The 50,527-nt window shown below is 37.2% G+C and overlaps 2 protein-coding genes and 1 long non-coding RNA gene across 4 annotated transcripts; 2 read left to right on the top strand and 1 right to left on the bottom strand.

Moving 5' to 3' along the window:
* Nucleotides 1–29,072: 29,072 nt before the first annotated feature.
* On the top strand, nt 29,073–32,225 carry LOC148960468 (uncharacterized). The gene has a single exon (XM_089115945.1). It carries the CDS (start codon nt 29,073–29,075, stop codon nt 32,223–32,225), a length of 3,153 nt encoding a protein of 1,050 aa, XP_088972071.1.
* Nucleotides 32,226–32,231: 6 nt separating this feature from the next.
* On the top strand, nt 32,232–34,358 carry LOC135690986 (uncharacterized). The gene is made up of 2 exons (XM_089115944.1): nt 32,232–32,600; nt 32,739–34,358. Exons 1-2 carry the CDS (start codon nt 32,232–32,234, stop codon nt 34,356–34,358), a joined length of 1,989 nt encoding a protein of 662 aa, XP_088972070.1.
* A 1,538-nt stretch (nt 34,359–35,896) lies between these two features.
* On the bottom strand, nt 35,897–38,236 carry LOC148960467 (uncharacterized). 2 transcript variants are annotated; one of them, XR_016145145.1, is made up of 3 exons: nt 37,434–38,179; nt 36,768–36,859; nt 35,897–36,000 (listed from the first exon to the last, which is right to left on the bottom strand). It is a non-coding gene; the product is annotated as an uncharacterized LOC148960467 (long non-coding RNA). The 2 variants fall into 2 exon arrangements; XR_016145147.1 differs by lacking the exon at nt 36,768–36,859 and having other exon boundaries at nt 37,434–38,236.
* Between the last annotated feature and the right edge of the window lie 12,291 nt (nt 38,237–50,527).

The following is a 50,527-nucleotide window of genomic DNA, read 5'->3' as shown; positions in this document are numbered from 1 at the left end:
TATTGAAACTGGTTTCTAAAAAGCACAATTCTGGTTACATGTGTCTGGTTACATCAAATAAACAGGTTACAAGTCAACTGGTTTCATCATGCAACTACATAGAAATGGTCTTGTTGCAACGATCTGGTTTCGATTGCAAGTATTGAGACTCGTTTCTTAGAAGCACAATTATAGTTACATAAATCTGGTTACATCAAGAGTACAGGATGGAAGACAACTGGTTTCATGGTACAGATAGATATAAATGATCTGGTTTATGTGCGAGCTATTCGTCTTGAGGCTCGTTTCTCTAAAGCGCAATTGTGGCTTCATGCATATGGTTACATCAAAAAACATGCTGGAAGACAACTAGTTACATGACGAAACCAGATAGAAATGATCTTGTTTCATCGATCTGGTTTCGATTGCAAGTATTGAGACTCGTTTCTTAGAAGCAAAATTATAGTTACATGAATCTGGTTACATCAAGAATACAGGATGGAAGACAGCTGGTTTCATGGTACAGATAGATATAAATGATCTCGTTTATGTGGGAGCTAGTCTTATTGCGACTCGTTTCTCTAAAGCACAATTCTGGTTGTATGCATATGGTTACATCAAAAACATTCTGGAAGACAACTAGTTACATGACGAAACTAGACAGAAATGATCCTGTTTCAAGGATCTGGTTTTAACGGCAACTAACCTTATTAAAACTTGTTTCTTAAAAGCAAAATTCTCGTTGCAAGCATCTGGTTACAACAAGAGAACAGGCTAGAAGAGAATTGGTAGGTTGATGCAACTAGATAGAAATGAATCCGGTTACATCAAAAGAAAGGGCTGGACGACAACTGGTTTCGTGATGAAATTGGATAGAAATGATCTGGTTTCAACAATTTGGTTTCAACTGAAGTTAGCCTTATTGAAAAATGTTTCTTAAATGCGCAGTTCTGGTTGAATGCATCTGGTTACATCAAGAGAACAGGCTTGAAGTCAACTGGTTACACGACACAAATAGTAAAAAGTACTTTGGTTTCGACGATGAGGTTTCAACAGAAACTAGCCATATTGAAACTGGTTTCTGAAAAGCACAATTCTGGTTAAATGCATCTGGTTACATGAAGAAAACAGGCCTGAAGCCAACTAGTTACATGGGGCAATTAATGGAAAATATTTTTGTTTCAACGATCTGGTGTCAACGGAAACTAGCCATATTGAAACTGGTTTCTTAAAAGCAGAATTCTGGTTACGTGCGTCTGGTTACATCAAAAAAACAGGTTAGAAGTCAACTGGTTACATCATGCAACTACATAGAAATGGTCTTGTTTCAACGATTTGGTTTCGATTGAAAGTATTCAGACTCGTTTCTTAGAAGCACAATTATAGTTACATCAATCTGGTTACATCAAGAGTACAAGATGGAAGACAGCTGGTTTCATGATACAAATAGATATAAATGATCTGGTTTATATGGGAACTAGTCTTATTGAAACTCATTTATCTAAAGCGCTATTCTGGTTTCATGTAAATGGCTACATCAAAAAAACATGCTGGAAGACAACTAGTTACATGACGAAACTAGATAGAAATGATCTTCTTTCAACGATCTGGTTTTAATGGCAACTAGCCTTATCAAAACTCGTTTCTCAAAAGCAAAGTTCTCGTTGCAAGCATCTGGTTACATCAAGAGAACAGGCTAGAAGAGAATTGGTAGGTTGATGCAACTAGATAGAAATGAATCTGGTTACATCAAAAGAAAGGGCTTGAAGCTAACTGGTTACATGACGCAAATAGTAAAAAATACTTTGGTTTCAACGATCTGGTTTCAACGGAAACTAGCCATATTGAAACTGGTTTCTAAAAAGCACAATTCTGGTTACATGTGTCTGGTTACATCAAATAAACAGGTTACAAGTCAACTGGTTTCATCATGCAACTACATAGAAATGGTCTTGTTGCAACGATCTGGTTTCGATTGCAAGTATTGAGAGAAGATCATTTCTATCACAATTATAGTTACATAAATCTGGTTACATCAAGAGTACAGGATGGAAGACAACTGGTTTCATGGTACAGATAGATATAAATGATCTGGTTTATGTGCGAGCTATTCGTCTTGAGGCTCGTTTCTCTAAAGCGCAATTGTGGCTTCATGCATATGGTTACATCAAAAAACATGCTGGAAGACAACTAGTTACATGACGAAACCAGATAGAAATGATCTTGTTTCATCGATCTGGTTTCGATTGCAAGTATTGAGACTCGTTTCTTAGAAGCAAAATTATAGTTACATGAATCTGGTTACATCAAGAATACAGGATGGAAGACAGCTGGTTTCATGGTACAGATAGATATAAATGATCTGGTTTATGTGGGAGCTAGTCTTATTGCGACTCGTTTCTCTAAAGCACAATTCTGGTTGTATGCATATGGTTACATCAAAAACATTCTGGAAGACAACTAGTTACATGACGAAACTAGACAGAAATGATCCTGTTTCAAGGATCTGGTTTTAACGGCAACTAACCTTATTAAAACTTGTTTCTTAAAAGCAAAATTCTCGTTGCAAGCATCTGGTTACAACAAGAGAACAGGCTAGAAGAGAATTGGTAGGTTGATGCAACTAGATAGAAATGAATCCGGTTACATCAAAAGAAAGGGCTGGACGACAACTGGTTTCGTGATGAAATTGGATAGAAATGATCTGGTTTCAACAATTTGGTTTCAACTGAAGTTAGCCTTATTGAAACATGTTTCTTAAATGCGCAGTTCTGGTTGAATGCATCTGGTTACATCAAGAGAACAGGCTTGAAGTCAACTGGTTACACGACACAAATAGTAAAAAGTACTTTGGTTTCGACGATGAGGTTTCAACAGAAACTAGCCATATTGAAACTGGTTTCTGAAAAGCACAATTCTGGTTAAATGCATCTGGTTACATGAAGAAAACAGGCCTGAAGCCAACTAGTTACATGGGGCAATTAATGGAAAATATTTTTGTTTCAACGATCTGGTGTCAACGGAAACTAGCCATATTGAAACTGGTTTCTTAAAAGCAGAATTCTGGTTACGTGCGTCTGGTTACATCAAAAAAACAGGTTAGAAGTCAACTGGTTACATCATGCAACTACATAGAAATGGTCTTGTTTCAACGATTTGGTTTCGATTGAAAGTATTCAGACTCGTTTCTTAGAAGCACAATTATAGTTACATCAATCTGGTTACATCAAGAGTACAAGATGGAAGACAGCTGGTTTCATGATACAAATAGATATAAATGATCTGGTTTATATGGGAACTAGTCTTATTGAAACTCATTTATCTAAAGCGCTATTCTGGTTTCATGTAAATGGCTACATCAAAAAAACATGCTGGAAGACAACTAGTTACATGACGAAACTAGATAGAAATGATCTTCTTTCAACGATCTGGTTTTAATGGCAACTAGCCTTATCAAAACTCGTTTCTCAAAAGCAAAGTTCTCGTTGCAAGCATCTGGTTACATCAAGAGAACAGGCTAGAAGAGAATTGGTAGGTTGATGCAACTAGATAGAAATGAATCTGGTTACATCAAAAGAAAGGGCTTGAAGCTAACTGGTTACATGACGCAAATAGTAAAAAATACTTTGGTTTCAACGATCTGGTTTCAACGGAAACTAGCCATATTGAAACTGGTTTCTAAAAAGCACAATTCTGGTTACATGTGTCTGGTTACATCAAATAAACTGGTTACAAGTCAACTGGTTTCATCATGCAACTACATAGAAATGGTCTTGTTGCAACGATCTGGTTTCGATTGCAAGTATTGAGAGAAGATCATTTCTATCACAATTATAGTTACATAAATCTGGTTACATCAAGAGTACAGGATGGAAGACAACTGGTTTCATGGTACAGATAGATATAAATGATCTGGTTTATGTGCGAGCTATTCGTCTTGAGGCTCGTTTCTCTAAAGCGCAATTGTGGCTTCATGCATATGGTTACATCAAAAAACATGCTGGAAGACAACTAGTTACATGACGAAACCAGATAGAAATGATCTTGTTTCATCGATCTGGTTTCGATTGCAAGTATTGAGACTCGTTTCTTAGAAGCAAAATTATAGTTACATGAATCTGGTTACATCAAGAATACAGGATGGAAGACAGCTGGTTTCATGGTACAGATAGATATAAATGATCTGGTTTATGTGGGAGCTAGTCTTATTGCGACTCGTTTCTCTAAAGCACAATTCTGGTTGTATGCATATGGTTACATCAAAAACATTCTGGAAGACAACTAGTTACATGACGAAACTAGACAGAAATGATCCTGTTTCAAGGATCTGGTTTTAACAGCAACTAACCTTATTAAAACTTGTTTCTTAAAAGCAAAATTCTCGTTGCAAGCATCTGGTTACAACAAGAGAACAGGCTAGAAGAGAATTGGTAGGTTGATGCAACTAGATAGAAATGAATCCGGTTACATCAAAAGAAAGGGCTGGACGACAACTGGTTTCGTGATGAAATTGGATAGAAATGATCTGGTTTCAACAATTTGGTTTCAACTGAAGTTAGCCTTATTGAAATATGTTTCTTAAATGCGCAGTTTTGGTTGAATGCATCTGGTTACATCAAGAGAACAGGCTTGAAGTCAACTGGTTACATGACGCAAATAGTAAAAAATACTTTGGTTTCAACGATCTGGTTTCAACGGAAACTAGCCATATTGAAACTGGTTTCTAAAAAGCACAATTCTGGTTACATGTGTCTGGTTACATCAAATAAACAGGTTACAAGTCAACTGGTTTCATCATGCAACTACATAGAAATGGTCTTGTTGCAACGATCTGGTTTCGATTGCAAGTATTGAGAGAAGATCATTTCTATCACAATTATAGTTACATAAATCTGGTTACATCAAGAGTACAGGATGGAAGACAACTGGTTTCATGGTACAGATAGATATAAATGATCTGGTTTATGTGCGAGCTATTCGTCTTGAGGCTCGTTTCTCTAAAGCGCAATTGTGGCTTCATGCATATGGTTACATCAAAAAACATGCTGGAAGACAACTAGTTACATGACGAAACCAGATAGAAATGATCTTGTTTCATCGATCTGGTTTCGATTGCAAGTATTGAGACTCGTTTCTTAGAAGCAAAATTATAGTTACATGAATCTGGTTACATCAAGAATACAGGATGGAAGACAGCTGGTTTCATGGTACAGATAGATATAAATGATCTGGTTTATGTGGGAGCTAGTCTTATTGCGACTCGTTTCTCTAAAGCACAATTCTGGTTGTATGCATATGGTTACATCAAAAACATTCTGGAAGACAACTAGTTACATGACGAAACTAGACAGAAATGATCCTGTTTCAAGGATCTGGTTTTAACGGCAACTAACCTTATTAAAACTTGTTTCTTAAAAGCAAAATTCTCGTTGCAAGCATCTGGTTACAACAAGAGAACAGGCTAGAAGAGAATTGGTAGGTTGATGCAACTAGATAGAAATGAATCCGGTTACATCAAAAGAAAGGGCTGGACGACAACTGGTTTCGTGATGAAATTGGATAGAAATGATCTGGTTTCAACAATTTGGTTTCAACTGAAGTTAGCCTTATTGAAATATGTTTCTTAAATGCGCAGTTTTGGTTGAATGCATCTGGTTACATCAAGAGAACAGGCTTGAAGTCAACTGGTTACACGACACAAATAGTAAAAAGTACTTTGGTTTCGACGATGAGGTTTCAACAGAAACTAGCCATATTGAAACTGGTTTCTGAAAAGCACAATTCTGGTTAAATGCATCTGGTTACATGAAGAAAACAGGCCTGAAGCCAACTAGTTACATGGGGCAATTAATGGAAAATATTTTTGTTTCAACGATCTGGTGTCAACGGAAACTAGCCATATTGAAACTGGTTTCTTAAAAGCAGAATTCTGGTTACGTGCGTCTGGTTACATCAAAAAAACAGGTTAGAAGTCAACTGGTTACATCATGCAACTACATAGAAATGGTCTTGTTTCAACGATTTGGTTTCGATTGAAAGTATTGAGACTCGTTTCTTAGAAGCACAATTATAGTTACATCAATCTGGTTACATCAAGAGTACAAGATGGAAGACAGCTGGTTTCATGATACAAATAGATATAAATGATCTGGTTTATATGGGAACTAGTCTTATTGAAACTCATTTATCTAAAGCGCTATTCTGGTTTCATGTAAATGGCTACATCAAAAAAACATGCTGGAAGACAACTAGTTACATGACGAAACTAGATAGAAATGATCTTCTTTCAACGATCTGGTTTTAATGGCAACTAGCCTTATCAAAACTCGTTTCTCAAAAGCAAAGTTCTCGTTGCAAGCATCTGGTTACATCAAGAGAACAGGCTAGAAGAGAATTGGTAGGTTGATGCAACTAGATAGAAATGAATCTGGTTACATCAAAAGAAAGGGCTTGAAGCTAACTGGTTACATGACGCAAATAGTAAAAAATACTTTGGTTTCAACGATCTGGTTTCAACGGAAACTAGCCATATTGAAACTGGTTTCCTAAAATCACAAATTTGGTTCATGCGCCTGGTGATATCAAAAAAACAGGTTAGAAGTCAACTGGTTACATCATGCAACTACATAGAAATGGTCTTGTTTCAACGATCTGGTTTCGATTGCAAGTATTGAGACTCGTTTCCTAGAAGCAAAATTATAGTTACATGAATCTGGTTACATCAAGAATACAGGATGGAAGACAGCTGGTTTCATGGTACAGATAGATATAAATGATCTGGTTTATGTGGGAGCTAGTCTTATTGCGACTCAATTCTCTAAAGCACAATTCTGGTTGTATGCATATGGTTACATCAAAAACATTCTGGAAGACAACTAGTTACATGACGAAACTAGACAGAAATGATCCTGTTTCAAGGATCTGGTTTTAACGGCAACTAACCTTATTAAAACTCGTTTCTTAAAAGAAAAATTCTCGTTGCAAGCATCTGGTTACATCAAGAGAACAGGCTAGAAGAGAATTGGTAGGTTGATGCAACTAGATAGAAATGAATCCGGTTACATCAAAAGAAAGGGCTGGACGACAACTGGTTTCATGATGAAATTGGATAGAAATGATCTGGTTTCAACGATTTGGTTTCAACTGAAGTTAGCCTTATTGAAACATGTTTCTTAAATGCGCAGTTCTGGTTGAATGCATCTGGTTACATCAAGAGAACAGGCTTGAAGTCAACTGGTTACACGACACAAATAGTAAAAAGTACTTTGGTTTCGACGATGAGGTTTCAACAGAAACTAGCCATATTGAAACTGGTTTCTGAAAAGCACAATTCTGGTTAAATGCATCTGGTTACATGAAGAAAACAGGCCTGAAGCCAACTAGTTACATGGGGCAATTAATGGAAAATATTTTTGTTTCAACGATCTGGTGTCAACGGAAACTAGCCATATTGAAACTGGTTTCTTAAAAGCAGAATTCTGGTTACGTGCGTCTGGTTACATCAAAAAAACAGGTTAGAAGTCAACTGGTTACATCATGCAACTACATAGAAATGGTCTTGTTTCAACGATTTGGTTTCGATTGAAAGTATTGAGACTCGTTTCTTAGAAGCACAATTATAGTTACATCAATCTGGTTACATCAAGAGTACAAGATGGAAGACAGCTGGTTTCATGATACAAATAGATATAAATGATCTGGTCTATATGGGAACTAGTCTTATTGAAACTCATTTATCTAAAGCGCTATTCTGGTTTCATGTAAATGGCTACATCAAAAAAACATGCTGGAAGACAACTAGTTACATGACGAAACTAGATAGAAATGATCTTCTTTCAACGATCTGGTTTTAATGGCAACTAGCCTTATCAAAACTCGTTTCTCAAAAGCAAAGTTCTCGTTGCAAGCATCTGGTTACATCAAGAGAACAGGCTAGAAGAGAATTGGTAGGTTGATGCAACTAGATAGAAATGAATCTGGTTACATCAAAAGAAAGGGCTTGAAGCTAACTGGTTACATGACGAAAATAGTAAAAAATACTTTGGTTTCAACGATCTGGTTTCAACGGAAACTAGCCATATTGAAACTGGTTTCCTAAAATCACAAATTTGGTTCATGCGCCTGGTGATATCAAAAAAACAGGTTAGAAGTCAACTGGTTACATCATGCAACTACATAGAAATGGTCTTGTTTCAACGATCTGGTTTCGATTGCAAGTATTGAGACTCGTTTCCTAGAAGCAAAATTATAGTTACATGAATCTGGTTACATCAAGAATACAGGATGGAAGACAGCTGGTTTCATGGTACAGATAGATATAAATGATATGGTTTATGTGGGAGCTAGTCTTATTGCGACTCGTTTCTCTAAAGCACAATTCTGGTTGTATGCATATGGTTACATCAAAAACATTCTGGAAGACAACTAGTTACATGACGAAACTAGACAGAAATGATCCTGTTTCAAGGATCTGGTTTTAACGGCAACTAACCTTATTAAAACTCGTTTCTTAAAAGCAAAATTCTCGTTGCAAGCATCTGGTTACATCAAGAGAACAGGCTAGAAGAGAATTGGTAGGTTGATGCAACTAGATAGAAATGAATCCGGTTACATCAAAAGAAAGGGCTGGACGACAACTGGTTTCATGATGAAATTGGATAGAAATGATCTGGTTTCAACGATTTGGTTTCAACTGAAGTTAGCCTTATTGAAACATGTTTCTTAAATGCGCAGTTCTGGTTGAATGCATCTGGTTACATCAAGAGAACAGGCTTGAAGTCAACTGGTTACACGACACAAATAGTAAAAAGTACTTTGGTTTCGACGATGAGGTTTCAACAGAAACTAGCCATATTGAAACTGGTTTCTGAAAAGCACAATTCTGGTTAAATGCATCTGGTTACATGAAGAAAACAGGCCTGAAGCCAACTAGTTACATGGGGCAATTAATGGAAAATATTTTTGTTTCAACGATCTGGTGTCAACGGAAACTAGCCATATTGAAACTGGTTTCTTAAAAGCAGAATTCTGGTTACGTGCGTCTGGTTACATCAAAAAAACAGGTTAGAAGTCAACTGGTTACATCATGCAACTACATAGAAATGGTCTTGTTTCAACGATTTGGTTTCGATTGAAAGTATTGAGACTCGTTTCTTAGAAGCACAATTATAGTTACATCAATCTGGTTACATCAAGAGTACAAGATGGAAGACAGCTGGTTTCATGATACAAATAGATATAAATGATCTGGTCTATATGGGAACTAGTCTTATTGAAACTCATTTATCTAAAGCGCTATTCTGGTTTCATGTAAATGGCTACATCAAAAAAACATGCTGGAAGACAACTAGTTACATGACGAAACTAGATAGAAATGATCTTCTTTCAACGATCTGGTTTTAATGGCAACTAGCCTTATCAAAACTCGTTTCTCAAAAGCAAAGTTCTCGTTGCAAGCATCTGGTTACATCAAGAGAACAGGCTAGAAGAGAATTGGTAGGTTGATGCAACTAGATAGAAATGAATCTGGTTACATCAAAAGAAAGGGCTTGAAGCTAACTGGTTACATGACGCAAATAGTAAAAAATACTTTGGTTTCAACGATCTGGTTTCAACGGAAACTAGCCATATTGAAACTGGTTTCCTAAAATCACAAATTTGGTTCATGCGCCTGGTGATATCAAAAAAACAGGTTAGAAGTCAACTGGTTACATCATGCAACTACATAGAAATGGTCTTGTTTCAACGATTTGGTTTCGATTGCAAGTATTGAGACTCGTTTCTTAGAAGCAAAATTATAGTTACATGAATCTGGTTACATCAAGAATACAGGATGGAAGACAGCTGGTTTCATGGTACAGATAGATATAAATGATCTGGTTTATGTGGGAGCTAGTCTTATTGCGACTCGTTTCTCTAAAGCACAATTCTGGTTGTATGCATATGGTTACATAAAAAACATTCTGGAAGACAACTAGTTACATGACGAAACTAGATAGAAATGATCCTGTTTCAAGGATCTGGTTTTAACGGCAACTAACCTTATTAAAACTCGTTTCTTAAAAGCAAAGTTCTCGTTGCAAGCATCTGGTTACATCAAGAGAACAGGCTAGAAGAGAATTGGTAGGTTGATGCAACTAGATAGAAATGAATCCGGTTACATCAAAAGAAAGGGCTGGACGACAACTGGTTTCTTGATGAAATTGGATAGAAATGATCTGGTTTCAACGATTTGGTTTCAACTGAAGTTAGCCTTATTGAAACATGTTTCTTAAATGCGCAGTTCTGGTTAAATGCATCTGGTTACATCAAGAGAACAGGCTTGAAGTCAACTGGTTACACGACACAAATAGTAAAAAGTACTTTGGTTTCGACGATGAGGTTTCAACAGAAACTAGCCATATTGAAACTGGTTTCTGAAAAGCACAATTCTGGTTAAATGCATCTGGTTACATGAAGAAAACAGGCCTGAAGCCAACTAGTTACATGGGGCAATTAATGGAAAATATTTTTGTTTCAACGATCTGGTGTCAACGGAAACTAGCCATATTGAAACTGGTTTCTTAAAAGCAGAATTCTGGTTACGTGCGTCTGGTTACATCAAAAAAACAGGTTAGAAGTCAACTGGTTACATCATGCAACTACATAGAAATGGTCTTGTTTCAACGATTTGGTTTCGATTGCAAGTATTGAGACTCGTTTCTTAGAAGCACAATTATAGTTACATCAATCTGGTTACATCAAGAGTACAAGATGGAAGACAGCTGGTTTCATGATACAAATAGATATAAATGATCTGGTCTATATGGGAACTAGTCTTATTGAAACTCATTTATCTAAAGTGCTATTCTGGTTTCATGTAAATGGCTACATCAAAAAAACATGCTGGAAGACAACTAGTTACATGACGAAACTAGATAGAAATGATCTTCTTTCAACGATCTGGTTTTAATGGCAACTAGCCTTATTAAAACTCGTTTCTCAAAAGCAAAGTTCTCGTTGCAAGCATCTGGTTACATCAAGAGAACAGGCTAGAAGAGAATTGGTAGGTTGATGCAACTAGATAGAAATGAATCTGGTTACATCAAAAGAAAGGGCTTGAAGCTAACTGGTTACATGACGCAAATAGTAAAAAATACTTTGGTTTCAACGATCTGGTTTCAACGGAAACTAGCCATATTGAAACTGGTTTCCTAAAATCACAAATTTGGTTCATGCGCCTGGTTATATCAAAAAAACAGGTTAGAAGTCAACTGGTTATATCATGCAACTACATAGAAATGGTCTTGTTTCAATGATCTGGTTTCGATTGCAAGTATTGAGACTCGTTTCTTAGAAGCACCATTATAGTTACATTAATCTGGTTACATCAAGAGTACAGGAGGGAAGACAACTGGTTTCATGGTACAGATAGATAGAAATGATCTGGTTTATGTGCGAGCTATTCTTCTTGAGGCTCGTTTCTCTAAAGCGCAATTCTGGCTTCATGCATATGGTTACATCGAAAAACATGCTGGAAGACAACTAGTTACATGAAGAAACCAGATAGAAATGATCTTGTTTCAACGATCTGGTTTCGATTGCAAGTATTGAGACTCGTTTCTTAGAAGCAAAATTATAGTTACATGAATCTGGTTACATCAAAAGAAAGGGATGGAAGACAACTGGTTACATGATGAAATTAGATAGAAATGATCCGGTTTCAACGATTTGGTTTCAACTGAAGTTAGCCTTATTGAAACATGTTTCTTAAATGCGCAGTTCTGGTTAAATGCATCTGGTTACATCAAGAGAACAGGCTTGAAGTCAACTGGTTACACGACACAAATAGTAAAAAGTACTTTGGTTTCGACGATGAGGTTTCAACAGAAACTAGCCATATTGAAACTGGTTTCTGAAAAGCACAATTCTGGTTAAATGCATCTGGTTACATCAAGAGAACAGGCTAGAAGAGAATTGGTAGGTTGATGCAACTAGATAGAAATGAATCCGGTTACATCAAAAGAAAGGGCTGGACGACAACTGGTTTCTTGATGAAATTGGATAGAAATGATCTGGTTTCAACGATTTGGTTTCAACTGAAGTTAGCCTTATTGAAACATGTTTCTTAAATGCGCAGTTCTGGTTAAATGCATCTGGTTACATCAAGAGAACAGGCTTGAAGTCAACTGGTTACACGACACAAATAGTAAAAAGTACTTTGGTTTCGACGATGAGGTTTCAACAGAAACTAGCCATATTGAAACTGGTTTCTGAAAAGCACAATTCTGGTTAAATGCATCTGGTTACATGAAGAAAACAGGCCTGAAGCCAACTAGTTACATGGGGCAATTTATGGAAAATACTTTTGTTTCAAGGATCTGGTGTCAACGGAAACTAGCCATATTGAAACTGGTTTCTTAAAAGCAGAATTCTGGTTACGTGCGTCTGGTTACATCAAAAAAACAGGTTAGAAGTCAACTGGTTACATCATGCAACTACATAGAAATGGTCTTGTTTCAACGATTTGGTTTCGATTGCAAGTATTGAGACTCGTTTCTTAGAAGCAAAATTATAGTTACATGAATCTGGTTACATCAAGAATACAGGATGGAAGACAGCTGGTTTCATGGTACAGATAGATATAAATGATCTGGTTTATGTGGGAGCTAGTCTTATTGCGACTCGTTTCTCTAAAGCACAATTCTGGTTGTATGCATATGGTTACATAAAAAACATTCTGGAAGACAACTAGTTACATGACGAAACTAGATAGAAATGATCCTGTTTCAAGGATCTGGTTTTAACGGCAACTAACCTTATTAAAACTCGTTTCTTAAAAGCAAAGTTCTCGTTGCAAGCATCTGGTTACATCAAGAGAACAGGCTAGAAGAGAATTGGTAGGTTGATGCAACTAGATAGAAATGAATCCGGTTACATCAAAAGAAAGGGCTGGACGACAACTGGTTTCTTGATGAAATTGGATAGAAATGATCTGGTTTCAACGATTTGGTTTCAACTGAAGTTAGCCTTATTGAAACATGTTTCTTAAATGCGCAGTTCTGGTTAAATGCATCTGGTTACATCAAGAGAACAGGCTTGAAGTCAACTGGTTACACGACACAAATAGTAAAAAGTACTTTGGTTTCGACGATGAGGTTTCAACAGAAACTAGCCATATTGAAACTGGTTTCTGAAAAGCACAATTCTGGTTAAATGCATCTGGTTACATGAAGAAAACAGGCCTGAAGCCAACTAGTTACATGGGGCAATTAATGGAAAATATTTTTGTTTCAACGATCTGGTGTCAACGGAAACTAGCCATATTGAAACTGGTTTCTTAAAAGCAGAATTCTGGTTACGTGCGTCTGGTTACATCAAAAAAACAGGTTAGAAGTCAACTGGTTACATCATGCAACTACATAGAAATGGTCTTGTTTCAACGATTTGGTTTCGATTGCAAGTATTGAGACTCGTTTCTTAGAAGCACAATTATAGTTACATCAATCTGGTTACATCAAGAGTACAAGATGGAAGACAGCTGGTTTCATGATACAAATAGATATAAATGATCTGGTCTATATGGGAACTAGTCTTATTGAAACTCATTTATCTAAAGCGCTATTCTGGTTTCATGTAAATGGCTACATCAAAAAAACATGCTGGAAGACAACTAGTTACATGACGAAACTAGATAGAAATGATCTTCTTTCAACGATCTGGTTTTAATGGCAACTAGCCTTATTAAAACTCGTTTCTCAAAAGCAAAGTTCTCGTTGCAAGCATCTGGTTACATCAAGAGAACAGGCTAGAAGAGAATTGGTAGGTTGATGCAACTAGATAGAAATGAATCTGGTTACATCAAAAGAAAGGGCTTGAAGCTAACTGGTTACATGACGCAAATAGTAAAAAATACTTTGGTTTCAACGATCTGGTTTCAACGGAAACTAGCCATATTGAAACTGGTTTCCTAAAATCACAAATTTGGTTCATGCGCCTGGTTATATCAAAAAAACAGGTTAGAAGTCAACTGGTTATATCATGCAACTACATAGAAATGGTCTTGTTTCAATGATCTGGTTTCGATTGCAAGTATTGAGACTCGTTTCTTAGAAGCACCATTATAGTTACATTAATCTGGTTACATCAAGAGTACAGGAGGGAAGACAACTGGTTTCATGGTACAGATAGATAGAAATGATCTGGTTTATGTGCGAGCTATTCTTCTTGAGGCTCGTTTCTCTAAAGCGCAATTCTGGCTTCATGCATATGGTTACATCAAAAAACATGCTGGAAGACAACTAGTTACATGAAGAAACCAGATAGAAATGATCTTGTTTCAACGATCTGGTTTTAATGGCAACTAGCCTTATTAAAACTCGTTTCTCAAAAGCAAAGTTCTCGTTGCAAGCATCTGGTTACATCAAGAGAACAGGCTAGAAGAGAATTGGTAGGTTGATGCAACTAGATAGAAATGAATTTGTTTACATCAAAAGAAAGGGATGGAAGACAACTGGTTTCATGATGAAATTGGATAGAAATGATCTGGTTTCAACGATTTGGTTTCAACTGAAAGTAGCCTTATTGAAACATGTTTCTTAAACGCCCATTTCTGCTTAAATGTTTCTGGTTACATGAAGAAAACAGGCTTGAAGACAACTGGTTACATGACACAAATAGTAAAAAATAATTTGGTTTCAACGATCTGGTTTCAACAGAAACTAGCCATATTGAAACTGGTTTCTAAAAAGCACAATTCTGGTTACATACGTCTGGTTACATCAAAAAAACAGGTTACAAGTCAACTGGTTTCATCATGCAACTACATAGAAATGGTCTTGTTTCAACGATCTGGTTTCGATTGCAAGTATTGAGACTCGTTTCTTAGAAGCACAATTATAGTTACATTAATCTGGTTACATCAAGAGTACAGGATGGAAGACAACTGGTTTCATGGTACAGATAGATATAAATGATCTGGTTTATGTGCGAGCTATTCGTCTTGAGGCTCGTTTCTCTAAAGCGCAATTGTGGCTTCATGCATATGGTTACATCAAAAAACATGCTGGAAGACAACTAGTTACATGACGAAACCAGATAGAAATGATCTTGTTTCAACGATCTGGTTTCGATTGCAAGTATTGAGACTCGTTTCTTAGAAGCAAAATTATAGTTACATGAATCTGGTTACATCAAAAGAAAGGGATGGAAGACAACTGGTTACATGATGAAATTAGATAGAAATGATCCGGTTTCAACGATTTGGTTTCAACTGAAGTTAGCCTTATTGAAACATGTTTCTTAAATGCGCAGTTCTGGTTAAATGCATCTGGTTACATCAAGAGAACAGGCTTGAAGTCAACTGGTTACACGACACAAATAGTAAAAAGTACTTTGGTTTCGACGATGAGGTTTCAACAGAAACTAGCCATATTGAAACTGGTTTCTGAAAAGCACAATTCTGGTTAAATGCATCTGGTTACATGAAGAAAACAGGCCTGAAGCCAACTAGTTACATGGGGCAATTTATGGAAAATACTTTTGTTTCAAGGATCTGGTGTCAACGGAAACTAGCCATATTGAAACTGGTTTCTTAAAAGCAGAATTCTGGTTACGTGCGTCTGGTTACATCAAAAAAACAGGTTAGAAGTCAACTGGTTACATCAGGCAACTACATAGAAATGGTCTTGTTTCAACGATTTGGTTTCGATTGCAAGTATTGAGACTCGTTTCTTAGAAGCACAATTATAGTTACATGAATCTGGTTACATCAAGAGAACAAGATGGAAGACAGCTGGTTTCATGATACAAATAGATATAAATGATCTGGTCTATATGGGAACTAGTCTTATTGAAACTCATTTATCTAAAGCGCTATTCTGGTTACATGCAAATGGCTACATCAAAAAAACATGCTGGAAGACAACTAGTTACATGACGAAACTAGATAGAAATGATCTTGTTTCAACGATCTGGTTTTAAAGGCAACTAGCCTTATTAAAGCTCGTTTCTTAAAAGCAAAGTTCTTGTTGCAAGCATCTGGTTACATCAAGAGAAAAGGCTAGAAGAGAATTGGTAGGTTGATGCAACTAGATAGAAATGAATCTGGTTACATCAAAAGAAAGGGCTTGAAGCCAACTGGTTACATGACGCAAATAGTAAAAAATACTTTGGTTTCAACGATCTGGTTTCAACGGAAACTAGCCATATTGAAACTGGTTTCTAAAAAGCACAATTCTGGTTACATGTGTCTGGTTACATCAAAAAAACAGGTTACAAGTCAACGGGTTTCATCATGCAACTACATAGAAATGGTCTTGTTGCAACGATCTGGTTTCGATTGCAAGTATTGAGACTCGTTTCTTAGAAGCACAATTATACTTACATTAATCTGGTTACATCAAGAGTACAGGATGGAAGACAACTGGTTTCATGGTACAGATAGATATAAATGATCTGGTTTATGTGCGAGCTATTCGTCTTGAGGCTCGTTTCTCTAAAGCGCAATTGTGGCTTCATGCATATGGTAACATCAAAAAACATGCTGGAAGACAACTAGTTACATGACGAAACCAGATAGAAATGATCTTGTTTCAACGATCTGGTTTCGATTGCAAGTATTGAGACTCGTTTCTTAGAAGCAAAATTATAGTTACATGAATCTGGTTACATCAAAAGAAAGGGATGGAAGACAACTGGTTACATGATGAAATTAGATAGAAATGATCCGGTTTCAACGATTTGGTTTCAACTGAAGTTAGCCTTATTGAAACATGTTTCTTAAATGCGCAGTTCTGGTTAAATGCATCTGGTTACATCAAGAGAACAGGCTTGAAGTCAACTGGTTACACGACACAAATAGTAAAAAGTACTTTGGTTTCGACGATGAGGTTTCAACAGAAACTAGCCATATTGAAACTGGTTTCTGAAAAGCACAATTCTGGTTAAATGCATCTGGTTACATCAAGAGAACAGGCTAGAAGAGAATTGGTAGGTTGATGCAACTAGATAGAAATGAATCCGGTTACATCAAAAGAAAGGGCTGGACGACAACTGGTTTCTTGATGAAATTGGATAGAAATGATCTGGTTTCAACGATTTGGTTTCAACTGAAGTTAGCCTTATTGAAACATGTTTCTTAAATGCGCAGTTCTGGTTAAATGCATCTGGTTACATCAAGAGAACAGGCTTGAAGTCAACTGGTTACACGACACAAATAGTAAAAAGTACTTTGGTTTCGACGATGAGGTTTCAACAGAAACTAGCCATATTGAAACTGGTTTCTGAAAAGCACAATTCTGGTTAAATGCATCTGGTTACATGAAGAAAACAGGCCTGAAGCCAACTAGTTACATGGGGCAATTTATGGAAAATACTTTTGTTTCAAGGATCTGGTGTCAACGGAAACTAGCCATATTGAAACTGGTTTCTTAAAAGCAGAATTCTGGTTACGTGCGTCTGGTTACATCAAAAAAACAGGTTAGAAGTCAACTGGTTACATCAGGCAACTACATAGAAATGGTCTTGTTTCAACGATTTGGTTTCGATTGCAAGTATTGAGACTCGTTTCTTAGAAGCACAATTATAGTTACATGAATCTGGTTACATCAAGAGAACAAGATGGAAGACAGCTGGTTTCATGATACAAATAGATATAAATGATCTGGTCTATATGGGAACTAGTCTTATTGAAACTCATTTATCTAAAGCGCTATTCTGGTTACATGCAAATGGCTACATCAAAAAAACATGCTGGAAGACAACTAGTTACATGACGAAACTAGATAGAAATGATCTTGTTTCAACGATCTGGTTTTAAAGGCAACTAGCCTTATTAAAGCTCGTTTCTTAAAAGCAAAGTTCTTGTTGCAAGCATCTGGTTACATCAAGAGAAAAGGCTAGAAGAGAATTGGTAGGTTGATGCAACTAGATAGAAATGAATCTGGTTACATCAAAAGAAAGGGCTTGAAGCCAACTGGTTACATGACGCAAATAGTAAAAAATACTTTGGTTTCAACGATCTGGTTTCAACGGAAACTAGCCATATTGAAACTGGTTTCTAAAAAGCACAATTCTGGTTACATGTGTCTGGTTACATCAAAAAAACAGGTTACAAGTCAACGGGTTTCATCATGCAACTACATAGAAATGGTCTTGTTGCAACGATCTGGTTTCGATTGCAAGTATTGAGACTCGTTTCTTAGAAGCACAATTATACTTACATTAATCTGGTTACATCAAGAGTACAGGATGGAAGACAACTGGTTTCATGGTACAGATAGATATAAATGATCTGGTTTATGTGCGAGCTATTCGTCTTGAGGCTCGTTTCTCTAAAGCGCAATTGTGGCTTCATGCATATGGTAACATCAAAAAACATGCTGGAAGACAACTAGTTACATGACGAAACCAGATAGAAATGATCTTGTTTCAACGATCTGGTTTCGATTGCAAGTATTGAGACTCGTTTCTTAGAAGCAAAATTATAGTTACATGAATCTGGTTACATCAAAAGAAAGGGATGGAAGACAACTGGTTACATGATGAAATTAGATAGAAATGATCCGGTTTCAACGATTTGGTTTCAACTGAAGTTAGCCTTATTGAAACATGTTTCTTAAATGCGCAGTTCTGGTTAAATGCATCTGGTTACATCAAGAGAACAGGCTTGAAGTCAACTGGTTACACGACACAAATAGTAAAAAGTACTTTGGTTTCGACGATGAGGTTTCAACAGAAACTAGCCATATTGAAACTGGTTTCTGAAAAGCACAATTCTGGTTAAATGCATCTGGTTACATCAAGAGAACAGGCTAGAAGAGAATTGGTAGGTTGATGCAACTAGATAGAAATGAATCCGGTTACATCAAAAGAAAGGGCTGGACGACAACTGGTTTCTTGATGAAATTGGATAGAAATGATCTGGTTTCAACGATTTGGTTTCAACTGAAGTTAGCCTTATTGAAACATGTTTCTTAAATGCGCAGTTCTGGTTAAATGCATCTGGTTACATCAAGAGAACAGGCTTGAAGTCAACTGGTTACACGACACAAATAGTAAAAAGTACTTTGGTTTCGACGATGAGGTTTCAACAGAAACTAGCCATATTGAAACTGGTTTCTGAAAAGCACAATTCTGGTTAAATGCATCTGGTTACATGAAGAAAACAGGCCTGAAGCCAACTAGTTACATGGGGCAATTTATGGAAAATACTTTTGTTTCAAGGATCTGGTGTCAACGGAAACTAGCCATATTGAAACTGGTTTCTTAAAAGCAGAATTCTGGTTACGTGCGTCTGGTTACATCAAAAAAACAGGTTAGAAGTCAACTGGTTACATCATGCAACTACATAGAAATGGTCTTGTTTCAACGATTTGGTTTCGATTGCAAGTATTGAGACTCGTTTCTTAGAAGCACAATTATAGTTACATGAATCTGGTTACATCAAGAGTACAGAATGGAAGACAACTGGTTTCATGGTACAGATAGATATAAATGATCTGGTTTATGTGCGAGCTATTCGTCTTGAGGCTCGTTTCTCTAAAGCGCAATTGTGGCTTCATGCATATGGTAACATCAAAAAACATGCTGGAAGACAACTAGTTACATGACGAAACCAGATAGAAATGATCTTGTTTCAACGATCTGGTTTCGATTGCAAGTATTGAGACTCGTTTCTTAGAAGCAAAATTATAGTTACATGAATCTGGTTACATCAAAAGAAAGGGATGGAAGACAACTGGTTACATGATGAAATTAGATAGAAATGATCCGGTTTCAACGATTTGGTTTCAACTGAAGTTAGCCTTATTGAAACATGTTTCTTAAATGCGCAGTTCTGGTTAAATGCATCTGGTTACATCAAGAGAACAGGCTTGAAGTCAACTGGTTACACGACACAAATAGTAAAAAGTACTTTGGTTTCGACGATGAGGTTTCAACAGAAACTAGCCATATTGAAACTGGTTTCTGAAAAGCACAATTCTGGTTAAATGCATCTGGTTACATCAAGAGAACAGGCTAGAAGAGAATTGGTAGGTTGATGCAACTAGATAGAAATGAATCCGGTTACATCAAAAGAAAGGGCTGGACGACAACTGGTTTCTTGATGAAATTGGATAGAAATGATCTGGTTTCAACGATTTGGTTTCAACTGAAGTTAGCCTTATTGAAACATGTTTCTTAAATGCGCAGTTCTGGTTAAATGCATCTGGTTACATCAAGAGAACAGGCTTGAAGTCAACTGGTTACACGACACAAATAGTAAAAAGTACTTTGGTTTCGACGATGAGGTTTCAACAGAAACTAGCCATATTGAAACTGGTTTCTGAAAAGCACAATTCTGGTTAAATGCATCTGGTTACATGAAGAAAACAGGCCTGAAGCCAACTAGTTACATGGGGCAATTTATGGAAAATACTTTTGTTTCAAGGATCTGGTGTCAACGGAAACTAGCCATATTGAAACTGGTTTCTTAAAAGCAGAATTCTGGTTACGTGCGTCTGGTTACATCAAAAAAACAGGTTAGAAGTCAACTGGTTATATCATGCAACTACATAGAAATGGTCTTGTTTCAATGATCTGGTTTCGATTGCAAGTATTGAGACTCGTTTCTTAGAAGCACCATTATAGTTACATTAATCTGGTTACATCAAGAGTACAGGAGGGAAGACAACTGGTTTCATGGTACAGATAGATAGAAATGATCTGGTTTATGTGCGAGCTATTCTTCTTGAGGCTCGTTTCTCTAAAGCGCAATTCTGGCTTCATGCATATGGTTACATCGAAAAACATGCTGGAAGACAACTAGTTACATGAAGAAACCAGATAGAAATGATCTTGTTTCAACGATCTGGTTTCGATTGCAAGTATTGAGACTCGTTTCTTAGAAGCAAAATTATAGTTACATGAATCTGGTTACATCAAAAGAAAGGGATGGAAGACAACTGGTTACATGATGAAATTAGATAGAAATGATCCGGTTTCAACGATTTGGTTTCAACTGAAGTTAGCCTTATTGAAACATGTTTCTTAAATGCGCAGTTCTGGTTAAATGCATCTGGTTACATCAAGAGAACAGGCTTGAAGTCAACTGGTTACACGACACAAATAGTAAAAAGTACTTTGGTTTCGACGATGAGGTTTCAACAGAAACTAGCCATATTGAAACTGGTTTCTGAAAAGCACAATTCTGGTTAAATGCATCTGGTTACATCAAGAGAACAGGCTAGAAGAGAATTGGTAGGTTGATGCAACTAGATAGAAATGAATCCGGTTACATCAAAAGAAAGGGCTGGACGACAACTGGTTTCTTGATGAAATTGGATAGAAATGATCTGGTTTCAACGATTTGGTTTCAACTGAAGTTAGCCTTATTGAAACATGTTTCTTAAATGCGCAGTTCTGGTTAAATGCATCTGGTTACATCAAGAGAACAGGCTTGAAGTCAACTGGTTACACGACACAAATAGTAAAAAGTACTTTGGTTTCGACGATGAGGTTTCAACAGAAACTAGCCATATTGAAACTGGTTTCTGAAAAGCACAATTCTGGTTAAATGCATCTGGTTACATGAAGAAAACAGGCCTGAAGCCAACTAGTTACATGGGGCAATTTATGGAAAATACTTTTGTTTCAAGGATCTGGTGTCAACGGAAACTAGCCATATTGAAACTGGTTTCTTAAAAGCAGAATTCTGGTTACGTGCGTCTGGTTACATCAAAAAAACAGGTTAGAAGTCAACTGGTTACATCATGCAACTACATAGAAATGGTCTTGTTTCAACGATTTGGTTTCGATTGCAAGTATTGAGACTCGTTTCTTAGAAGCACAATTATAGTTACATGAATCTGGTTACATCAAGAGTACAGAATGGAAGACAACTGGTTTCATGGTACAGATAGATATAAATGATCTGGTTTATGTGCGAGCTATTCGTCTTGAGGCTCGTTTCTCTAAAGCGCAATTGTGGCTTCATGCATATGGTAACATCAAAAAACATGCTGGAAGACAACTAGTTACATGACGAAACCAGATAGAAATGATCTTGTTTCAACGATCTGGTTTCGATTGCAAGTATTGAGACTCGTTTCTTAGAAGCAAAATTATAGTTACATGAATCTGGTTACATCAAAAGAAAGGGATGGAAGACAACTGGTTACATGATGAAATTAGATAGAAATGATCCGGTTTCAACGATTTGGTTTCAACTGAAGTTAGCCTTATTGAAACATGTTTCTTAAATGCGCAGTTCTGGTTAAATGCATCTGGTTACATCAAGAGAACAGGCTTGAAGTCAACTGGTTACACGACACAAATAGTAAAAAGTACTTTGGTTTCGACGATGAGGTTTCAACAGAAACTAGCCATATTGAAACTGGTTTCTGAAAAGCACAATTCTGGTTAAATGCATCTGGTTACATCAAGAGAACAGGCTAGAAGAGAATTGGTAGGTTGATGCAACTAGATAGAAATGAATCCGGTTACATCAAAAGAAAGGGCTGGACGACAACTGGTTTCTTGATGAAATTGGATAGAAATGATCTGGTTTCAACGATTTGGTTTCAACTGAAGTTAGCCTTATTGAAACATGTTTCTTAAATGCGCAGTTCTGGTTAAATGCATCTGGTTACATCAAGAGAACAGGCTTGAAGTCAACTGGTTACACGACACAAATAGTAAAAAGTACTTTGGTTTCGACGATGAGGTTTCAACAGAAACTAGCCATATTGAAACTGGTTTCTGAAAAGCACAATTCTGGTTAAATGCATCTGGTTACATGAAGAAAACAGGCCTGAAGCCAACTAGTTACATGGGGCAATTTATGGAAAATACTTTTGTTTCAAGGATCTGGTGTCAACGGAAACTAGCCATATTGAAACTGGTTTCTTAAAAGCAGAATTCTGGTTACGTGCGTCTGGTTACATCAAAAAAACAGGTTAGAAGTCAACTGGTTACATCATGCAACTACATAGAAATGGTCTTGTTTCAACGATTTGGTTTCGATTGCAAGTATTGAGACTCGTTTCTTAGAAGCACAATTATAGTTACATGAATCTGGTTACATCAAGAGTACAGAATGGAAGACAACTGGTTTCATGGTACAGATAGATATAAATGATCTGGTTTATGTGCGAGCTATTCGTCTTGAGGCTCGTTTCTCTAAAGCGCAATTCTGGCTTTATGCAAATGGTTACATCAAAAAACATGCTGGAAGACAACTAGTTACATGACGAATCCAGATAGAAATGATCTTGTTTCAACGATCTGGTTTTAAAGGCAACTAGCCTTATTAAAGCTCGTTTCTTAAAAGCAAAGTTCTTGTTGCAAGCATCTGGTTACATCAAGAGAAAAGGCTAGAAGAGAATTGGTAGGTTGATGCAACTAGATAGAAATGAATCTGGTTACATCAAAAGAAAGGGCTTGAAGCCAACTGGTTACATGACGCAAATAGTAAAAAATACTTTGGTTTCAACGATCTGGTTTCAACGGAAACTAGCCATATTGAAACTGGTTTCTAAAAAGCACAATTCTGGTTACATGTGTCTGGTTACATCAAAAAAACAGGTTACAAGTCAACGGGTTTCATCATGCAACTACATAGAAATGGTCTTGTTGCAACGATCTGGTTTCGATTGCAAGTATTGAGACTCGTTTCTTAGAAGCACAATTATACTTACATTAATCTGGTTACATCAAGAGTACAGGATGGAAGACAACTGGTTTCATGGTACAGATAGATATAAATGATCTGGTTTATGTGCGAGCTATTCGTCTTGAGGCTCGTTTCTCTAAAGCGCAATTGTGGCTTCATGCATATGGTAACATCAAAAAACATGCTGGAAGACAACTAGTTACATGACGAAACCAGATAGAAATGATCTTGTTTCAACGATCTGGTTTCGATTGCAAGTATTGAGACTCGTTTCTTAGAAGCAAAATTATAGTTACATGAATCTGGTTACATCAAAAGAAAGGGATGGAAGACAACTGGTTACATGATGAAATTAGATAGAAATGATCCGGTTTCATCGATCTGCTTTCAACGGAAACTAGCCTTATTGAAACATGTTTCTTAAATGCGCAGTTCTGGTTAAATGCATCTGGTTACATCAAGAGAACAGGCTTGAAGTCAACTGGTTACACGACACAAATAGTAAAAAGTACTTTGGTTTCGACGATGAGGTTTCAACAGAAACTAGCCATATTGAAACTGGTTTCTGAAAAGCACAATTCTGGTTAAATGCATCTGGTTACATCAAGAGAACAGGCTAGAAGAGAATTGGTAGGTTGATGCAACTAGATAGAAATGAATCCGGTTACATCAAAAGAAAGGGCTGGACGACAACTGGTTTCTTGATGAAATTGGATAGAAATGATCTGGTTTCAACGATTTGGTTTCAACTGAAGTTAGCCTTATTGAAACATGTTTCTTAAATGCGCAGTTCTGGTTAAATGCATCTGGTTACATCAAAAGAAAGGGCTTGAAGCCAACTGGTTACATGACGCAAATAGTAAAAAATACTTTGGTTTCAACGATCTGGTTTCAACGGAAACTAACCATATTGAAACTGGTTTCTTAAAAGCAGAATTCTGGTTACGTGCGTCTGGTTACATCAAAAAAACAGGTTAGAAGTCAACTGGTTACATCATGCAACTACATAGAAATGGTCTTGTTTCAACGATTTGGTTTCGATTGCAAGTATTGAGACTCGTTTCTTAGAAGCACAATTATAGTTACATGAATCTGGTTACATCAAGAGTACAGAATGGAAGACAACTGGTTTCATGGTACAGATAGATATAAATGATCTGGTTTATGTGCGAGCTATTCGTCTTGAGGCTCGTTTCTCTAAAGCGCAATTCTGGCTTTATGCATATGGTTACATCGAAAAACATCCTGGAAGACAACTAGTTACATGACGAAACCAGATAGAAATGATCTTGTTTCAACGATCTGGTTTTAAAGGCAACTAGCCTTATTAAAACTCGTTCCTTAAAAGCAAAGTTCTCGTTGCAAGCATCTGGTTACATCAAGAGAACAGGCTAGAAGAGAATTGGTAGGTTGATGCAACTAGATAGAAATGAATCTGGTTACATCAAAAATAAGGGCTTGAAGCCAACTGGTTACATGACGCAAATAGTAAAAAATACTTTGGTTTCAACGATCTGGTTTCAACAGAAACTAGCCATATTGAAACTGGTTTCTTAAAAGCACAATTCTGGTTACATGCGTCTGGTTACATCAAAAAATCAGATTTGAATTCAACTGGCTACATAATGCAACTTCATAGAAATGATCTTGTTTCAACGATCTGGTTACAACTGCAAATAGCCATATTGGAACTTGTTCCTTGAAAGCACAATTCTGGTTACATTAATCTGGTTACATCAAGAGTACAAGATGGAAGACAGCTGGTTTCATGATGCAAATAGATATAAATGACCTGGTCTATATGGGAACTAGTCTTATTGAAACTCGTTTCTCTAAAGCGCTATTCTGGTTACATGCAAATGGCTACATCAAAAAAACATGCTGGAAGACAACTAGTTACATCACGAAACTAGATAGAAATGATCTTGTTTCAACGATCTGGCTTTAACGGCAACCAGCCTTATTGAAACTCGTTTCTTAAAAGCAAAGTTCCCGTTGCAAGCATCTGGTTACATCAAGAGAACAGGCTAGAAGAGAATTGGTAGGTTGATGCAACTAGATAGAAATGAATCTGGCTACATGAAAAGAAAGGACTTGAAGCTAACTGGTTACATGACGCAAATAGTATAAAATACTTTGGTTTCATCGATCTGCTTTCAACGGAAACTAGCCATATTGAAACTGGTTTCTTAAAAGCACAAATCTGGTTACATGCGTATGGTTATATCAAAAAACCAGGATACGAGTAATACGAGCATACGAGTTAAGAGATAAGCAAGCACCTCTAAAGAAAAAATATCTTAGGGCTAACAATTGACCCTTTATGACCAAAGAACTTAGAAAGGCAAATATGAAGCGCACACGGCTAAAAAACAGTTTTAATAAAACACGAAGAAATGAAAATTGGGCTGTTTATAAAAGGCAAAGAAACCTGTGTGTGAAAATCCTACGTCAAAATAAGAGGTCTTACTATGCTCAACTTGACCCAAAACTTGTCAGTGACAACAAGAGGTTCTGGATAACTGTAAAACCTTTGTTTTCAAATAAGATTCAAAGTAGCTCTTGTATCACCCTTTTAGAAAGTGGCGTCGTTGAATCAGAAGAAGGCAAAGTTGCTGAAATTCTAAATAATTATTCTGTAAATATAACGGGAACTTTGGGTATTGCCGATGAACACGAACAAGAGCCTTTGAATAATCACGAGGACGATCCCTGCTTAACAATTGTAAAACGTTTTCAGTCACACCTCAGTGTCCTCAAGATAAAGTCGTCCGTCTAAAGCACTATAAACTTCTCCTTCAGGAAGATCACAGTCGAAGATTTATAAATGACCTATTCTGGTTTGCAAATCGCACAAAGATCTGTAACTATGCTGATGATACCACAATCTTTGCATGCCATCCGGATCTTGATACTATTACCAAACAATTAGAAGAAGACAGCTCTGTGATAGTAAAATGGTTTTCTGACAACTTTTTAAAACTAAATGATGACAAATGCCACCTAATGATATTTGGAGAAAAAAGTACTGAAGCAACAGTCACAATTGGAAATTCAAAAACTAATGAAAGTGATTACGAAAAACTATTAGGTGTGACTTTTGATAAGAAATTAAGTTTCAAAAAACATGTTGAAGATTTGTATAAAACGGCTTCGAGCGCTTCCTTTCTTGTTTAATTACATTGATCCTGTCAAATCAGAAATCTTAATGAATTCTTTTATCAGGTCGCAATTTAATTATTGTCCACTTTTATGGATGTTTCATGATAGAGCAACTAATGCAAAGTGAAATCGCATTAACGAAAGAGCACTGCGATTGGTGTGCAAAGATAGTGAATCAGAGCTAGCCGAGTTGAAGAAAAAATATGGAACTATTCATCAGCACAATTATTCAACTGCTAATGATTGAATGTTTTAAAGAAAAAACAATATGAATCTAACATTTATGAAAAACATTTTTACTGAGAGAGGTATTCAATACAATCTGAGAAGTGAAAATCATTTGCAGCTGCTAAAAGTGAAGACAACATCATACGGGATAGAGAATATTCAGTACAGAGGTCACCATTTGTGGTCCTCATTACAAAGGGAAATTAAAGGTTCCAACATACTAGTCGAGTTCAAACGAAAAAAAAATTATGGCATGGAAATACTTGCATCTCAAGATGATTTGGTCTAAACTCGACTCGGAATTTGAAAAACTAACTAAGATTTTCTGGAGAACGGCTATTCAGAAGATGTAACTTCAGACTACACTGGATCGGTAACAGCTTCCTACGTTTTGAAAGCCAAATAAAACAGGCCATAACAAATTGTTTCTTTGCAGTCAACCCACGTGTTGTTTATAGTACGAAAAAAGCCCTTCCGTCCATTCAAAAGGACTGCGTTCCTGCCACAAAAAAAGTCCTGTTGTATATGAATTTACGTGCCAGTGTGATTCTGGCTACGTAGGACGCACCACCCAAAGATTGGAGGATAGGATAAAACAACATGTTCCATCTAATAGTCGAAACAAAACCCATCCCCAAAGAGAACAGCCACCTCGGTCTTGCAAATCTAAAATTACAACTAAAACCTGTGATTCTGCTATCGGGCAGCATTTGCTAGAAAACCCAGATTGCGCAAAAAACTATAATGGCGACATGTTTTGGATTATTGGTAAAGCCCGATCGTTGTTCCACCTAGCAGTTTTAGAATCTATCTACATAAGCACAAAAAAACCGCTACTGTGTAGACAAAAGGAGTTCGTTTTCACCTTAGGACTCCACTGGTAACATTCTAATAGGAAAGCGGCACTGATTGGTCAACCTTTACAGTCATGTGCTCGTGTTTCTGATTGGCCTATTTCGATCCACAACTGGGTATACTGTAGAGTTTTCGATCTATGTTCTGACGTTTTAAACTCTGAAGAGTGTCAGACGAAAAGCTTTAGTTTACTAAATGTTTGCTTTTTTCAAAGCAATTTACAAGTTTTGTACCACCAAAAGATTGTTTGCATCTCCAGATTGTGCAAAATTTTTAATAAAGATATAGGGTTTTTGTAGGTTTCGTATGGACATTGTAAAGTAGGTTTTAAATTATTTTGTTGGCATTAATTAGCTTATTAGCTATATGTATTTGTTTGTTCTTTCTTGCCAACGTTAAAGAAATTGTTAATAAATAATAATAATAATCTTTCTGAAACTCGTTTCTTAAAAGCACAATTCTGGTTACATGAATCTGGTTAAATAAAGTGAACAGGCTGGAAGACACTTGGTTACAAGATGCAAATAGATAGAAATGAAAACGAAAACTAGCCTTATTGAAACTCGTTTCGTAAAAGTGCTATTCTTGTTACATACATCTCGTTACATCAAGAGTACCGGCTGGAAGACAACTGGCTGCATGATACAACTAGATAGAAATGATCTGCTTTCAACGAATTGGTTTCAACAGGAACTAGCCTTATTGAAACTTCTTAACAGCACAATTCTGGTTACATGCATCTGGTTACATCAGGAAAACAGGCTTGACAGCATTCATCCCAGGATGCACATTTTACATAATATGGGTCTAAAAACTGTTTTTAGATGTGTCAAAATGACAATTTGTGGCAATGTATGGTTTTATGTCCATTTTCACTCAATAAATTTCACTTTCCTTTCATTTTGTTTATAATATTGTTAGTTGACCCCCAAAGGAGTATCAAACGACCACTGCGATATTTGAGTTGATTGTACTGAATTATAGCTTAGACCCCCTGACTCCATTTTGTTATAGAATCGTTTTGATTAGAGACCACGTTTTTTGTAAGAGTTGATAGTTTTGTTGATCGATATAGCTTGCACTCGCACAAATGTTTTTCTCTATCGTAAAGATATTCTCCGAATGTGTTGATTAGGATATTTTACGACACAGTGGCACCTCCGACGGGACATTGGATGTCCGTGTTATGATTTTGAGAAGTGGAGTGCTAAAAGCAATGGGATCAACCGGCGATAAAGACGAAGAAACTGGCGCTGGTGTAGGAGGCGATGAATCGTCACAAGAAATGGATAGTTATGGTATTGATAGACCAGAAGATAGTTTAAAGAATCAGTTAGAAGTTCTTATTGGAGATCTGGAACTGATAATGGTGGCATTGAAAGATTTTATTATGGAGTTAAAGGATATCTCGGAAATTGATGGTGGTATTGATGAACAAATCGAGTCAAGAATAATGGAGTTAAAGCTGATTGTAGTGCCAATGTTGATGGATATAAAATCAGTGTCGAAGGATATTCAAGAGATAATGAAGAAATTGAATTTTAAGTCAGAATTGGTAAGAGAGTACACAACAAGTCGTTCATATGATGCAAAAATAGGTATGTTACTTAACAAATGTTCAAAGAAGAAACAGAATGATTCTTCTCGACAAGCAGCTGGTAAGCCTACTACTACTAATTCATTTTTCTCAATGAACTCACCCCATGAAGGAAGATTTGGAAATGAACAAGGACACAGCCAGTATCCTGTTGGGGGGTTTGAAAGACAATATTCTATGTACCAACCTTTAGGGCAACCTTTTAACCCCTATATGCAAAATTATTTCCCACAACCTCCCTGGCAACCTCAGTATTCACCAAGTATGGGAAGAAGAAATACTGGGGAGAATTTGAGCAGTAAATTAAGGTTGCCAAAACTTGAATTGAAGTCATTTGATGGGAATATGATGAATTGGGTGGAATTTTGGGACTCTTTTGAAAGGAATATTCATTTGAATTCTTCATTGTGTGATGTTGACAAGATGTCTTACCTAAAGGCTTCTCTTAAGGGTACTGCTTGTCATGCGATTGCAGATTTGCGAACTACTGGGGACAATTATGCACCTGCAGTTGACATTTTAAAAGAGAAATATGGTAAAGCTAATGTATTGAAGGGATCTCACATGTCTGCATTAAAGGCTGTTGTTGCTGTAACTTATTCTAAATATTTAAATGGGTTAAAAAAGTTGTATGAACTTGTTGATATGCATGTAAAAGCATTATCTGTATTAGGTACCTCTGAAGAACAGTATTCTTTAGTTATTGTACCAGATTTAATGAAGAAGATACCAAGAGATGTTGAACTTTCCATCAGAAGAACAATGTCTGTAGACCATGAGTTGACCATGAGTGAATTTTTGAACAAGCTCAGAGAGGAACTTCTGTTCAGGGGTATGGATGAAGCAACACCAAGAGTGCAGAATTCAAGAGAAGAGAGGAATCCTAACAAAGGGAAAGCATTTGCTATTTCACCAAATGCAACCTGTGCTTTTTGTCTTGGAGAGCACAGTAGTGCTGACTGTTCTGTTGTCACTGAAGTGAAGAAGAGGAAGTCAATATTGATGAGGTATAAGAGATGTTTTTGCTGCTTGAAGAAAGGTCACCGTGTCAAAGATTGCTACAACAAGAAGCCTTGCAGCAAGTGCAATGAAGGGGAGCATCACCCTGTGATATGTGAAAAAGAAGAGAGTGTTCCAAATATGCATGTTGTCACACCTGGTGGAATAGCATATCAAACTGTGTTAGCCAAAGTGAATGTCAAGGGAAAGCCAAGTATTATTTGCAGATGTCTGTTGGATACAGGGTGTGATAAGACATACATGTTGCAGAAAACTGCTAATTTGCTGAAATCCAAGCCATTAAGACAGGAAAGAAAAGTTCTGGACACTGTGCATGGAGAAAGGCAACATATCTGCTCAGTGTACAAGATAGAAGTAAAAGACATGACAGAAAAGCTGAAATTTGAAACTGAGGTGTCCACACTCAGCAAGCTGACATCTGTCAAGAATGTGAAGCCCCAGATTTTAAAGAAAAAATTCAACCATTTGAAGAACCTGGAATTTTCAGATATTTCAAGTGAAAGAGAACTTGAAATTGATGTCATCATTGGATTGGAAGACCTTTGCAAGCTGAAAATAGGAAACATGAAATGGGGAAATGCTGGTGATCCTGTTGCAGAAGAAACAACACTGGGTTGGACTCTAATGGGACCAACAAACTCAGCAGAGGATCGAAGTTGTTCAAGTTCACTGCTGTTGACAACTGATAAGGAAAATCTGAGCAATCAGATAGCCAAACTGTGGGATTTGGAGACAGTAGGGATCAGGGAAGAAAACTCAGTGGAAGAGAAATTTGAAGATACAGTAACTTTCAATGGAGAGAGATACAGTGTGCAGTTGCCATGGAAATCAGATAGAGTCAATTTGCAAACAAACAGAAATTTTTGTGAAAGGCGGCTAAATGCGCAACTCAGAAGATTAAAGAAGGAACCGGAAATATTAAAGAAATATGATGATGTCATTAAAGATCAGATAGAACAGGGTATAATTGAGGAAGTACCAGATCATCCTACAGGAGAAAGAATCCATTTCCTACCACACCATCCAGTAATACGTGAGAATGCGGAGAGCACAAAAGTCCGAGTTGTGTACGACGGGTCAGCAAAAGAAAGAAAAGGAGACAAGAGTTTGAATGAGTGTTTATACACAGGACCATCATTGCTACCTATGCTACATGATGTGCTGTTGAGGTTCCGGATGTTTCCAGTGGCGCTTGTTGGTGACATCCATGCATGTTTCCAAAATGTCTTACCAAACATGTATTGTGATGACCTTGTGAGTGGAGCTGCTGACAGTACGCAAGCCATAGAGTTGAAAGACAAAATTACAGAGATTATGAGAAAAGGAGGTTTTCAACTCCATAAGTGGAAGACCAACCATGTGGAGGTCAGAAAGCACATAGAGGAGAAAAGTGATCAAAAAGATTCAACTACAGTGACGTATGCAAAGGAAAGCCTAGGTACCAAAGATTCACAAAGTAAAATTTTAGGATTAAAATGGAATCCAGAAGAGGACACACTAGGAATTAGTATGGAAGCAGTGCTAGATGTGAAGAATGGTAAAGTGACGAAGAGAGAAGTCCTAAGCAGACTGTCAAAGGTATATGACCCACTGGGTGTTGTGGGCCCAGTTGCAGTGACTGCAAAGCTGATATTCCAAGATATCTGCAAGGAAAACAAGGATTGGGATGAGCCAGTAAGCCCAGAGATTGAAATGAGATGGAAGAAATGGATGCAAGCTGTTTCAAGGTTGACTGAACTCAAGATTCCCTGATGCATTATGCCAGCAATCGGTGGACCAAGGAAGATTTCAATTCATGTTTTCGGTGATGCAAGCAAGGCTGCATATTGCACTGCTGTATACCTTGTATGGCACAATGAAAACCAGTCAGGTGCACACCTTGTTACTGCAAAGATAAGGTTACCTCCAAAAAGGAAAGAGATGACAATACCCAGGTTGGAACTAACAGCAGCAAGGATCGCAGCACGTTTGTTGAAAACAGTCAGAGAAACTCTAAAGAACTGGGAGCTAGAAGAGTTGGTTCTGTGGTCTGACAGCAGCACACTGCTACATTGGCTAGAGAATCGAGGTCAATACAGACAGTTTGTCCAGCGAAGAATAGATGAGATACAAGCATTGACAACGGATGTAAATTTGAAATATGTGCCACCAGCCGAGAATCCTGCAGATTTGGGCACAAGAGGATTGTCTCCCCAGCAATTAGAGCAAAGCAAGCTTTTGTAGAATGGACCAGAGTTCATAGTGGATTGAAATTATCCCCACCAGCCTCACCTGATCGAAACAGTTGAAAGCAAGGCTGAAGAAAGACAGTATACACTTCCAATTGCTGAAGAAGAACCAAGTCTGTCAATCAACAATTTAGTGCCTGCGGAAAACTATGTCTCATATGGCAAACTGCTGAGAGTTACAGCTCTTGTGCTTAGGTTTATAAGTTGCCTCAAGGAGAAGAAAAGGCCAGATACTCAAATTTTGCGTGTAGAAGAGATCCAGGAGGCAGAAGAATGGTGGATAAAAGATACACAAGTGATGGTGAAAGGAAGAAATAGTTACTCACAAATAAAGACACAGCTTGCAGTGATAGAAATCAATGGAATCTTACACTGCCAAGGACGTCTTCAAAACACAACACTACCAGTTGAAAGCAAGTTTCCAACACTGTTACCCCAGGATAGCAGATATACAAGTTTGTTAATTTCAGAGTGTCACGAGCGTACACGACACGGGGGAGTAAATACAACATTAGCGGAAGTCAGAAGCAAGTTTTGGGTCTTAAAGGGACGCCAGGCTGTAAAGCAACAATTACGTCAATGTATGGTTTGCAATAAGCGAAATGCAAAGCCATGTGCACCACCTCAATCTGGACAGCTACCAGCAGAGAGGGTGGTTCGAGGCAACCCGTTTAGTACAACCGTAGTTGACTTTGCAGGACCTATATATTTGAAGAATGAAGAGAAGGCATATGTCGCACTATTCACATGCGGCATAACCCGTGCAGTACACTTAGAGCTCACAGAAGATATGACAGCCAATGAATTTAGAGGAATGTTTCGAAGATTCATCAGCAGACGTGAAGCACCTGCTACAGTAATAATTGACAATGCAAAAACATTCCTTGCCACTGCAAAGCACTTGAAGAAGATATGTGTAGAGCGAGAACTGCAGGATGTTTTGTTGGCCAACCGCATTGATTGGCATTTCAATGTAGCCAAGGCACCGTGGCAAGGCGGCTTCTTTGAAAGATTACTTGGAATAACCAAGTCAGCATTATTCAAGACCATGAGAAAGGCAAAACTAACCTTTAGAGAGCTGGAAAACATGTTGATAGAAGTTGAAGGAATGATAAATAATCGACCACTTACCTATCAAACATCAGATTTAGAGGAAGAGCCCTTCACTCCAAATCATATGATTCATGGTCATCGACTAGCAATGATAGGAAATGTCAAGCATGACAATGATGCAGATTTTGATGACAAGAACGTGAACAAGAGAATGAAGTTCTTGAGAGCTAAGCTAGAGCATGTATGGTATAGATGGTTAAAGGAGTATCTTTTAGGTCTTCGCGAATATCATCGCACGACTAAAGGAGGAGAAGAATTACCAGAGCTTGGAACTTTGGTATTGATCATAGATACTACCATTGAACGACGTTTCTGGAAGTTAGCCAAAATCTCCAGTTACATAAAAGGAAGAGATGATGTAGTTCGAGCAGTAAGATTAGATGCGGTATCTCAAGGGCGGAAGATTGTAATGGAAAGACCACTTCAAGTAATGTGCCCCTTAGAAATAAAAGTTCAGGCAAAAAAAGTCAAGCCAAGAAGAGTAGCAGCTTTTGCAGCTGACGAATTATTGAAAGTACATGCACAGTCATTAAATCAAGAGTAAAGACACTTGATTTGGGGGAGTGTACTGAATTATAGCTTAGACCCCCTGACTCCATTTTGTTATAGCCTCGTTTTGATTAGAGACCACATTTTTTGTGATAGTTGATAGTTTTTTGTTGATCAATATAGCTTGCACTCGCACAAATGTTTTTCTCTATCGTAAAGATATTCTCCGAATGTGTTGATAAGGATATTTTACGACATGATTATCAACTATTGATATAACATCAAGAATAGCGCCATCTATATGTTCTAGGTTTCTCACTCCTTTTCAATGAATTTTTAAACATATGATATTTTTATGTGTATAAGTCGACCCAGAGTTTATGGTGGCCCAGAATAGAATAATATTGACTTTTGATTGACAAAAATCAATGACATTTGCAAGAGAAAGAACTTTAATTATTTTAAAACTTCAGTCTATACTCTTCTATCAAAATTTGTTCACACGAAAGTCTTTTTGTTCAAAAGGAAATCGTTTTTCTGTATAAATTTCTTGTAAACCACACTTATAATCATGAATACAAAGCAAGTTTTCTAAAAAGCTAGGGCTGAAATACTGTAAAATGTAACTTTGAACAATTTTGCATCTAGAAAATAGAGTGTTTGCCGTCTAAGAGTTTATCAGTGAATTTTAAACCTTGTCAGGAAATGAAAGATGTCTTCTAACTTACTCTATTGACAAACAAGGCCTGTAAACCTCCCTAGAGCACAATAGCTATCAATTACACTACCAATTGAAGAGATAAAGAATAATCCATCCTCTGTTTTTCAAAATAACTAAGAACAGGCATGCCAGCTTGAACTTCAATTCACTGCTTCTTATAAAAAATATTTTACCTTAATAAAAAGAGTTACATTTGCCACCCCTTACAGTCACTCTGCTTATGTCACACTTTTGGTTACAGTCACATAAAAATTTTAGTCCCAAACCTGCAAAACTTTTAATTTAAGGTCTGTTTACAGTCACACTCTGCTAAATATCACAACTTTTCAAGCAACATTTGGTGTGACTATAAAGTGAATTAGGTAATAAGATTATTTTTCATCTGAATACAAACAAGAATAATCAGAATATTCTTTCATGTAACCCGGTCTTAATAAGAAATGTGTCTGTTTGCACTACTCAACTGGAGAATATATTAGTGCTGATGGAATGAAATTTATAATAGCAAGATCTTGATATTAGGGGATTGCCAATTGTTTTGCTTCCTATTCTGTACACTGCTATAAAGAAATGTAGTACAGTTTGAAAATTATGATTAGGGGGGGGGCTCCAACCCCCTGTTTCTGATGGCCCTGTAATTGATAACAATCTCTGATGCTCAAACAATAGGGAGCAACTTTGGTATATTTCTTTTATGTAGTGTAAAAAGGCCCTTGCTCACTATTATAATTAAGGAATTCCTACCAGAATCAGAATAATTTCCATCCATGGTTGTAGCTTGCCCTCTTCTTTTATAAGGCACATGTTTTGAGGAATGCACATATCTTGACCCTGTCTTTGCATCTGTGGAGCCGACCCGAAAAAATTCTGTTCATATTTTTTCGTTTTTTTAACACCATTTTATTTGTGAGTGCATCTGTATCAGAAAGAAGGGATGCAACAGATTCTTCTTTCTTTTTGTGTGCATCAGGAGTTTCTAAAAAATTGAATCCCAGGTGTTATAGAAGAAGTATTTAAATACAGAGAGGAATATACATTTTACAATTGTTTAGGCTTTAATTAATTGAAGGTGTAACTATTGGTGAAAGCAGAGGCATCAGAACAGGATTTGTGCAAGAAAGTCCTCGATATTGTAGTATCACCAATTAAATGATTACCAGCAAGAATTTTTTTAAGATAAATTTAGAGCTGTAAATTATTCTGGGTAGTACTTTGTTGAAGAAATAAATATTGGCTCTTACACAAAAATAAACATATTGCACTTGATGGGCAAGTACCTGTAGACACAGGTCTGGTCATAAGACTTTAAGCAGGGGAGCAGTAAACAGCTCTCCTAGTAATCTATATGTGAGCTATATCTAGATACATAAAAATATAGACAAAGCAAAAGTTGATTTCAAGGAGAGCAATTTGTTTTTTAGAGCAATTTAGGAAAGCAATCTCTAGCTCCCCTCCAGCATTTGAGGAGAGCCTGGAGGGGAGCAAGAGCTATGGCTTGCTTCAAATGGCCAGGCCTGTAGACACTGAAATTATGCATATTTTTGTTTCCATGCCTTTGGGTAAGGAATATACATATAACACTCCATAGGAAAAATCTTTTCTAACGGATTTTCAATGTAATATCAATCAATTTGCAGTAAAAAAGCAGATTCTACAGGATTCTAACTCACATTAAAAGCAAAATCATTAAGTATATTATAATAATACATTGAGAGTGTCTAGTATAAAATTCGCATGTCAAACCTCAAAAAAACACAATTTTCCAATGTAATTAAGGCTTAGCAATCCGGTCCTGCTGTCTGGCTCGTCTTTTGTTCTTTTATGATCATTTTTCTCTTAAACAAACAATAAACTACTAACCACAAGTACTATGTAATACCAATTATGGGGCCTGTACTATAAACTTAGATTAGGTTAGCATATAAAACATAATTATTGAGCAGAAAAGATGCAAATGTTAAAATTTGCCAGCCAATTTAGTTGTCTGTCGGTGTCGTTTATCTATGACATGATTTATTTCGATTCAGATTTTTCAATGTTCTTTGATTTAAGAGTTTCTGCGTTGAGGCTTTCAATTTCGTGCTTCATGTGTTGTGACTTGAAAACGAAGGACTTCGTACAGTGATGTTTCGAAATAATAAACATAATGTCTTTATCTTTCTCTACCTATAATTTTTTCCAAAGATGTTTGCTTAATTTGATCGCCATACTTGATTACTTTAGTAAAGGGTAAGGGAATGAATTGAATTCCAAACAAATAGGAACCAAAACATTTGGCAAAAAATGCCGCCAAAACAATACTCAAGCCTAGCCCTACCTAGACTTGGGCCTACGGCTTGCTAAGCAACAACAATTCTCAAAAATAGCAATGATACGGTCAGAGTCACTACTAAAAAGAAGACAACGCACCTGTTTTTTTCGTCGCCGCAGTTAACTTTCCTTTTGCGGGAACCTTGCTATTCGATTTCTCCATCTTGCACCATCGGCCTTCAACAGCGACGTCGTTATTGGAGCCGACGTTGCTAAAACGAGAAACAAGCGGAACAACCCAGTGACAACCCAGGAACAAGCAGAACAACCCAGTAACAAGCGGAAATGTGAATTAATTGTTTAGTAAATAACACATGGGGGCGTTTATAATCCAACTCTCTGAAGTTTGTGTGGGCTAGAACTATCAAGAGGCCGTCAATCATGTCTTCGTCTGTTTCGGAGGCTTTGTGATTTTGCCAACGGACAGAGAGAATCTGTGGACCCCGGATCGGGATGAAAAATAAATAGTAAAGCATGCCTAAAGGGGTATGGGGAATGCTCCCTCAAGAATTTTTGAAAATGATGGCTGCTCTGGTGGCTATTTTGGTTGCTAAAATAGCTATGCTGGGTAAACTGCTCTGGCGGCAGTGGCTAAGACAGAGGAATCAGTGGGGGCAACAAACCCCTGTAGAGCTAGACCGAGGGGCAATTCACTCTTGAAAATAGCGTACAAGATTTTACCAAAACAAAAATATTTCTAGGGATTTTCAGATAAAGCAATAGGATTTTCATAAAAGGTGTACGAGATTTTCTTGGAGTGATTTGCCCCTCGAGCTAGACTCCTATTTTGTCCGAAAACCTCTGGTCTTGTCGGAAATTTTCTATGTCTATCTAATTGCTATGTTTTATAGGAAAGAATTTAAAGCTAAATAAAAATAAGAATATCTGGATATGTCAAAATATTTATTCATTTCAGTTCTGAAGTCGTTATATTTTGTGTACTTAGATATGATTGTATTTAGAGTGTATTATGGCTCTTCAACTAAGTGTATTTAGATAAATTAATTTTTTTATGATGATGATGGAAACGCCAAACATTGCTTGCGTGTTTGTCACCTTGCTATCAAAATTCTGTCTATCACACCTAAAGCTGAGGTGGTCCCCATTCTGCTGGTAACATGCTGTATTGCAGTAAAGTGAGGCATATAGTGGACGCATTTTCTAGGGAGGGCTTATCACCGAAAAATAACAGGGGACAGAATCGGTCCAGTCCGGTCCCAACCAGCGCAGCTGCGATTTAATCAAGACCTCATGGTTTACGTGTGAGATTTGATGATATTACCACCATTGCAAAAACATGGCAACACCTGTGTGGGCTACTCTCATTTTTTTTATAAGAAACAAAGGTCGATGTTGAGAACTCCAGTTTCTGGAAATTTCAATACTCATTGATTCTCAAGAATTTCTTAATTATGATGCCATGAATACTGTTATGAAATGTTCATGACCTTTTTTATCCCGTTAAGAGATTCGCTACCGTTCTGATGCTGTATTTAGATGTGGGAAGGATATTTTTATCATTTGTGTCTGAAGTTCTAGGTTAAGTCATGTTCTTGGATTTTACAAAAATGTCGTTTATTTTCAATAGTTTCTTAACGTTTTAATAGTTTCTTAATTTTTTCTGCTTCGAGTACTGAAGTTTCCTAATTTTTTCTGACTGTCCAGTACTCGTTTCTTATAGCCAGTTTATTATGAAAAAATGAGTGTACTTAATGCATCCGGAAATCAGAAGAATTTCGACAGTGAATAAAAGACCTTGTGAGCAAAACTTTCCACGGCATTTTTCAACATGCCGAATACATGCCGCATAACGTGCCTTTTCTATCTTGGAGCTTTACCTATATTTACAACTAAATCTACACTTTCACCGATAAGAAGCTAAGGTTTTGTAAGCTATTACTTGAAGAAAATCTGTTCTTAATGGCCAGATGCCAAACTTGTACTCACTATATGAATATTGAGTTATGCTTTTGGGACATGATAAACTCTGTATGAGCAACCTTACATGCCTTCAGAACGAATTTGCTGGGTTTTTGGATGGACGACGTCCCTAATGCTTTTGTTAGGATGCAACTTGCTGTCAGTTATAGTTATGTTTATTCTCGTCTTCTGAGATATTTTTGCCGCTTTGGAAAAGAAACTCTAGCTGCCACCGACAACGATAACTTTTTCGCCATATGTACATGCTTTATCTTGTTTCCGTGCTATGCGCGGCGTTGGATGCGCAAATTTCAAAGGGGAATGCGAGAGCAACAGTCACATTCCCTCAATAGTATCTCAATTGGAAATTTCAGGTAAAATCCGATCGGTGGAAGAAACGCTTTGGGTATTTCAGAGACTTTCCTGTCATAAAATCAATAAAGGATCAAGCGAAGGTAGTTGCTCCGTAAACTTGTAGTCCACCCTGCCTCGCGACGGCCTTGGAGAGCGGCCCCGACAATATTTATATCGCAAAAATTGGTCTGTCGTGGCGAAAACACGGTCCCTTCAAAGAACAGCCCCCCCCCCCCTAAAAAATTTGCATTTGCGCCCCTTATTATATTAAACAGCAAACAGAAATTATATTCACAAGAGAGGTGAGAAACTTTCCGCCAAAAATCTAACAAGCATTTATATTTTTTCATAAATTGTAACAGAATATAACGACATCAGAACTGAAATAAATAAATATTTTGACATACACCCCTTTAGACATGCTTTACTATCTATTTTTCGTCCCGATCCGGGGTCCATAGATTCTCTCTGTCCGTTGGCAAAATCACAAAGCCTCCGAAACAGACGAAGACATGATTGACGGCCTCTTGATAGTTCTAGCCCACACAAACTTCAGAGAGTTGGATTATAAACTAACTTGTGTTATTTACTAAACAATTAATTCACATTTCCGCTTGTTACTGGGTTGTTCTGCTTGTTACTGGGTTGTTCTGCTTGTTCCTGGGTTGTTCTGCTTGTTACTGGGTTGTTACTGGGTTGTTCCGCTTGTTACTGGGTTGTTCCACTTGTTCCTCGTTTTAGCAAGGTCGTATTGGATCAGCGTTGGTAGCGCTCGGGGCCAACAAATAGGGAACGGGAGCAAATTGAAATCGCAAAGAAAAATACACACTCTCTTCACATCAATCCAAATTTCAAACATCCTGCACCAAGGTTACAAGAGTTCTCAAAATAGATGAATGCCAATGCCTCTTTAGGTCTTTTTGGGTCTTTTTCCATTTGAGTTCTTGATCCACTAGAACTCTTAGACCTTTGATGTTGTTCACAAGTTTGATGTCTCAATTTGGAAACAATCGTTGAAAGAGATGTGGCTACAATATCTTTTGTACTTTTTGCAAGTTTGCAATGTACTCAGGGACGGTTTTCGTAGGAGATATGTACGGGGTGCGGCAGCCCCCCCCCCCAATATTTCTGTGATTTTTGGCAGTCAGTTGTAACAAAGTAACGCAAAAATTCTACTTTTTATCTTCTTATCGGTAGCTTAGCAATGGGGGCCGAGGCTCAGAAAGTTGGTATATGAGTGAAGTGCAAATATGCAATAAAATTAGTACTTCAGTGAGGAGGAGTTTATATTTCAGACAAAATTAAAACGTCTTTGAAGACTTCAAGCAAACGATTGTAAGCAAACAATCTTTTGGTGGTACAAAACTTGAAAATGGCTTTGAAAAAAGCAAACATTTAGTAAACTAAAGCTTTTCGTCTGACACTCTTCAGAGTTTAATACGTTAGAACATAGACCGAAAACTCTACGCTAGGAAATATATATACCCAGTTATGGATCGAAATAGGCCAATCAGAAACACGAGCACATGACTGTTGAGGTTGACCAATCAGTGCCGCTTGCCTATTGAGAATGTTACCAATGGAGTCCTAAGGTGAAACCGAACTCCTTTTGTCTACACAGTACACTCTTTTTTTTATAAGAACCAGTAAATTTCAGTTCAGGCTGACTGTTCTTAATTTTTTCGAAAATCTGAGGCTGGATTGTTCTTAATTTGTTCTTAAATTAAGAGGGTGTAAGCAGTGCTATTGCTAGCTTTTTCTCTCTAAGGAGGTGTTCAGGCCTCATTTGCCAACAAAGTGAGTGAGACAGCCTTAATTTGCTGACAAATTTGAATATTCACCGAAAAAGCACCCACACATCGCTAAAAATCCTCGATTTTGACAAAAGACGTTGTTCAAAATTGCATTTTGAAGAAGCTCAGCCTCAGCTTGTTCTTAACTTGTTCTTAACTTTTGACCAGTTTTGAGGCTCGTGTTCTTATAAAATTTTTCTTATAATAAAAGAGTGTAGCGGTTTTTTCGTGCCTATGTAGATAGATTCCAAAACTGCTAGGTAGAACGACGATCGGGCTTTACCAACAAACCGAAACATGTCGCCATTACAGTTTTTTGCACAATCTGGGTATCCAGTAAATGCTGCCTGATAGCAGAATCGCAGGTTTTAGTTGTACTTCTAGATCTAGAAGGCCGAGCTGGCTGTTCTCTTTGGGGACGAGTTTTGTTTCTAATACTAGGCGGAACATGCTGTTTTATTTTATCCTCCAATCTTTGGGTAGTGCGTCCTACGTAGCCAGAATCGAACTGGCACGCAAATTCATATACAACGGAACTTTTTTGTGTGGCAGGAACGCAATCCTTTTGAATGGACGGAAGGGCTTTTTTCGTACTATAAACAACACGTGGGTTGACTGCAAAGAAATAATTTGTAATGTCCTGTTTTATTTGACCTCCAAAACGTAGGGAACTGTCACCATTCCAGGGTAGTTTTAGATAGACCGGGCACTTTTGAGGACCTGACTTTCGAGGACCGCGCAAAACATGGCTGCGTTATTGTTAAATGTCCCCATAACGGTCTGAACTGAAATGTTCCACTGCTGCTCAGTATTTTCTTCCCGCATGTAACTGTGTTGAATTTATGATGTATTGTTAATGTGTCCTTAATTACAGCTCTGGTCCAAGGTATTCACAGTCTCTACAATTGTCGTTGAGGCAATGTGTAAATGCCCTGGACCATATAGAATAAAATATAACACCATTATTCCCATTTACCCAATTATTCATTCCAATTGGCTGACAAGATGTTAATTTGAACTCCCCTCACAAAAGTATTGCACCACCTTGTTCAAAATGGCGGCACTTTTTGTCAATATTTTTACAATACAAAACATTTGAATGCATGATTTGGGTGAAATAGGCATCTTTTGTAGCAAATTTCGGCAGGAAATATTTGTAATTTTTGCTGACGCCATAGAAGACCTAGTTAGAAATATGAATTTTAATCAAAAACATTATTGTTTGAAAAAATATAGACCATGCCTAAGGGAGAAAATTTTCAAATGAGATGTGAGTCCCTATAAAATTTTCGCAGGGAAGTGGTCTTTAGTTTTTGAAAAATTGTTGACCATGTTAGATGCAGCCACACAACAACTTCAATAAATCAAAAAATGTTTCTCGAGAGTGCTTCATTAGTATAAATCGAGAAGCGGGTGAACAAAAAAAATTGACGTTAGAGGGTTAGCGATTTTGTCTGTTTTATTTCACCATGTTTATACCAAGGGACAGTAAAAGACATGAAACTGAACGGTGAGCAATGTTTTGCAGCTCAAAAATTCTTCCAAACAAAAAAAATGGGTCTCTTACACAAATATAAAATAAAAATTCACCTTCGTGAAAGGAAACCATTTTTACAACGATTTATTTCCGAACAAGAAGATTTCAAGTTTTCCGTGGCGTCATTCAAGTCCAAATTTGTACATCGTTGAAAATGTTTGACTTGGTATGAAAAACAAAAGAATTCTCCAGATTTGGAATGAAATTCTACAATAATACATTGCCCAATTATATGCAGCCAATTCAAGAAGGCATAAAGCGGTTTCAAAAGTTCATAGCTCCGGTCAAAATATTAAAATTTGAAACTGTTAAAATACGTTTTGAGACTGTTATTTTAAAAAAGTCCTCTAAAAAGATTGAAGATTTGATTGGTCGTTGTTTCACTTCCAAAAACATTCCCATTCGCTAATTAAACAATCAATTCTCGCAACAATAGCTTTTGGTAATTCTTGCGCCATTTTCTCTCCTCCGAGGCGGTGCAATACTTTTGTGAGGGGAGTGTACTTTATCAAAACTATTGCAAACCCTCCCTTTAGCAGGACTTTCGGTGTAGGCCTACGAAAAGTAGGCATTAAAATGGCCGTCCAATTATTCTGGTCCTAAGGTATTTACAGTTTCGACAATTGTCGCTGAGGCAATGTGTAAATGCCCTGGACCATATGGAATAAAATTTAACACTTTAATCCTAACATTATTGAAACTCGTTACTTAAAAGCGCAATTCTGGTTACATACATCTGGTTACATCAAGAAAATAGGCTTGAAGCTACTGGTTACATGACACAACTAGTAAGAAGTGATTTGGTTTCAACTGGCTTCCATGGCAACTAGCCTTACTGAAACTTATCTCTTTAAAGCTTGACTCTCGCTACATGCATTTGGTCCTATCCAGAAAACGGGCTGGAAGGCAAATGAATCATTGTGAATCATTTTGATGCAAGATCTAATGGGTCATTTCAACAATTGCCTGGTAAATGTTTTTTGAAAATATGCATGTTTCAAGCTGTATTTATCTCTGTAGCATTACCTTTTTTCTGCACAAAAGATATGAGTGTAAGAAAACTGATGCAATAATATAAGTATGTATCATTTTGATATTATAGGTTCTCGAAAATTGCAAAGTAGTGCTCAAACAGTTACAATTTCATTTATTTTCCCAAACATTGTTATTGGTATATATGAGTCAAAATTCTGAATTCTTAAAGCGTTCAATCATTTTCTTCACATGTACGTGCTCTGCTGCAATTTGTTGGCTCCATATTGTCTCTGAAGTGGACAGTTGTTCACGTCTTTTCAGAAAGTTGGGAATGGTTATTTCCACACTAAGTGGTTCCAATATGTCTGAAATTGTGAATCTTTTGTCGGCCATTATAGCATCACCTGGTTTCCATAGTTCTTTTGCAAGTAAACCACTTTTAATGCATATTTCTCTGTCTGATAAGCTACTTAAAAAATATGCTACCACTTACAAATGAAAACCCACCATCTGGAATGATACCAAATAGAATCTTCAGTGTAACATGGCTTTTATAAGATAAAGAGAGTATCTACCGGTGACGGAGACTACTTGGGCATTCAAAAAAAAATTTCAGAGCAGTCGATTATGACTTACGTGTTAGGAATTTTTTTTTCATTGTTTCGGGCATAGTTTGCCGGAGTATTTGTCTAAATGGCCATATACTTATCACGCCAAGCCTTAGATATAAAAAACCAATCCACATTAAAAATGTTTGACTGCAGGTAGACACTGTAATGTTGAACAGGAATGACAAATGCTCAAAGGAAAAGTTTTGCCCCAACTTGAAAAGGGTCAACATGTATTCTTTAAAAGGACTCAATGCTCTTGGTCTTCCTGCCTTAATTTTGGCTGTCTTTGATGTGTGTATCAACAGGTTTTTCCCGTCTTGTCCTGGGTTGCAATAATCAAAAGTTTATTTCATTTCTCTCAAAGTAGAAAACCCAGCATAGTGACAGCATAATTTATCATTTCTTTAAATCTCCTCAATTAACAGATCGTATACCTTCCTTTCTTCTGTCATTTGTTGTAGCTGTACCTTTAATTTCATCCTTTAGATTTTCATTCTCACACAGAAGCTCATTCTTGCTTTCAGAAGTTCTTTGCTTTCCTTACTAAGTTTTGAAAATGGCTTTGAAAAAAGCAAACATTTTACGACATACTAAAAGCTTTTGCGTCTGACACTCCTCAGAGCATAAAACGTGCTGCCATCGGTCAACATCTTTTAGACAACCCAGATTGTGCAAAACTCTATAATGACGACATGTTTCGGATAATTGGCAGAGCCCGGTCGTCCTTCCATCTAGCAGTTTTGGAGTCAATCTACATAAAAATGAAAAATCCGCCATTGTGTAGACAAATGGAGTTCGTTTTCTCTCTTGGACTCCATTGGTAATTTTTCTTTAGACTCGTGGCACTGATTAGTCAACTATACCGGTCTTGTGCTTGCGTTTTTCTGATTGGCCCATTTCGATCCACAACTGGGTATATATTTTCCATCGTGTTCTTTCGGAACCTTATTCTGACGTTTTATGCTCTGAGGAGTGTCAGACGAAAAAGCTTTTAGTATGTCGTAAAATGTTTGCTTTTTTCAAAGCCATTTTCAAATTCTGTACCGCAAAAAAACTGTTCACATTTTTCTAAGTTTTGTTTTTTGTTCCTCTAGCTCAATTCTCTTAAAATCTTCCAAAGTCTCATCAGATTCTTGAAGAGCGGCTGACTCTTCAACAGTTGCAGGGTTGTTATCATTAATGTTACAGGGGACTGACAACAGACCTTTTTACTGGACCTCCAAGACTCCAGTTATTCCAAGAAAAAAGGACTGGTATTTCACCCTTTTACCTATCAAACCTTTTGCTCCCTGCAGCTTTTTTCAAATGATCAGGTAGGAAATGTTTATCACATAAGACAATTTCACTTGAAAATTTGAAGCCATCTTTACCACCTTGTATTTTTATCTTGTTACACCAATTTGCTATCTCTTTTGGATCTTTTGGATAATTCGAAAAGTGAATTACTGCCTTTTCTTTCTCTCCATTTTCAACCGCGTATTCCCGATTATACCAACCCTTTGCAGTACACTGAGACCAAATAAAGGCCAGTGTCTGAGAAAAAAATTGAGATTTGTGACAAACGGTCTCGATCTCTGAAACTCCTACAAAACAACTCTGATTCAAATTAATGAATTCTATACGAAAAACTATTTGTTTTGTTCAACAGAAATGTACTGTTGGTTTAAAAGGAAAGAAAATAATGATTTAGGGCCTAACCACTCAGCACTAACTAGATTCAGCTTTACGAACAAAACGAGTAAAATTGAGAATTTCGGTTTGTAAGCGACATCGTTATTAAAGAAATCTACTGTTTAATACCTACATTTACTTTGCTTTTGAGGTACGTGTTCAGTTTCGTGCATTGTTCTCTCCATATCTTAAAAACTCACATACAAACAAAGAAATATTACGAATATTCCTCACATTTACAAAAAAACAAACGGTAACATTCTGAATAATAAACCGAGGGGTAGTTAACTATTGCCAGAAGTGTACGAGATTTCCACAAAAACAAAAAGATTTCCAGTGATTTTCTCATAAAACGATAGGATTTCCACCAAAGGTGTACGAGATTTTTATAAAGTGATTTGCCCCTCAAAATATTTGATCGCGCTGCAAACCAAGCATTCCTTCCTAGAAACATGCCTGGAATTGCCACAGAGACAGAAATACTTTTTAATCCTTATCGCTATGGAAATTGCGTGCCAATTGACCGAGTCACATGCTTCCAAATAAAAAGCTAGCATGGGTGAATGACGAAATAATGGCTTGCTAGCTAGGAGGGTTGAGTCGGTGTAGAGCAGATTCGAGCTGAACTGAGCGGTAGTCAGCCTGCCTAGACCAATCAATTCATCGGAAATTACAGCCAACCTTGGAGATGCATACAAATTTTTTTGACAACCAATGAACAACCGAGTTGACTACCGCTCAGATAGGGGGTTGAGTAGTACTGCCGCTCAAGACAGCTCAGATGCTACAGAAAGATTGGGGGATGCCTCATATTCTGCAAGTAGGCAAACTGTAACTTCAAAGCCAATGTGACCCATTATTTTGTACAATACATTAATATTGGTAGAAAAATATTTTATAAAAATAAAATATTCTAAAATTTAAAAGGCACTAGGACTAAAAGTTCGCCAAAAGTATTATTCTTTGTTTAACAAAAGTTGCTCTCAATAATTGCAAATTTTATCTGGCTTTTTAATCTTATAATTTCCAACAGGACTGATTTTCATAAGTAACTGTGCGACCTAATGCGAGTTTTAGGCGACATTTCAAAATTCTGCCAAATGTATCTTTTTTTCTTATTCTATGGTGTTCCTCGGCTGAATGCCGTAAATATTTTTAAAATACCCATCCTCAGAATATTGAATAAGATTATTTGTTATTTCTGAAGGTTGTTGTAAGGATACTTGAAATTTCACTACAGCACGGCTTATGTCTTGAAAATGGTCTACATAAGAAATTACAGTAAATATGAATCATTTTAGAAAACAGGGTGAGACCAGGAAATGGGTGTGGTCTGAGGGGTGCGATCGATCCTCTATCTCATTTCGGCGGTAGTCAAATTTTTGGCAGGATCCGCCAATGAATGTTGTACTGAAAGTCTGCAGTCGTTTTGACACTCTACTATAGGAGGCGATGACAGAGTGCACGAGTACGGTGGTTTTGATGAACCTAGCAAGTCCTAGCCGTTCTTCGATAATACACTCTAATTCATACGATAATACGGTTAGGGCGATGAAGAGTGCATTTTCAAAGGGAAAGAGATGCCCCGTTGCCAGTTTTGCCACCCGCATTCTTCAACAGGGAAAAGTTCACTGGACAATGTTCAGTCATTTTGCCAACAACAATATTGTCTTGATATCCATACCCTGGACAATTAAGTGACCAGTGCAAATGTCCAGTCGTTTTGCCGGGGCTTTAGATGCATCAAAGAACACCTAGTGGAGTAACTGAACAAAGTTACTTTTAGTCAAATAACGAACGGTCCCGAACCTTTAGGGGCCCCCAGCAACAATTTGTCTTTGTTGTTTTCCCTAGGGGAAACAGCTGCTTCTTACACCACTAATAAAACTATTTGGCATAATGATAACAGCCTTGATAGAGCTGTACCAAGGACATACTTATCTATGGGGAGCTAAGAACCGGTGCCTTGTAGCTAGCTCATTTTGAGCCACCACGCCACTGCTTTACATTCTACTAGTTCCCAGTAATAGCTAGCGTTGGCCCCTGGCTAGCCCCCCCCCCCCCAGATTTTTAAGGCTAGAATCGCCACTGAACAACTCGATTAGCAGCAGCAGTATTTTTGTAGAAAAATCACCAATTTAGTTATTGAATATCCAAAAAGAAACTTAACGGGAAAAAATTGTTAATTATTTTAAAAAAATTTTCCTGGTACAATTTACCTACATTGATCGTTATTTAAATTCGTCATATTGTACCGCACGCATTTTAGTATATTTATGGAATCCAAAAAGAAACGGCGGTGATTATAGGTTCAATTTTACTAATCAACGATTCCACGTAACAGCAACTTCGCAAAACGGCACGGATTCGACACGACCTTACATCATGGCTCTACATAGCGGCTGAATTCACGACCAAGGGCACAGCATAAAAATCACATGAGAAATACGCCCTAATTACGCTAACAAAGTAATTACTTCAAACAAACAAAAGGACTGATGACAACAAAAGTGGCAATGGAATGATGCAATAACACGGAATGTTAATAGCGAGGTGATAAACAACGGAACTAACAAGAACATTAAAGGCAACTGAACATCATGCAACCAAATAAAACATAAAACTGCTATATTTGCGTGCAACAGAAGGTCGTCCAGTCTGCAACTACTGCAAAATGGTTGAACATGTTGTCAAATACGATCGTAGTCGCCCGTTTATTCATTCACCAAAAGCTAATTGCACGATTGTATTCTTCTCTTGTAGGTTTTCTACAAAATTTCCTCGACATTACGATGCACAATTTGAGGTAGAATTCCAACACATCTGCAAACTCATTAAAAGTCTAAAATGTGTTTTACGTCAAGTAGAGGAAATGATGCACAGAAATAGGGAAAATGTTGCGAAGCCAAATGTAGGCCAGAATGAGTATGAATTTGGGAATAATGTAATCGCACCCGATAGTTTCCAAGTCTCCAGCATCCTGCTTGAGACTCCAGCATATCAAGCTCGTCTCCAGCCGAGCTTCGCAACATCAAAATCTAGAAAAATCTCCAGCATTTTATGATTTTCTAACATTCAAAATTTACTTTTACATTTTAAGTGTGGTCAGTGGTTTTCTCCATGCAATCAATAGAGCTGTCTCATATGTTTAGATATCTCGCGGGCTTGCGACCTGCATTTCTAATCAAAATCTAATCTCCCTTCGTCCCCTGCTGCTTTTCTGTATCATAATGCCATGGAAATACTTCAAGCTCCTCCATAGCTACACAGTGCTGCTGCGCAGCACTCAAATCCCCATCATTTTAATCTCCGAGACTTGGCATCTATGCACCCAATCAAGAGCAAAGTTATCAGAACATTTAATCTTAAAAGGAGATGCAAATAGGGAAAGCAGTTATCACCAAAGAGCAGGGACAGCAAACAAGATTGTCAGGACACACGATACGCCAAGCGGTACCAAGCGATTGTGGAGTGGAGTCACTTGAAGCAAGGGGGGACGCTTGTCTTTGAAGGGGAGAGCTATGCAAAAGGACAGAATTTCATGAAGAAAATTTATGCGTGTCTGCTGTTTAAATTTTATTTGCGTGCTTGACTTTCGTTCACACCTTGGCCAATTTCTATTGAACTGCTTGTGGTCTGCTCCTTTGTTCTGTTTTGTTTAAGTATCATAATAGGCTTAATTGCCGTTAAGTAACGTATTTGCTGGCTTTTTGTTTAATTTTGTCGCCAAAGTTTAGACGTAATTTTAGATGTTCGGCAGCCGTTGTTAATTCGAGAAGTTTGAAGCATACCAGTTTTGCCAAAGTGAGCCGTTTAACCATTGTTGAACTAGATTTAGATGAAACTATATGAACCGTCAAGCCAAGAAATCAGAACACAGTTATTAGACATTTTACTTTCTTTTACTGCCGAGTCTGCGAAGACAAGTCTGTAGAGCCCTCTTAAATTCAATGGTTTACATAAGGTTAAGGGAGTTGATGATGATCATATTGATAAAAATTCTTCTCCCTATATTGGTTAAAACATAAAATAACTAATTTCTTGAAATCTGACCGGTTTTTTGCCAATGTACGGAAACAAATAATAACATTAATAATAATGATATATATTCAAAGTGGGCACTGATTAACAGCGTGTTAGTTACTTTTTTACAGTAGGGCCTATTAAAAAGTGAAAGTAGCTAAAAACAAAATAAAACAATTCCAACAATATATTGCAGTAAGAAGTTGCAATAATATAAAATGACGATGCGCAGATAGTTTTAACGATAGAAGACTGAATTGTTAAATGCTGGTTTTTGACGTTATTGGTCCAGGTAAGTTAATCAAAACT

This window comes from Rhopilema esculentum, chromosome 4 (assembly GCF_057945365.1).
Source record: "Rhopilema esculentum isolate cy_ngs chromosome 4, ASM5794536v1, whole genome shotgun sequence".
Classification (NCBI taxonomy): domain Eukaryota; kingdom Metazoa; phylum Cnidaria; class Scyphozoa; order Rhizostomeae; family Rhizostomatidae; genus Rhopilema; species Rhopilema esculentum.
The sequence above is the reverse complement of the archived record's forward strand: the minus strand, read 5'-3'. Positions and strand labels throughout refer to the sequence as shown.

Coding starts and splice junctions, on each gene's coding strand:
- LOC135690986 (XM_089115944.1), top strand. CDS start 32,232: ATGCCAGCAATCGGTGGACCAAGGAAGATTTCAATTCATGTTTTCGGT. Junction 32,601..32,738: donor TACAAGCATTGACAACGGAT/GTAAATTTGAAA, acceptor TATCCCCACCAG/CCTCACCTGATCGAAACAGT.
- LOC148960468 (XM_089115945.1), top strand. CDS start 29,073: ATGGGATCAACCGGCGATAAAGACGAAGAAACTGGCGCTGGTGTAGGA.